Source organism: Eptesicus fuscus, chromosome 7 (assembly GCF_027574615.1).
Source record: "Eptesicus fuscus isolate TK198812 chromosome 7, DD_ASM_mEF_20220401, whole genome shotgun sequence".
Lineage (NCBI taxonomy): Eukaryota > Metazoa > Chordata > Mammalia > Chiroptera > Vespertilionidae > Eptesicus > Eptesicus fuscus.
In genome coordinates, this window is record NC_072479.1 from 104,620,267 (window position 1) to 104,686,651 (window position 66,385).

At 54.4% G+C, this 66,385-nt stretch overlaps 1 protein-coding gene across 2 annotated transcripts; it reads right to left on the minus strand.

Annotated features, from left to right (window-relative positions):
* Positions 1–14,875: 14,875 nt before the first annotated feature.
* On the minus strand, positions 14,876–60,043 carry ARFGAP3 (ADP ribosylation factor GTPase activating protein 3). Of its 2 annotated transcripts, XM_008155389.3 has the most exons (16): positions 59,898–60,043; positions 54,418–54,536; positions 49,714–49,786; positions 47,351–47,482; positions 46,308–46,391; positions 43,322–43,406; positions 39,710–39,769; positions 38,325–38,371; positions 37,676–37,815; positions 33,836–33,964; positions 33,275–33,397; positions 27,616–27,747; positions 21,959–22,082; positions 20,668–20,758; positions 17,650–17,771; positions 14,876–15,901 (listed from the first exon to the last, which is right to left on the minus strand). In XM_008155389.3, the coding sequence occupies exons 1-16, from the start codon at positions 59,964–59,966 to the stop codon at positions 15,884–15,886; spliced, it is 1,548 nt and encodes a 515-aa protein (XP_008153611.2). In that variant the 5' UTR covers positions 59,967–60,043; the 3' UTR covers positions 14,876–15,883. The 2 variants fall into 2 exon arrangements, with proteins under 2 accessions (XP_008153611.2, XP_054575577.1); XM_054719602.1 differs by lacking the exon at positions 33,836–33,964.
* Positions 60,044–66,385: the final 6,342 nt, after the last annotated feature.

A 66,385-nucleotide genomic window follows, 5' to 3' on the forward strand; every position in this document is an offset into this window, starting at 1 on the left:
GGGCGGCCATTACTCCTGGCTCTCACCACTGGGCACGGGGCGGCCATTACTCCTGGCTCTCACCACTGGGCACCGGGGCGGCCATTACTCCTGGCTCTGAGCCACTGGGCACCGGGCGGCCATTACTCCTGGCTCTCACCACTGGGCACGGGGGCGGCCATTACTCCTGGCTCTCACCACTGGGCACCGGGCGGCCATTACTCCTGGCTCTCACCACTGGGCACGGGGCGGCCATTACTCCTGGCTCTGAGCCACTGGGCACCGGGCGGCCATTACTCCTGGCTCTGAGCCACTGGGCACCGGGCGGCCATTACTCCTGGCTCTGAGCCACTGGGCACGGGGCGGCCATTACTCCTGGCTCTCACCACTGGGCACGGGGCGGCCATTACTCCTGGCTCTCACCACTGGGCACCGGGCGGCCATTACTCCTGGCTCTCACCACTGGGCACCGGGCGGCCATTACTCCTGGCTCTGAGCCACTGGGCACCCGGGGCGGCCATTACTCCTGGCTCTCACCACTGGGCACCCGGGGCGGCCATTACTCCTGGCTCTCAGCCACTGGGCACGGGGCGGCCATTACTCCTGGCTCTCACCACTGGGCACCGGGGCGGCCATTACTCCTGGCTCTGAGCCACTGGGCACGGGGCGGCCATTACTCCTGGCTCTCACCACTGGGCACGGGGCGGCCATTACTCCTGGCTCTGAGCCACTGGGCTCGGGGCGGCCATTACTCCTGGCTCTCACCACTGGGCACCGGGCGGCCATTACTCCTGGCTCTCACCACTGGGCACCGGGCGGCCATTACTCCTGGCTCTGAGCCACTGGGCACCGGGCGGCCATTACTCCTGGCTCTGAGCCACTGGGCAAGGGGGCGGCCATTACTCCTGGCTCTGAGCCACTGGGCACCGGGGCGGCCATTACTCCTGGCTCTGAGCCACTGGGCAAGGGGGCGGCCATTACTCCTGGCTCTGAGCCACTGGGCACGGGGCGGCCATTACTCCTGGCTCTGAGCCACTGGGCACGGGGGCGGCCATTACTCCTGGCTCTGAGCCACTGGGCACGGGGCGGCCATTACTCCTGGCTCTCACCACTGGGCACGGGGCGGCCATTACTCCTGGCTCTCACCACTGGGCACGGGGCGGCCATTACTCCTGGCTCTGAGCCACTGGGCACCGGGGCGGCCATTACTCCTGGCTCTCACCACTGGGCACGGGGCGGCCATTACTCCTGGCTCTGAGCCACTGGGCACGGGGCGGCCATTACTCCTGGCTCTCACCACTGGGCACGGGGGCGGCTCAGCGCCAAGGCCTCTGGGCACCACGCAGATGGGCCTCCAGGAGGCGAAACCAGGAGCACGCACGGCGGGAGCCGGCGGCGGGGCGCTTTGCCCTCCTCAGTCACGGCCTCCCCGGGGCGGGATGGCCTGTCCACGCTGTGCAGGAGGCGGCCAGCCTCTCACAGGAGGACATCCCCCGCCTCCTCCCTCCGCGTGGGTCCGCCTCCCTGCCTCCCTCCTCCGGGCGGCTCTGGCCTGGTGTTGGAAGTACAACCGAGGACAGAACTGCCTGCAAATCCACTTAAAATGTTCTGCAGAAAGGAGGGCAAAGGTCACGCTGCCTAGGCTGCCGTCAGCGCTTGGGAACCGAGGACTTCCAACTGTCCCTGAACAACCACTGCCCGTGGGAGCGGGTGAGAGAGGCCCCGAGCGGCCGCTGTCCCTGGGTTTGCGGGGGGGGGGGGGGGGGAGAGGAGGGAGGGCGGGGCCAGAAATGCCAGGTCCCTCAGACCCCTGGGCCAGAGGGGGAAGGGGCTGGGAGCTGCCACCCCCCACCCCCCGGTCCTCCCTGCCTGGGCTCAGCATCACTCCGGGACCGACAGGCCACTCGGAGCCTCGGTTTCCTCATCTGCAAATGAGGGAGAATGCTCACACTTCCCTCCCCGGCGCCGGGTGGAGGGCTGGTTACCTGGGGGCCTGCGCAGGGAGGACACCAGGGGGCGGACAGGGTGACCCCAGCAGCCACGAGGGCCTGTGGGTCTGCAGCCCGTGGCCTCCCCCTCTCCCCCACAGGACACCTGGCCGGCGGCCGCCCATGCATCTGGACGAACCGCATTACCCGGCATCTGGCTCAGCTCCGCGGCCGAACGGATGGGGCCGCAGATTAAGGACCAATTATTTCCCGGTGACCCGGGGCGGGCTTTCCTGGCCGGACACGCGGGCGTTCTCTAAGTGAGAGGAAGCAAAGAGGCCCTCCTGCCGACTGCAAAGGCCCCGGCTCTGGGTGAGTCCCAGGACGCACCCCCAGGCCCCGAGGTGCCTCCTGCAGGAGCTTCGGGAATGTCTGTCTCCACCATCTGCCTGAGACCTGCCCTCCTGGGCTCTGAGCTCCCGCCTCCAGCTGGGCCGGCAGGGCCGCTCCTGGGGTCACCAGCCCCTGTCTGGGCGCAGAGTGCTCTGAAAGCCGTAGAGTCACCCCCAAAGCACAGGCTCCTCAGCGTCATCACCACTCACTCACCACAGCCTGGGAGCCGGGAGGCTGAACTGCAGTCCCAGCCCCGGTCCCGAGCCTCAGTCCCCTCCCCTGCAGGAGGGGGGCGGCATGCAGCAGGCAGGGCGGGCCCAGGGGAGAAGGGGGGGCTCCGGGGAGCAGTTGCCGGCCTGCTTGTGACCCCACCCCCCCCCCCCCCACCCCTCCCCCTCCGCCCGTCCTTCAGTTTTCAGTAACCCTTTAAGAAGCACACGGCTGTTGAAATGGAGGGGAAGGTAAGAGCTCACCATAGCGACAATAGCACGTCTGTAATAACGTGGGGTCAACGGGTCGCCTGCAGGACATGTTTCCACGCCATCCCCCTCCCCCCCAACACACACACACACAGCACTCAATTCCCAGGGGGCCGAGGAGCGAACCCCCAGCTCCTGGAGGGAACGAGGAGTCACGCAAAGAGGCTGCAAACACCACTCAGCAGAGGAGACGGCGCTTCAGCTCCGTTAAAACGGGAACGCACTGAGGCGCCCACGGACGCGGAGGCCGCTGTGTGTCTGTGCCCAACGTGTGTGTCCGAGTACAGAGAACGCCTCCGCTCGCTACGACGAGGAGAAGGGAAAAGTGGACCCAGGAGCCCGGCCGGCGGCTCCGTGGTTGAGTGTCGACCTATGAACCAGGAGGTCACCTTCCGATTCCCGGTCAGGGCACAGGCCCGGGTGGGGGGCTCCATCCCCAGAGTGGGGCCTGCAGGAGGCGGCCGATCCATGATTCTCTCTCGTCATTGATGTTTCTGTCTCTCCCTCTCCCTTCCTCTCTGAAATCAATAAAAACATATTTAAAAAAAGGGAAGTGGACAAATGACTTCACAAAACAGGGTCTGGAAATGGCCAACAAACAATTGCGCACAAGCATGTGTCATCGAGAACACGGGAACTAGAAACACAATGCCATCTCAGCCCTGTTTACCCCCTTCCCCCCGGCCCCCCCCGGCCCCCACCCCCCGGGCAGGGTTCGAGGGAAGACGGCCGCCAAGAGCTCAGGTGAAGGTGTGTGGGGTTGGAACACCTGCTGGGGTGTGAGTGGCTACAGCCTCTTTGGAGAACCTTCTGGCAATTATCTACCAACAACATACTCCGACCCAGCAATGTCTATACAACAGAAAGCGCACAGATGCTCCCCAAAACCTTGGACCTGAAGGTTCGCAGCAGCTTCATGTGTGATGGCCCCAGGCCAGAAACAACCGGAAGGCTCTCAACAGGAGAATGAGACATACAGGGCGTGTTCACACAGTGGGACTGCAGTCGCCATTGAGAATAAGCAGACCACACTCACACACGGCCCCGCGGCCGAAGCTCGCCGACGGCGTAGTGAGCGAGAAAAGCCAGACCCACGTCCCCAGGCAGGCGATGCCGGTGGGGTTTGGTATTTTGTGGTTACGGAATGTCTTAATTCAAAACTTTAGGAAGTAACAGTCGTCCCTGAGCAAGCTGACCTGGGGGCAGTTTTTCCTGGACGCACCTCAGCCCGGTCTCAGCACGCACGTCCAGCCGGAAGGCCTCCCCGCGCCTCATTTCTGCTCAAGTGGAAAACCCTGTGGGCTGCGGGCGCGGCCGGGAGGCGGTGCTGATGCCCTGGGCCGGCTCAGAGCCGGGGATCAGCCTAACACCACCCACGTGTTTGGCAGAAGCGATTAACGTCAGGGATCCGGGGCCTTTTGTGGAGGAGATGATCCTGGGAGCCGTGGGCGGGCCGGGTCCTGCCGACGGAAGGCCTTAGAGCCAGACAGAGGTTTGTGGGGGAAGAAGAAATTCCGCCGCGGACTGGACGGCGGGGGCGGCCTGCCCACGCGTGTCCTGCTCCCCCTTCCTGGCGGCTCCCGGCACAGTCCCCACCCGAGTCCCGCAGGGCCCTCTGGGTGCTCAGGTCACATCTGGGCTCAGAACCGGGGACGTCTCCCCAGAAGACTCTATCGATGCCGCCTCACCCTCCCCACCTGGGACTGGGTGTCTGCGCCTCTCCGATAGCGTGTGGCTGCGGAGAGCGGTTCTCCAAGTTCGGCCTCGGCCTTTAGGCACAGCTGACAATGCATCATTGGTTAATCCTGGGCCTGCAAACAGAGAGGAGAGGTGGCACTCATGATGCAGAGCTGGGCACTGGGGTGCTGCCTGGGGTCCCCGCTTTGGCCGTGGGACTGTGAGCGTCACTTGCCTGTGGCCTTAGCTTCCTTACCTGGAAATCCAGATAATGTGCCTCCCGCAGACACCACGGCACGGATGAAATGTATGGAAGTAAGAGGTGCTTAGATAGCGCCCAGCACGTGGGAAAGAAGGCTTTGCTAAAAGCTAAAGTTATTGTTTAATATATTTATTTTTATTATTATTTTTAAAATATATTTTATTGATATTTTTTTTACAGAGAGGAAGGGAGAGGGAAAGAGAGTTAGAAACATCGATCACCTGCTTCCTGCACACCTCCTACCTGGGGATGTGCCTGCAACCAAGGTACATGCCCTTGACCGGAATCGAACCTGGGACCCTTCAGTCTTCAGGCCGATGCTCTATCCACTGAGCCAAACCGGTTTCGGCTTAATATATTTATTTTTTTAAATATATTTTTTAATTGATTTCAGAGAGGAAGAAAGAGGGAGAGAGAGATAGAAACAACAACGATGAGAGAGAATCACTGATCAGCTGCCTCCTGAACGCCCCCTATTGGGGATCAAGCCCACAACCTGGGCATGTGCCCTGACCGGGAACCGAACCATAACCTCCTGGTTCACAGGCTGATGCTCAACCACTGAGCCACACCGGCCGGGCTATAATCACATTTTGAGGTCCTGGGGTCAGGACTTCAACTTATGAATTTGGGGGGACACGGTTTCCCGCTTTCTCAGCAGCGGGTGGCCTGGTTTCGCTCCGCTTGCTGAAGTGTCTCCGCGGTTTGAACATCTTCTCTGTCTTTAGTGTCACAGTGAGTCCCTTTTGTGCTGGAAACAACCCTACGGGTTTACCTGGGGAAGCCGCGGTGCCGCCTTTGCCCACGAGCTCCGGCCACTCGCGACCCTGCACGCCCTGGCAAAGCGGCCCAGCGGCTGCCCGGGCCCAGTGCACCGCCGTCGACCCTCGGCCTCAGCCTTCTGAGTGGCTCCTCCTTTTCCAGCTGCTTCTCAGAAGCAGTGCGCCCGCGGATGTGGACGGGCGTGCGTTGGCTTGAGAGAGAGGAAGGAGAGGTGGAGGGAGGAGGAGAGAGAGAGAGAAACATCGATGTGAGAGGGAAGCACCAATGGGCTGCCTCCTGACGGCACCCCGGCTGGGGAGTGAACCACAGCCTGGGTGTGTGCCCTGGCCGGGCGGGAATCGAACCCACGAGCTTCCGATGCACGGAGGACGCTCCAACCAACGGAGCCACAGCCGCCAGGCTCCCTGCGCGTGGACTCGCGTGCCTCCCGCGCCCTCACCTCCTGCCTGGGCGAGGCTGGGCCACGCATCCGGGCGCCCTGTCTGGGGGGATAATGCAACCCCACAGTAACAAAGAAAACGCAAATTCAACACCGGGGACACCACAGGCAAATGGCAGGGAAATACACAGCCCAGGGCAGCCCGCGCGGACAGGGAGGAACAGGGAGGACGGAAGGGCGTGGGGAGCGACGCCCTCGCGGTCCCAGCTGCGTGAACAGTGTTTGGACGGCGCGGACCCGGCGCCCCTGCTTCCAGCCTCCCCCGTCTTCCCGGTCGCCACCCTCGGAGCCATCTCCGCCACGGTCGCCCGCGAGACCAGCCAACGGCGTTTTCTGAGCTTAACTCCTTACTGCTGAGCAGCCAGGAGCCCCCGCGGAGTGGAGGCTCCGCACCGGCCTCTCCCTGGGCTCCTGTTTCCGCCCACGACTCGCTCTGGAGGGCGTGGGCCCTTCCCGGCCAGTCGCCCAGGAGAAGCAGCAGGTGCTCAGGCAACTTCCCACCTCCCTCTGGAGGGCACCTGCCCTGGCCCCTCCCCTTTCCCAGGAACACCCCACCCAACCGTGTGGTTCCCACAGGAGCACCTGACTCTACCCTCAGGCTGCCCATGATTGGTCAGGGCTGACTGAGCAAAGCCAATCAGAGCCCTTTTCTGGGAGTTTATTCGAGGGGAGCCAGTCGGCTCCTGTAGAGGGAGCCGCTGTGGGTAGTCCTGCTCCTGCCTGGGGATCTAGTGAGAGAGTGAAGCCGTGGCTGAGACCCAGGGAGGACGCTGCTGTCCCCAGAGATCCGAGCACCCCCCCCCCAACTCCACTGCCCACCCCTTCCATGGCGTCTCTCACTCACCCCCTGGAGGCCACCTCCACATTGGTCACACTCTTCCTCCCCCCATAAAACAAAACGGAAGCTTTGGTGAGTAACGGAGGTTTACAGGAGACTCAAGAGGTGAGACGTCACCCAGCACTTTGCCCATTTCCTCCTTCTCTCCCTAGCACCCCTCCGACACCCTCCCCCCCCCAGGCCCCTGTCCAAGTCTCTCCTCCGCCCCCCCACCCCCCCCCCCACCTCCAGGGTCTCCTCCTTCTCTCTGTGTCCATGTGCAGCAACGGCTGAGGCAAAACCCACAGGGACTGGGGTGGGCGCCTCTGTTGACCTGACCCCTGACCCCTGACCCCGGAGAAACTTGGGAGGCTCCCCCGCAGAGGCTGTGCAGGGTTCCCGAGGCCATCAGCACCCCCTCTGGCTGTGGCCCAGCCTCCCCGCTCCTCCCCCACCCCCCATCGCTAGGGTGATGCTTTCTGCTGGCCCGGCTGGTCGGAAGGGGACCTCACGGGCCAGGGCGTTGGTCTCTGTCAGGGTCCAGTGCGGTTGGGTCAGTCCGGCTCGAGCCTTTGACCCCACGTCCCGGTGGCTCAGGCCCGCCCTGGCTCCTGGGAGGCGAGACGAGAGGGCGCGGGCGCCCAGACGGTGCCAGCCCTGCCCAGGAATGGGACCCGCCTGCCTCCTCCCGCCCCGGAGCCTTCTTGCCCTGACTTTGCCTTCCGCCTGCTGTGCCCAGGCCTGCCCCGCGGAAGGGACGCAGGCGTGGTCTCTGAGCCGTCTGGTGGGTGGGGACCGCCTCCAGGCCTGAGCCCCCTGCCCCAGGGCCACCCAGGGGCCACTCGATTGTAACCAGCATCTGGCTTTGTCCTCGGGCAGCGGCAGCTGCCTCTCGCGTCCTTTCCTGGTTGAGCCTCACGGACCAGAGAGGCGAGAGGGTGGGTGGCCTCCGGCCTCCATCAAGTCCTCACGTTCCGAAGCTTCCCTCTAAGTGCCGCCCGCACCTCCTGCCAGGCCCGGCCCACCGACCCGCTCCCCAGGCACGCCGTGGGCTCCCCGCCGTGGGCTCGCCGCCGTGGGCTCCCGCTGACGTTCCTCTGGTCTGGAGAGACCCGTGAGCCAGAGCAACTCTCTCCCCGCACTGGCGAGTCCCTTTCGAAGGCGTTGGGCCCCAGGACCTGCGGCTGAGTCCCCGTGGACCCCAGCCTTCCTGGGGTCTGTCTCCAGTGCACCCCGCGCCCTGTCCTGCGAAGACATCTCGGCAGCTCAGTTCTAACCGTGACTGGGGGACCTCTGCCTCTGCGCCCCGCCTCAGGCCACCGGAGGTCCCGAGGCTCTCGCCTGGACGGTCACCACGGGGCGGGCCCGGGGCACCGGCCGGGCACCTGCTGCCGGCCTCTCGGCTGGAGGTCAGACACGGTAGTGCTCTGCCTTACACGCAGCCCAGGACCTGACCGGAAAGCTGCTGCTGCTTTATTTTTCTTAGAAATATCCTTGTTACTTTTCTTTACTTTTTAAAAATGGATTTTAATTGATTTCAGACAGGAAAGGAGAGGGAGAGAGAGACAGAAACATCAATGATGAGAGAGAATCACTGACCAGCTGCCTCCTGCACGCCCCACACTGGGGATGGAGCCCACAACCTGGGCATGTGCCCTGACCGGGAATCGAACCGTGGCCTCTTGGTTCATAGATCGAAGCTCAGCCACGGAGCCACACAAGGGGAAAGATTCTTGAACTCCTTTGACCAAGTGACCACAGCACGGAGCCAGGGGGACACTCTTGCGAAGCCAGGAGGCCCGAACCTAGGACAGGCCCTCAGCCAATGGGAGGCCACAGGGCCACAGGCGTTTGCAAATTTGAGGTTCTAAGGCATTCCCACCCCTCTGACCCCGCCCTCCCACCTCACCCCCTGGGTGTGGGCACAGGCATTTTGGAATTTCAGCTAAAGGTTTGGGGGAGAGGAATACATTTATGTGGTCTACACTGGCCACTGAGTCCCCCCAAGCACAGCTACCCAGATAGTATGCTACGGCGATACAGGGGGTCCCCAGGCCAGGCCAGAGGGAATGTGGGTAAAAGGGGAGAAATGTACAGTTTCAGCAATGTGCGATGTACAGTGTTGGACAAAGGTTGAAATGGAAACGAGCTGGTGGAACATCCTTCATCCAAACAGAGACAGGCCAAAGTGCATGCAGGGAATTCGGTTCTTACGAATGCCTGGTCAAAAGAGCTGTAAAAGAAATTCCAATTAAGATGCTGGAGGAAAGGCAGAGTTTATATTCTTTAAATGAAAAATACAATATTACAGAGTTGTCATTTTACAAAGAGGCAACCAGAGGCACATGAGGAACAGGGACGAAGGACAAAGGTGTTATCGGCCTTGGGCCCGCTAATGCAAGCAGGCAGGTGCGTTTTTGGATCTGATGCTTGTGCTGTTTATTGGATTTTCAAGTTTTGCGATTCGTTGTGACTTCTTTACTCTTAATATTCACTTTCACACCTAATTTCATATTCACAGTCTTGAGGGTTGTTGTTTTTTTCTCCTGGAGAGGCATCCAAACAGCCTGCTTACTGCCCAGCTGCCCCCTCCTGCGGGGCACTGCCCGCCCGGGGTAGTTCCTGCCAGGGGTCTTAATCCAGCACCTAGAAGGGTTCAGGAATCTGGAGAAGGCGCTGTGTGTAAATTAATCAAGAGTCCAGAGACGAAACATAATTTTGGAAGGCATTTTGGGGGCCAGAGAAGACTTAGCTAAAGGAACCAGTTCTGCTGACTCTCTGGATCCCTTGCTTTTTATTAACACAAATTGTCCTGAGGCCAGTGGTCGGCAAACTCATTAGTCAACAGAGCCAAATATCAACAGCACAACGATTGAAATTTCTGTTGAGAGCCAAATTTTTTAAACTTAAACTTCTTCTAACGCCACTTCTTCAAAATAGACTCGCCCAGGCCGTGGTATTTTGTGGAAGAGCCACACTCAAGGGGCCAAAGAGTCGCATGTGGCTCGTGAGCCGCAGTTTGCCGACCACGGTCCTAAGGCAAGGTAGATATACACATCCAAGGCCAGGGTTTAGTATACAGAATCCGTTGTCAAATTGGGGGAAACTGCCTACGGCTGTTCAGGTGTTTGGCCAGCAGGAGGCAATAACATGTAGATTGAAATGCCCTCAGCTGTCTGGCAGCAAGCAATCATTTATGCATCCTTTGCAGGTTTGGGGAAAGGCCCTCAGCCATTTCCAACAGGCAATAACATATATGATTCAGCCCTTGCTGAGTCCCCAAGTTCCATCAACCTTTCGATGAAACTCTTGCATTTATGACATGCTGGAATTAGCTCCCGGCAAGTTCCCACTGTTCCCTGGGGCTGAGGGTGTGGGGACCCTCCGGGGTCACCTGCATCTCCCTCTCCTTGGCAGTCACAGGAGGGTTTGCTGGGGGCTCAGTGCCAAGGGGCTCGACTGAACCCCAGGCAGGTGGGTGCTGCCCAGGGAGGAGCCCTGCTGAGCCGCACGCAGGAGGCGGGGAGAGTCACTGCTGGTCCCTCTGAGGCTCTCTAATGGCCCGGCCGTGAGCATCTTCCCGTGCCTCGGTTTCCCCATTTGTAAAGGCAGCTGATAAGGTGCGGACCACACAGAGCGGTTGTGAGGATGAAATGAACCAACAATGGCCCGTGCCCTGCAAATCCGGTGAAAGCTTGATACATAAATGTGGACATGTGTTCGCCACTCTCACACACTGCTCTCCGAAGGGATCAACCCGGGACTTTTCGTGGGAAGGTGGGGGGAGGATCACATCACCCTCCCCTGCAGCAACTCCCATCAGCACCCTCGTTAGCCATCTGTCCCTCCGCAAGTCTCCCTGCCCACACTGATCTCCCTCCGCATCCCCCTGTGGCGAGCCGGCACGGCCACGGCACCCTCAGCCCCACGTCGGGCGCCGTACGTGCCGCGCCAGCTCAGCCTGGTTCGGTGACCCTGAGGGGGCGGTGACGGATGGAGAAAAGACGGACGAGAAGGAAGCTGGGGCTGGGTGGGACGCTGCTCCCGGATGGAGAGACAGTGCCAGCGCCACGGACTACAAGCCGGGTCTTTATTTTACAGCCGATGCCACGAGGCAAAGGAAGGGCGTGGTCAAGATGTTCACACCATTCTCGTGGGTTTCCATCCCACTCAACTACACGCACCTGAACTCGATCAGCCCACAGCACTCAGGCACGGGGGCCACGGGTTCGGACCACAGGTTCAAGCTGACAACTCCAGCTGTTGGCTATCACTGTGCCGGGAGGCTCTGCCCTCCAGGCTGGGACTTGCACGTGGCCATGAGGACTGTGCCCTCTCATCAGTCCGAGGCTTGAACCTGTCCAAGTTGCTCTCTGCACCCCCCTCCCCCCAGGCCTCCTCATGCAGCGCCGTCCCCCCTCCTCCCCCGCGCGGCAGGCGGCTCTATTACTCACCACTCTGGTTTCCTGGCTCGAGCCCCTCTGACGGTCACTTATGGGATGATGCCCGGTTTCTCTTCCGCGTTTCCTGCCCGCAGCCCCACAGTCTGACGCAGCCGGTTTCTCCAGAAAAGGTCTTACCAGGGACAGCCAGGAGACCTGGGTTCAAGTCTTGACCCTGGACAAGCCCTTGCTTTTCTGGACTTCAGTTTTAGTTTGTGAAACAAGGTGGAGCGGGTCCTCAGGTCCCTCCCGGGCCGACAGGGGGGAGGGTGAGCCTGGACAAGGTGGGAGCCCTGCTGCCTCCTCTCAGGTTTGGCTGCATCAAACCCCGCGTCCATCATCCAGGTCTGAGAGTGCAGACTGCGGAGAGTGCTCTGGGCCTTGGCCCGGACACAGGGGCCGCAGCTCAGGGGGTGGGGGAGGTGGCCCTGTGCCAGGCTGGTTCGGGAGGTCTGGGCAGGGCAGGGGCCACCCCCGAGGTGATTGTGAACAAGCCCTTCAATACCTCGGTATCTCTGTCTCTGAACCTGTTCCCTCATCGCCCCACCTCGCCTAAGGCCGTACACCTACTGTGTGCTGGGGCCCCGCCAGGTGAGCTCAGCCGTTTCCTGTGGTTCCTCCACCCCCACCCCCACCCCCCGCCTCGAGGTGGTGGTACTGCTCTTCTCTCCACAGGAAGGGGTGAGCGGCGAGGGTGTCTGCACCCCTCATGCCTGCTCACCCCCAGAACCGGCTCCTAATCCTCCCTCTGAGGGCTCCTGACTGGCAGAGCTGTCGCTGGGGGACGGCAGGGAAGAGAATGAAGCTGACTGCCGGGCTGGCGAGGGGCAGGGGTGGGGGAGGCCCCGGGGTCTGGGGGCCTCGCTGAGCGCTCAGGCTCTGGAGCAGGAAGGAGCGGTGGGGTCTCGGCTGGGAGGAAGGAGCAGTGTGCTGTCACAGGGCCGCTCGGGGCAGCTGGGGCCGGGCTGGAGGAGGGAGACCTGGGCCCAGGTCAGGTGATGGGGGCTGGGGATACTCAGGCAGTGAAGGCCACAGACCCACAGGCTGTTCGCATGGACGGGAACGGGGCGGGGAGGGGGGGGGGCAGCAACTGGGCTGAGCAGCTGGGCAGGGGGTGGGTGGTGGTGGGGTGCTCCAGGAGTAAGTGGGGGCTCCGGGGCCCCATTGATCCCCATAGTGAGGCCCAGTGCCCGGCAGTGAGGACCTAAACTCAGGCGGAGCCCTGGGTGCTGAGCTCCCATGCCCACGGTGTGTGGTGGAGACCAGGCGCAGCCGCCAGATGACAGAAGGGCAGTGGGTGGAGAGGAAGTGGCTCAGGGCGCAGGGTCATGTCTGGTGCAGGCGGCGCTGCAGGGACTGAGTCAGGGGAGGCCGTCCTGAGGGGGGGACCCTCCGCACTGGGGGCTACTCACCTGGGGCTGGACAGGGTCCCCACCGCCCACTGCCTTAGGGGGTGCGCCCAGGCCCCAGAGAGGACCAGCACAGACGGAGGTGGGGGAGGGAGACCCGGCCACGGAAGCTTGTTTGCAAGTCCAGCCTGTGTGGCCGAGACCCCCAGTGTCCGCTCCCCACTACCCCTGCCCGTCCACCATCCGTCCGTCCGTGCCAGGTCCCGCTGCCCTTCCTGCCCGCGGCCCTGGCTTTAGGTGAGACAGATGGCCTGGGCGAGGCACCGAGGAGAACCACAGAGGAAAGGGGACAGGGGAGGGGAGGGGAGGGGAGGGGAGGGAGGGGAGGGGCACACAGCCTCACAACCGCCCAGACTCAGCACAAGCAGCTGTCTGGGCCCTGTGACCGCAGAGACCGAGCAGAGGTCAGGGGTCAGGGCTGGGAGGGTCAGCGCTGGGTCCTCAGAGCCCGACTCTGGGAGGTCACAGTCACCCCGACTCCCAGTGGCAGGCTTCCCTGATGCCAGGGTGCAAGTCCTGCTCCCCGCCACCGCCCGCCATGCATCCTGGGAGATGGGTGCAAGTCCACCCACCTTAGCAGCCTCTCTGGGGTGGCCATGGGCTCCCCGTGGGCAGGAGGGGCTGTGAACGAATGACATGAGTGGCGATGGACTGCCCGGGCGGTGCCGGACTGTGGGAGCCACGCCCAACGCCAGGTGTCCCGGCAGTGCAGGTGCTGGGGGGCTCGTGGGAGGCCTTCGGGTCCGGGAGGAGCGGGGCTGGCTCTGTCTCTGTCCCCCCCGTCCCCAGGCCCCCGGCGCTCCTCCCTGTCTCTGGACGCCCTGGTCTCTGCTGTCCGGTGAAACCTCGTCTCCGAAGCAGCTCCGACACCTGTTCGGACCTGCTCACCCACTTCCCCAGCAGCCCTGCAAGGCGGAAGGCATTCCGAGCAAATCCTTCCTGGTAAGCGCTGCGGGAACATGCCCTCCCCGCGCCCTCTGCCTCCCCAGTTCCCCAGAAACAACGTGTGGCCCTTGGATTGTCAAATCACCTGTTCCTTACTACAGAAGCTGATTGTCAAATCACCTGTTCCTTACTACAGAAGCTGATTGTCAAATCACCTGTTCCTTACTACAGAAGCTGATTGTCAAATCACCTGTTCCTTACTACAGAAGCTGATTGTCAAATCACCTGTTCCTTACTACAGAAGCACTCACGCACGCTGATTCTCACACACACACTGAGGCCCAAGGATAAAGGGCCAGGAATGCCAAGTCAAGTCACACACACACACACACACACACACACGCACGCACACACACACATGCACACACAGGCACATGCATGGACACGCGCACACACATGCACACACACGCACACTCACAAAGGCACCTGTGCTGGGGGGTATGAGCCCCGCTCCGCTCAGAAACACCTCCTGGCCAGGCCCTAAAGCTCCGCCCTGGGAGGCGGGGGTGGGGCGGCTGCCCATGCCCCCCCCCCCCCGCCCCCCCCCGTGAGGACTCCGGTGATGGGAAGAGCAGGGCACACTCAGAGTGGCCTGAGCAGTCTGACCCGCCGTCCCCCTGAAGAATGGGAAAAGAGCTGTGAGCGGAGGTTTCTGGGCCACGGACCGAGCCAGGCGCCCGCCGGGGCAGGACACCCGTGGGAGGACTCCACGGACACTGCTGGACTGAGCGCCCCTCGATTCCCGCGTGGAGGCCCTCACTCCCACGGGGCTGTTTGGAGACAGGGCCTCCCGATGGCACCTTGACCTTGGACCTTTGGCCTCTGGGACTGGGGGACACTGTGTTCATTCTGCTGTTTAAGCCCCCGCCTGTGGGGTCTGTTATGAGAGCCCCTGGGGCTTGAAAGATGCCACTCTGCTCACCTCACTTTCAGCAAAAACACCCCACCCCTACCTACTGCGCGCGCTCAGTTAATGACAGCGAGACATCAGGCCCCAGACAAACGTCAGAAACAGACCCGGGAGCCTGGCCGCGTGCACACGCCTGGGCCGCAGGTTCAACCCCAGCCCTGGTTGGGGCGTGTGTGGGAGGCAACCAATGGATGTATCTCTCACATCGATGACCCTCCTCCTCCCTCCCTCCCTCCCTCCCTCTCTCTAAAAAAAAAATAAAAAATAGCCTCAGATTAACAAAACAAAACAAAAACCCAAATCCATCAGTAGTTTTATCATCATTCAAATGTACGTCAATGTCAGACCGCGTGAGCCCTCATATATACGATAACTCGTCTCATAAACTTTGGTAAGAAAAAGTCGGCAACGCCCCTGCGGCAACTGTTTATTCAAAGTCTAATCATCGGAGCTTTAAGAAAGATTCACAAAATATTCAGCTGGAACCATATTTCAGGTTCATCGAATTTCAAATACATTTTACTGTTCTGAACAATATGTTCTAATGCTGTCTAAAACACAGCCAAGTTATTTTTCTTCATTTATACACATTCTATAATTTTTAAAAAACAAATATTAAGATAAAAAATATTAACAAAACTACCCAATTACAACTACTATTTTCCCACATACTGAAATGTTTTCCGTGAGTGTATCTTTTTCCCTTATTCATTTTTAATTCTGTACACTCTATCGATTTATAAATGCACTTAGGGAGTTCTCATCTTATATTTCTCATAGATTCAAACAGCCACACCTTGTCAAAAGATCAGTTCCCTCGGCAACGCAGAAACTTAGGTTTGTTAAAAGCACTCACTGAAATTATTTTGGAATTTATAGGTCATAAAAATAAACAATTTACAAGGGGACAGGTGACTTTAAACATTATTTTGAAGTCACCTGACTATGTGCAATATCACGAAGCAATCCGTCAGTGAGACGCCATTTTGGTCTTTGTTTTTATTTTTTGCTCCATTGCTACTGAGATGTCTGTTGTGGATTTCGTTTCTCCAGGCCCAGCTGGCGCCAGCTGATTCTGAGCCCCTAGCCCCCGGGTCGAACACGCTGAGACCCCACTCAAGGCTCTCTGTTCTCAGGGGTGGGAGGGGCCATGTCTCCAGGCCCCCAGCTGTCAGAACTAAAGATTCCAAGGAAATAAAGCGAGGATATGCATGGCCTGGCAAAGAGAGGGCATGTGCAGGAAGTAAGACCAAACAGAAATGACAATAAGGCTTCTACATCAAAGGAAACGAGGAGTCAGCGTGTCTAGGACTGCGGGACAAGGCAGAGAGCCACCTGCACAACGGGCCGCCTGCGCTGCAGTCTGCGGTGCGTCGGTTCCTTAGGGAGGGATTTCTCCAGGAAGCACGTGACATCAGCATTAAGAACCATAGCGATCCTAGAGAGAGAGAGCCCGGATGAGAGTTACAAACACTCGACTCACTTCCTCATTCCTGCCGCCTGGCCTCTGCCTGGGGAGCAGTGTGGAGGGCGGGCAGTGCAGGCCGGGCGAGCCCCCAGAGGCAGGTGTGATGGGGACAGAGGAGCACAGGTGGAGTCTGAACCTGACCCTGGTTCGCTGAGGGGCACACTCCAGCTCTCTGTGCCTCCACTGCTCACCTCCAGGGTGGGCGTGACTAAGGATGGGATGCTCATCTGTCACCAGGACTGTCACCGACGTGGAGGACCAATGGGCTCAGCTCCTCAGGGACATGAGCAGCTCTGCATCCCAACCAGACACTCACTCCCAGCAGGGCCTCAGCAGGGGCCTCCGGAATTCTCCAGGGAGGCCTGCACCCACCTGGGAACCCTGCAGGCACCAGGGCCATGTCTTACATTCATGACAGAATCCCCTGCAATAACCTGACATGAACAGAAGGTTCAGAGATAAGCCTTTCGCCCAATCAGAGGTGGCCTTCGGTTGTTACACAGGGTGGGCAAAAGGAGGTGTACAGGTGTGTGTATGGAAAATAATACAATAATCTACACTAATAAAAGAGAAAGATGCAAATGGACTGTACCTTTGCAACGCCCACCAGCCAATCAGGAGTATGCAAATTAACCCAACAAAGATGGGGGTTAATTTGCATACACAGGCGCCAAGTGGCCAGGGGCGGGGCTGGACACTTGCGTTGTTGCCATAGTGACAATGCAGGAATTCCACGCCACCCCAGCCACCCAGGGACTCTGGGCAGTGTGGGAAGGCGGGGCCGGAGCAGAAAGGCGTTGCCGGCAGCCAGGGAAAGGAAGGCCCATTCTGCATGAATCTTTGTGCATCGGGCTTCTAGTCTATATATATAAAAGCCTAAGCGACCAACTGAACAACTGGTTGACCAGTCGCTACGATGCACACTAACTACCAGGGGGCAGACGCTCAATGCAGGAGCTGCCCCCTGGTGGTCAGTGTGCTCCCAGAGCCAACCTCTCACAGCCCCTCCCCCTGGCCGGCTAACCTCCCACAGTCCCTCCCCCAGCCAGCTGGCCCTTCCCCGCACCGGCCAACCTCCGCTGGCCCTGATCGGCCCAATCGCCAGCCAGGCCAAGGGACCCCACCTGTGCATGAATTCGTGCACTGGGCTCTAGTTAATAAATAATAAGACAAGAATAAACTGTGAGCCTACTCTCCCCACCCTGTATACAAGCTGGCCCACCCTGGCCTTACTGAAGGTTAGAATACTCTCTCAAGAGCCAACCTGAAGAATTGTTATGTAAATGACATGTATTTCCATTGGTTTTGAAGAATTTTTGCTTACATGGAAATGCTCATAACAAAACGTCATCTAAAAACAGGATTACATATACACATGTAATCTTTTTTAATTTGGAAAAGATATGCACAGAACACCTTTTTAAAGATAAAAAGAATGTCATTTTTACTGTCTTCTTAGTATTTCTGTTCCAGTGTAGGAAAGGAGTGGATAAGGACCATGATAATTCCTGTAACAATTCCCCTAGGGTCATAAATCAGAAAATGTAACAAGTAGGAAATGGGGACTTTTGACTTTTATGATGTCCTGGGTTACACTGAGCAAACATCTAGATCAATGACGTAAAACCCAATTCCTAGCGACTGAAGAGTGGTCCCAGGCTCATTTTCACAACCAGAGCCCACCCTCCTCCTCAGACCGTCCTCGCAGCCCCGCTGACCTGGATGGAGGTCATGACTCCGTTAGCGAAGACGGACAGCTTCCCGGCGACGGACCGCACGCCCTCCTTCAGCTGCGCCATGTCGGGGGCCGTGGGCAGCACGCTCGAGAGGTTGTAGTTTCCTGCACACAGAGCAGGCGCGCTGGTCACTCGGCCCCACAGCAGCCGCCCAGTGACGCCCCGATGACCGAGAGATGGCGGGTCCCGCCCTCCTGCTTCCCAGGAGCAGGTGTGGGCAGGGCCAGGGGGCTGCATGGGCCAGGGCTTGGGTCCCAGCACCAGCCCCCCCCCCCACCTGCATCTGTGACCAGCTGCACGACCCCACACAGGAGGAGGTGTGGCCTGGGTCACTGCCAGGCTGCTGTCTCTGCAGAGTCACTCCCCCTCGGGGCCCCTCTTTCCTCCCGGACCCTCCGCCCTTCCTCCGGGTGCCTCTCCCCTGGACCCCGTCCATCCAAAGGGGTGGGCACCTGACGCAGCCGGGCCAGTCGGAGCCGGCCCCGGATTAGGAATGTGAGCGCCAGGAGCCCTTTGCTTGCTCTGGGGCTCCTGGGGGGGCTGGGGCACCCCCTCCCACTCGCAGCTCACGCACGGGCGGGGGAGCCTGCCTGGGAGTGGGCTCACCAGGGAGTGAGCTGGATGGGTGGGTCTGTCCTCACCTGCTCTCAGGTCTGAGCCGGAGCCACACCCACTGCAGGACCCCAGGACGAGGCCGGCCCCCCAGGAGGAAGCAGGCCCCCCAGGAGGAGGCAGGCCCCCAGGACGAGGCCGGCCCTCGCCTCTGCTGAGGCCGTGACAACCGGGCGCGTGGCTAAGGCCTGGCTGCCCCGCAGAAACACCAGCGTGTCCCACCGCACGGTGAGTGCCGGGGCTGCCACACGGCGAGCCCACACGGAGCTGGTGGTGACGTCCCACAACCGCCGCAGGGGCTGGGGGCTCAGGGACTGTGAACCCACACCCCGCGGGTCCCCAGGGCCAAGCCCGCTACCCCTTGGCTCCACACACGACCACCTCCACCGCCTGCCCCTTAAGCGACAGGAGCGAAACCGAAGGGACAGGACTGTCCTTCAGCACAGACAGCGCCGGCCGCCGCAGGGGCGGGTCTTCCCCCTCCGCCTTCGGAGACTTTAAAGCCCTCCAGGCTCTGCCAGTGCCAGTGCCAGTGCCAGGGCCGGGGCAAAGCCAAGGGGTGCGGAGGGGCGCAGAGGGGCGCAGAGGTCAGCCGGGTGACCTAAGGGAAGCACCCCACTTACCACCCCGAGCACTGCTTAGAGGCGAGCACGGCTGAGGAGGGCCCGGGCCGAGCACTGGGGACAGTGACCTCACTGACTACTCCCGGCCCGGTGCCCGGAGGAGCGGACAGTGCCCTCAGTCCCCCCCCCCCCCCCGTGCCCGGAGGAGCTGACAGTGCCCTCAGTCCTCCCCCCGGTGCCCGGAGGAGCTGACAGTATCCTCAGTCCTCCCCCCGGTGCCCGGAGGAGCGGACAGTGCCCTCAGTCCTCCCCCCGGTGCCCGGAGGAGCGGACAGTGCCCTCAGTGCTCCCCCCCCCCCCGTGCCCGGAGGAGCTGACAGTATCCTCAGTCCTCCCCCCGCCGCCCCGTGCCCGGAGGAGCGGACAGTGCCCTCAGTGCTCCCCCCTTACCCCCCCCCACTCCCCCGGTGCCCGGAGGAGCGGACAGTGCCCTCAGTGCTCCCCCCACCGCCCCGTGCCCGGAGGAGCGGACAGTGCCCTCAGTGCTCCCCCCCCCGCCCCGTGCCCGGAGGAGCGGACAGTGCCCTCAGTCCTCCCCCCGGTGCCCGGAGGAGCGGACAGTGCCCTCAGTGCTCTCCCGGCCCTGCTCTAATGCTCGCAGCAGAGAGTTCTGGTCAGCGGGACGCGGGAGGGGTGCCTCCCAGGCCGGCACGCCCTGTGTCGCTCTTCCTCCTTCCAGACGAGGTGACCAGAGCTGGCCCGCCCGGCAGAGGTGAGGAGAGGGGAGCGTGAACCAGGTGGAGGGGCCGGTCCCGATGCCGGAACACCGTGCACAGTCCCAGCTGCCTGCCAGGCGGCGAGAGGCAGACTGGCCTGTGCCCCGGCCTCTGCCCCGGCCTCCCCTTGCTCCCTGAAGCCTCCCGTGAGGATCTGAGCCCGGGGCACTCAGAGCCGCTGGAGCAGTGGCACCCCAGCGGGAGGCTCCCTCCCCCGCCCCGGAGGTTGCTGCTCCGGCTGCAAACCGGGGACAACTGCCTGCAGCCGGTGCCTCGCCGTCTCCCTGCCCTGGCACCGGGCTGTGCCCACGCTGGTGCCCGGGCTCGGGCTGGAGGGGCGGCCCCGTGGGCTCAGCCACACGACGGGCTCCGGGAAAGGACAGTGCAGGCCCCGCTCCCCACTGTCCTCACGGCACCCACAGTGGGCCCGGGCGAGGACACCCACACGAACGGCCTGGGGGTCTCTGGGCGGCCAGCACCCAGTGCCCCTTCCCAGGACTGCGGTCCCGCGGGCCAGAGGCTGGGGCGCAGACAGGCCAACGCCAGTGGCCTCTGCTCTCTGAAGCGGAGCGCCCGGTTTCCCTCCGCACTGGGCGGCCGGCTCGCGGGGCCAGCAAAGGGCTTTAGCAGGAACGACGCCTCAGAAACCCCAGCACCCGGAGCCGTGACTGCCAGCGCGGGGTCTCGGGACGGCCTGCGTGCCAGGGCTCTTCCAGGTGACCCAGCACCGACCGTGGGGGCGGGGAGGGACTGGGGAGCCCTCCAAAGGCCGAGCACCCCTCTGCCAGGGTGGTCACCAAGGGAAGTGGCCTTGACCAGGGGCCAGCAGACCGGGAGTGGAGAGGAGAACAGCGCGTGAGCCGCACTGCCCTGCCCGCACCCACGCGGTCAGGGACCGTCAGCAGCCAGCCCGTCCTGCGGGGGGCCAGGGCAGAGCACAGGTGCTCCCAGCCCGGAGGCACCCACCTCGGCTCACCAGGCACAGCTGCCGGCAGTGCCCCCCGCCCCGAGGGCGCCGCAGACCGCGGAGACCAGCCCGGCTGCCTCACCTGCCGTCTGCTTCCTCTGCTCGTCAAACAGGTCGGCCGAGCTGATGGAGGAGCTTCCCGACAGCCTCTCCAGCCGCGCCCGGGTTTCAAACTGGACAAGACCAGGGAGAGGAACGTTAGGCCCTGAGCACACACGCAGTTTGACAAAAAGAACCCGGATGGGCGGTCACTGACTGTCCCCAGGCTCTCCCCGCAGCGCTGGATGCACTCCCGGGGGCCAGCGGCGATCCCAGCACAGAGCCACAGAGGAGGCCAAGGCCACCCAGGGCGAGGACCCCAGAGGCGAGAGACGGCATCTCTGTTGTGGGAGTGCCCCCCCTCCCCCCTGCTGCCAAGGGCCACGACAGGAAGCTGTCCTCCTGAGCCTGACGCTGTGGACTTCAGAGCAAGGAGGGTTTCAGGGCCGGGAAAGCCGAGTGGCACGCGAAATGCTCTTAAAATGCGGCGAGCATGCTACTGCCACACAATAAAACCGGGACGTTTTAGGAAGAATTCTGACAGTGCGAGGAGCCTGCAATACACCGTCCCGGAGCTGCGTAGGCACACAGGCTTCCGAATTAGAAGGAAGCCGAAACCTCTCCGATTCCATTTGCGTTTTACTGCTTAGCAAGATTCCACTCGGACAAGCGACAGCCTGGAAATAAATACATCTCCCCTCCAAACCCACACCCATACACTTCATTTAACTCTGGTCAGAGATTATTTAGTTACAGATGTATCGAAACTGCCTGAAGTTTAGTCAAAAGAGACTGAGTGGCTCTGGCTGGTTTTCCCAGTGGTTAGCGTGTCAGCCCTCAGGGTTGTGGGTTCAATTCCCGGTCAAGGGCATGTACCTCGGTTGCAGGTTTGATGCCCGGCTCTGGTCAGGGTGCATAGAGGAGGCAAACATCTCTCACATCGAAGTTTCTCTCTCTCTCCCCTTCTCTTTCTCTCCCCACTCCCACTCCTTCCCTCCCTCTCATCTCTAAAAACCAATGGAAACAATAGCCTCAGGCGAGGATTAAAAAAAGATTGAATGGATGGCTATTCAGAACACTGAGAATGGAGTGAGAGAAACGTGAGACACAGTCCTACCTTCCGGTTACCCCCCCACCCCCGCGCCCCCCTCCCGCCAGGGCAGCAAGGTGTGGTGAGGAGTCAGAAACACCTGGACCTGAGTCCTGGCTCCAGCTCCCCGGGGCCAGGGGCCTCTCGCAGCCTGAGCCCATCTCACTCAGCACCCATCACCTGCTCTCCCCACTCCCCCCCCTGCCCATGGGGCCCGCCCGCACAGAGCCCTCCGCGCCCTTACATCAGCGTGGTCTTGTCTTCCGAAGTACATGTCTGAGGAGATGGCTTTGACGTTGCCAAACTTCTTCTGGGCCTCATCTGTGTTCCCAGCTGGCTCACAGTCTGGCTTGCGGCGAGTAGTAGGCCTACAGTTAGAAACGGCCCAGATCGGAGGGACATCAGCAAGACGGCAGAGTCGGAGCTTCCGCCCTCCTGCTCCTCCGGACACGGGTCTCAGGCCCCCTTGGTGGGGTCGAGTCCGGCAGAGGTGCCAGCACAGCCCGGGGCCAGAAATCCAAGACGGGGCGCATTGAAGAAGGTGGGAGGAGCAGTTTCACTTGTCCCACATCATCCCTCTCCCAAGATGGCACAGCTCGGTGCCCGCAACTTCTCCCGTGGGGGAGGTGAGAGGGCAGTGAGTGGTGCCTGGTCTCCGCTGTGTGGGGCACGGCCACGCAGCACCGGGTCCTACAGATCACTGGCAGACTCCACGGGGAGGCCGGCCCACGGCCTGCTGGGCACTTCCTCTGCGGAGCTGCCAACGGCCCCCAGGTGCCGCCCAGTGCTCTGCGCGCTTCACCTCACAACCCTCCCCCCACGGCTCGCACCCTGCACACGCAGGTGGTGGGTGCCAGCCTCTGCAGACAGCCAGTGAGAGGTGCAGAAAGCCACCTGATGCTGTGGGACTGCGAGGAGGCACATGAACCTGAGCATTTCAGGAAAGCAAACCCTAGGGAGGCTCTCAGCCCCGGCCTGGCTTTGTGGGGGCGAGAGATGTACCAGCTTCAGAATCCACCCCGAAAGGGAGTAAGTGTGGAGTGGTGCATCCACACACAGGGTCTGAGAAAGCCTCCGAATGCCCAGCAGGGCCGACTGGTGAAGGTATTTATCACCCAGAGCCAGCCAGTCATTAACTCGGGAGGAGGCGATGCTTCCTCAATGCAAAGTCAGCAACACGAGACTCCAAGGAACACGGAAAGTCACGGAAACGCGACACCACAGTAACTGTCCAGTAGCCAGCCCCAAAGAATCGCCTGACAAAGAATTCAAAATATTGTTTTCAGGAAGCTCGGCAACCTACAAGAATCGACAAGATAGACAACTCAACGAAATCTGGAACATAATACACGAACGAACTGCAAAGTTCAACAGAGACACAGAAATCATAAAACAGAAGCAAACAGAAACTCTAGGGCTGAAGAATCCAATGAAGAAAACAAAAACTGCAACAGAGAGCATCAACATCAGACTTAAGCAGAAGAAAGAATGTGTGAACTGAGAGATCATTCATTTGAAATGATCCTGTCAGAGGAGAAAAAAAGAATGAAAAAGTGAAGAAAGCCTACACGAATTATGGGATGCTCTTAAGAAAATAACACATTCTGGGAGACTGGGAAGAGAGGAAGAGACAGAAGCGTATTTAAAGAAATAATGGCTAAAAACTCCCCCAATGTGGAGAGAGATAGGGACATCCAGGTGATGAAGCTCATAATCCCCAAACAGATCCAACCCAATACAACTGCCAGAAATCAAAGACAAGGAGAATTTTGGAAGCAGCAAGAGCAGAGACACTCGTCACAGACAATGGGGCTCCGGGAAGGCTGTCAGTGGGCTGCTCAGCAGAACCCTGGAGGCCAGGAGACAGTGGGATGATAATTAAGCTGCTAAAAGGCTCTGGCTGGGTAGCTCAGTTAGTTAGAGCGTCATCCTGATATGCCAAGGTTTCAGGTTCAATCCCCAGTCAAGGCACATACAAGAACCAACCAATGAATGCATAAATAAGTGCAATAAATCCATGTTTTTCTCTCTCTAAAATCAATCAATAAGTAATTTTTAAAAAGCAAACAACTGCTGGGGACTCTTTCCCCGTCCCACGTGGGAGTCTGTACTGTTCTTCAATAAATCTCCACCTTGCTATACCACCTTCCATCCGTGGATTCATTCTTCCACGCCGACGGACAAAGAATCCGGGGAACCATCCTGCCCAGGGGAACACCGTGTGTTCCAGTCCAAAAATCCCGTATCAGAATGAAGTATGACATACATTCAGATTATTTGCGCAAAACATAAACATAAAGCTCAAAGCATGTCACAAGTGAGCATGTGAGTAGCCACTAGGCAGCCAGGCAGGTCAACAATCACAAATTGGCAGCAATCCGGAGCATCCTTTGGACCACTGCCTTTTTCCTTCTCACCCTCAGAGATGAACATTTCCATTTCCAGTTTGGGGACATAAAGAACAACACCTGCCCTCGCTGGTGTGGCCCAGTGGACAGAGCATCAGCCTGTGGACCGAAGGATCGTGGTTCAATCCAGGTCAAGGGGAATTACCTTGATTACAGGCTTGGTCCCTGGACCCGGTCAGGGTGCATGCAGGAGGCAACCAATCCATGTTTCTCTTTCTCTCTCCCCCTCCCTTCCACTATCTCTAAAAGATCAATGGAAAAAGTATCCTCAGTGAGGATTAACAAACAAACAAAACAAATAATGCTGTTCTAAACACAGGGTATATACATAATTTTTTGGTTGTGTATATAGATAGGAGTTGAATTGCTGGGTCAGAAAATGGTGCCAGTTTTCCAAACTGGTGTTACCACTGTATTTCCCTATTAAAAGTATGAGAGTTTCTGCTCTTTTATATCTTACTAGAAGCCCGGTGCACGAAATTCATGCACTCGGAGCGGGGTGTGTCCTCAGCCCGGCCTGCACCCTCTCGCAGTCCAGGAGTCCTCAGGGCATGTCCGGACCATCAGTCAGACATCCTTAGCACTGCCGCAGAGGTGGGAGAGGCTCCTCCCACCCCTCTGCTCTTGCCAGCCATAAGTCCGGCTTTTGTGGGAGCGCACTGACCACCAGGGGGCAGCTCCTGCATTGAGTGTCTGTCCCCTGGTGGTCAGTGTGTGTCATAGCAACCGGTCATTCCACCATTTGGTCGATTTGCATATTAGCCTTTTATTATAAAGGACCAGAGGCGCGATACATGAAATTTGTGCAAGGGGCTCGGCCCTCGCAACCATGGTGGCTGCCTTGGCCCTTGCAGCCGCAGCTTGGTCCGGAAGGTCATCTGGAAGGTCGTCCAGATGGTCGTTGTGCTGTTCGGCCCAGTATAATTATCATATTATGCTTTTATTATTATAGACTAGTAGTTGGTGTTGCTAAATGTCTTAATAATTTTGACTATTTTTGATTCATATAATAGTACTTCGTTTTAATTTGCATTCCCATGATTACTAATGAAGATAAGCACGTTTTTATGCAAGTTCATCAATCTATTAAATAAAGAGGAAGTATGTGCTGAAAAACAACAACAACAACAACAAACAAACAACTGCTGAAAGAGACCTGGCCGATGTGGCTCAGTTGGTTGAGCCATCATCCCATGCACCAAAAGGCTGCCCGTTCAACTCTCAGCAGGGCACATGCTCAAGTTCCGGGCTTGATCCCCAGTAGGGGGTGTGCAGGAGGCAGCCGATTTTTGTTTCTCTCTCACATCAATGTTCCTCTCTCTCTAAAAAATCAATTAAAATATTTAAAGAAAAAACAAATAAACTAATAAAAACAGTAAGACACAACTACAGGCTGCCTTCAGTCTTAAGGATACACATAGGCTGAAAGTTAAGAGACCAAAAGCGAGCAGGGACAGCCATATTTCTATTAGGAAAAACAGACGTTAAGCCAAAACTGCAACAAGAGACAAAGGTCACATAATGGTAAAGGAGGTCAGGTCATCAAGAGTAATAACAATCGTAAATACATGTGCACCCAACAGAGCTGACGGGAGAGACAGACAGTGCAGCGACAATAACAGACGTCAATGCCCCACTTTCAGCAACGGACACATCACCCAGACAGAAAACCAATAAGGGAGATTGCACTTGAACTGTATGTTAGGCCAAATGGACCAACAGACATCCTCAGGGATTCCATCAAACAGCCGCAGAGCACGCATTCTGAGTGCACACAGAACATCCTCCAGGATGCGTCATGTTAGGTCACAGAGCGAGTTTAAATCACATGTGAGGTCCTCACAAATTTAAGAAGACTGAAATCATATTAAGTATCTTTTCCAACCACAATGGTTATGCAAGCAGAAATCAACAACAGCAGGAAAACTGGAAAATTCACTAATATGTGGAAACTAACACATTCCGGAACAACCGCAGGGTCAGAGAAGAAATAAAAAATGTCTTGAAACAAATGGAAATGGAGACAAAACATTCCAACACTAAGCAAACGCAGTCTAAGAGGAAAGCTCACAGCCAGCAGGTAGGCACGTGAAAAGGTGGTCAGCGTCACTAATCATCGGGGAAGTGCAAATCAAACCACAGTGAGGTTTCATCATCAAAAAGACAAGAGATGAGCCCTGGCCAGCGTGGCCCAGTAGTTAGAGAACTGGTCTTTCACACTGGAGGGTCAAGGGCTCGATTCCCTGGGTTGCAGGTTCAATCCCAGCTCCATCGGGCTGCATGTGGGAGGCAACCAGTCAATGTGACTCTCTCACATGGATGTTTCTTTCTCCTCCCTCCCTTCCTCCTTCCCTCCCTCCCTCCCTCCCTCCTCTTTTCTTCTACTCCCTTCCACCCTCTCTAAAAATCAATGGAAAAAATACCCTCCAGTGAGGATTAACAAGAAAACAAAAACAAAAAGGAGACCAGAGATAAGAATTGGTGAGGTTGGGGAAAAGGGAACCATTGCGCACTGCTGGTGGGAAGGTAAATTAGTGCAGCTTCCATGGGAAACAGGATGACAGTTCCTCAAACAATAAGAGAAATGTCATATGATCTGGTCCTCTCAGATCTGGTTGGGAAATGAGCAGATGTTGGTCAAAGGTACACATTTTCATTTTCAAGATGAGTAAGTTCTGGGGCCCGAATGTGCACATGGGACTGAGTTAACAACACTGCAGCGTATACTTGACATTTGCTAGAGTAGAGCTTGTGTTCTCAGCACAAAAAAACAAACAAAACCCCAGCAAAATAGGTTCAACTAATCTGAGGTGAGGCAAATGTGTTTCTTATTTATAATGTATACACATGCCATTTTGTTTTTAAAGCCAACAGCAATAATTTTGTAAAAGGATTTCAGGCAACTTTTAAAAAGCCTGAAAATTCTAGTAAAAAAAAATCAGTACACATCCAAACCACACAACACTTGAAGGAATTTTCCATTTAAAACCGGCCTGCCTCCCCCTTCAGTCCCGCAGATCACGCAGTCAACACTGAGCACTCCACCACGCACGCAAGGCGCTGCTCCACGTCACGCGGGACACAGCGTGAGCAGGCTGAGCGCAGCTCCAGTCACAGGACAGCCCTGGACGCCTGCTGTCCAGGTACTGGCAGTGTCACCTGGCACTACCCGCGTTCCCTGGTTTGGACAAGAAACGAAATAGTCCTTCACTCATAATCCCCACGCTGGAGACCGCTCTTCGGCCGCTGCATGGATAACAGGCTCAGCAATGACGAGGAAGGAACCTAACACGAGTGTCTCCAGGCCCTAAGAACACGGAAGTAAACCAGTCTACACAGGCGGTTACCGCACAATCCCGTTCAAACCACGTTCTGGGACAGGTGAGGCCAGAACACCGGATGCCAAGAATATTCTCGAAATAGAACAAAATCGTTTCCCGTCCAGAGACTTTCCTTAGCCTCCGGGTCACAGTCCCCTGTTTAGTCCCCGTACCTGTCTGAATAGCCTGTGGCTTTCAGAACCGTGTCAGTCTCTCTGATGCTCTTCTTTTTCCAATAGAAATCTGAACTGTCATCCCAACTAGGAAAAGAGCTGCTCCGTAACTCCATCGGCTCGTCGAAGTACCTGGTGAGAGAGGAGAACAGTGACGTCGGGGACGGGGGCTGCGCCTCCGGCTCCCTTCGAGTGGCGGGCAGCCGCGTGGCCTGACCCGTGAACAGGAGCAGACACGAGGCGATCATTCCCAAGGACTTTGCTCACCTCGCCCAGCCCCCCTCCCCTGCTGCAAGAGGGACACGCGGTCACCTGTGCCCGCAGCTGACACCAGTGAAGAATAAGCCGTGGTGTTAAGGGCTGAGGGGACGTTTGTCACTGCAGCGTAAGCTAGCCTATCCAGACAGCACATGGCTACAGGTGACATGTTTCACTTCCGTTGGGTCTAGTTCTGCCAAGTGAGGAGTCACAACTGCTGCTGCTGGGCCTGGAGAACGGACGGCGTCCGAGGAGCTCCCGCCGGCAACGCCCGCCTGGCAGCCACAGGACACGGCTGCTCACCAGCCGCCCTCTGGACTCAGATAAAGCGAGGGATCGGACCGCGTGATGCGGGCGCTCCTCCAGCCTGAAGTGGGCGTGCACGGGATCTGGAAGCCTCGCGGAGGAGATGGCCTCCGGGCCCCTTTACACTTTCCTTAGCTGAGCATCACCGAGCAGGGCAGGGCCCAGAGACCACGCGCGACAGTGGCTCAGCTCTCGGTCCTGTGTGGTGAGAGTGACCAGAGCCGCAGGGTTTGCTGGAACAGCACGGAGATGGGGAGGGGAGGCGGGTGCCAGAGCCTTAAGAAAAAGGGACCGTGTTGTCCCAGAGTTCATGACAGCTTCGGACGGAAAGCCCAGCCAGCTGCGCACGCCCCAGAAAGCTGGGGTTCAGCAAGGTCAGGAGAGAGGCGGTCTCCAGCTTAGGGCTCGGGAAAGGAAGGTGATGGGCGAGAATGTGGCTTCCAGGCTTTCGGCAGGGAGTTGGACGGAAGCTCGAGGAAACGAGGTGAGCACTGGCTCCCAGGCCACAGGGAGCCGCTCAGACAGACAGACAGACAGACAGCCGGGCTGTGAGAGGGCCTGCAATCAGAGATGAATAGAAAACAAACAGGCAGGGACCCCAGTGAGCCAGGACTTGGGCGGGGGGAGAGCTAAGAACAAATATACTCTTTTTCCTAACAAACCATAAAAGAGGCGAGGGATAAACCTGCTGTTTGAGCAGAGGGGAGAGTTTATGTGGGCCACAGGGAGAAAGCAGGACTTCAGATGTGGGTCAGCCTCCTCCTCGAGGGGGTCATTAAGAGCAGACGGCGTCCCGCTTGCCTCTCTCGGGCAGGGAACGCGCAACGTTCGAAGCGCTCGGGCTCCCGGGAAGCTGACCAGCCCTCGCTGTGCTGTCAGTGGGAGCCCCGAAGCCCCGAGCACCCGTCCCCACGCAGAGAAGAGACCAGACGACCGAGTGACCCGACGTCACATCAGAGCAGAAGGTCTGGAAGACGCGGCTGCCTGCCGGCGGGAGAGTCCTGTGTCCGAGGCCCTTGTCTGTAAGGCCCCGGGCAAGAACTGGCCCGTTCCATGAGGAATGTCAAGCCACGTGAGCTGAGGTGAGGACTCAGGGCGAGCAGACCGTCAGTGCCCGCCCGCCGGGTTGGCTGATGGCAGCTCGGAAACCCAGGGAGATGTAAGTCTGAATGGACTGACGAGGGGGTGCTGCATGGCCCCCGGAGGGTGCTGGGTGGCCGGGGCACTGGACAGGGGTGGCTGGAATTTCCAGGCTCTTCCCAACTCTGAGGTTGTGAACGTAGATTTTGCAGATTTGATATCGCTGTAAGGAAATACTCATTTACATAAACCGAAGTGCTGCACCATAGGGGCATCAGGTTTTAAGAAAACGACTGAATTACTCAAAAACAGGAGAGAAAAGCCACTCCGCTGGGATCCCACTGATTAGCAAGAGCTGCTAGCAGCGTTCCGTGGGCGGGCGGGGCCCTCTTCCTCCACACCCCAACCCCCGGCTCTCGGAGCTCCCACAATGCACTCACTGCGGACAGACAGACCTCGGGCCGGGCCCCCAGCTGCCCGCTGCAAGGATGGGCGACAGGACTGTGAATGGCCATTCCTCAGAAACACGACCACCTCCAGATCTCACCTCCACATCGTTAGTGACCTTCTACTGTTTTGATTTCTAGATCCTAGTGTTCAATGCTTTTTACTTTTTTTTTTTTTTAATATTTTATTGATTTTTTTACAGAGTGGAAGGGAGAGGGATAGAGAGCTAGAAACATCGAAGAGAGAGAAACATCGATCAGCTGCCTCCTGCACTGGAGATGTGCCCGAAACCAAGGTACATGCTCTTGACCGGAATCGAACCTGGGACCCTTCAGTCCACAGGCCGATGCTCTATCCACTGAGCCAAACCAGTTAGGGCTGCTTTTTACTTTTAAAAAAAAAAGTATTTTTATTGGTTTCAGAGAGGAAGAGTGAGGGAGAGACAGAAACATCCATGATGAGAGAGAATCATTGATCAGCTGCCTCTTGCACGCCCCCCCCCTGGGGATCGAGCCCACAATCTGGGCATGTGCCCTGACTGGGACTTGAACTGTGACCTTCTAGTTCATAGGTCGACGCTCAACCACTGAGTCACGCCAGCAGGGCTCAATGCTTTTTACTTTAATTTTGCCCTCCCACTCGGTCCTTCTCAAGCCTGGAAACCTCCCTTAGCCCTCGCTGCGGGCACCCGAGCATCATATGTGGGTTCCGGCTGCAGACACTGTGCCCCCCTGCAGGCCACGCTGACAGTACAAGGCTGAGCAAACTGTTCTCGTCTCCTCCCTTTGTGCTCGATATATAATTACATTGTCCACGTCCTGGAAATAATGGGACTCAATAAAAACAAAGAGACGGCTGACCTTATTTTAACAGAAACAGCACTCTTCCATAATTCATAATTCAAGTTCTAACGGGCTAATGAGTAATTTGGAAGCAATGAGAGCTCTGCATGGAGCTAATCTGCTGGCTTTCCGAGAGCCCCGGGCCGGACCTCAGCTGCCCAGGACAGCCAGCCCGTCCCACCCACAGGGGTGACGACGAGGGCTGGAGGAGGCGGCAGCTCCTGCCCATGCACACGCACCCAGGTCTGCCTGGCAGGAACCCAGCAAGTGTGGTCCCTATAAAAACACCATCTGCTCCCAGGTTTCAAACCAGAAATAACTGTGTCCTAGCAACGAGGGCTGCAGGGCTGGCGCTCCGGCCGAGCCGCGGGCTCCTAGGGCCCCGCCCTTTCCCACGCAGCAGTGCCCACGGAACCGAACCGGGGTCCCGCTTCCTGCGCTCTCCTCTGTAGGCGCGGCGAGCGAGCAGGGAAGTCAGCCGAAGGTGTGGGGGCCCGAGGCACGTGCAGAGCCGCGTTCCCAGGTCCGCGGAGCCGCCCGCCCGCCCCCATTAACACCCGCTGACGTGACCTGACTGCACGCGGCTTCCAGAGCAGGTTAAACGTCTCCCTTACCTTGTAGGAAAGGACTTACATTCTCTTAAGAGGCGTGACTGGGGTGTTACCTCTAAGTAAGACGAGCCCTGGTGTGATAGCCAGGTCACTCACACAGCCAAACAGGAAGCTGCCGGGTGGCTGAGGTTCTGACTGGGGACACCACTGAGCTAGGCATGTCTGTCTGTCTTTCTTTTTTTAAAAAAAATATATTTTATTGATTTTTTTACAGAGAGGAAGAGAGAGGGATAGAGAGTTAGAAACATCGATCAGCTGCCTCTTGCACACCCCCCACTGGGGATGTGCCCGCAACCAAGGTACATGCCCTTGACCGGAATCGAACCTGGGACCCTCGAGTCCGCAGGCCGACGCTCTATCCACTGAGCCAAACCGGTTTCGGCTGTCTGTCTGTCTTCCTTTCTTTTTTTTTTTTTGGTAAAATATCTGGACTTGAAAGAATTTGAAGCGATGGACAGTACTCTCTAGGAGCTTGGACAGGAGCAGAATGAAACAGAACAAGAGCTACATATGTGAAAACGCTCCAAGCCTGCATGACTGCTCCCCAACTCCACTGCCCGCCCCCCCGAGATGGCAGTGGCAGGAAACCCCCCTCCCTGTGAGCACCACCGCTAACGACAGGCCCACATTCGATTTCCCCAAACTGCCCACTGGAAGGTGGCCCTCAGTGAGGTCTATGTAAGTGTCTAACAACAGTAGTCAAACATTTAGACTGAGTCACATGCTTCTTGAATTGAATTTCTATGCAGTAACAGCAGGTAAGATAACACTAGTAACAGACAAGCACCGTTCCAAACGCTCTGTTGGTATGAATGCACTTGACCCTCACACTGCCTGTGAGGCAGATACGGCCAGCATCCGAACTTACAGAGGAAGTGCAGCACAGAGAGGCTAAGGAACTGGGCCAAGGTCACACTGTACTAAGTGGCAGAGTCAGGATTCAAATCCAGGCCGCCTGGTTCCTGGGCCTACACTCTCACCCCCTCGCTGCTCAGCTGGTGCCCCCTCCAGTAACATCCCAAGTTTACGGGGGCCTTTTCAGCAGGACTGTGCCTGTGCTGGCCAGGTTGTTGAAGGAACCTCACAAGTGAGATGATTCAAGTTCACACCTGTTCCCCCATCCCGTCCCGCCCCCTGCCCCTGCCCCTGCCCCTGCCCCTGCCCCTGCAGGCCACTGGAACCTAAACCAGGGCCCTCTCCAGGGTCAGCATCACACCAGTTAGGCAACTCGTCTGATCAGATGGTAGCGCTCGGGGCAGGGAGCGCTTTACCCTGGGAGCCTTCAGCGTGCAGCAGTAATTTATTAATAAACACGCACACAGAGAATTTGTTTATGCCCTGTACACTGGAGACCCCTGAGCTGGTATTCTGAAACAAGAGGCTCAGCTGGGAAACGTTCCAGCTCTGGGAATAAGACTATAACTTAATATGCTCCTTCAGGAGTTTGCACATTTCTCCACTTTCCAATTTTCCTTCCTTATTATCAAACATTTTTTAAAAAATACATATTTTTACTGATTTCAGAGAAGAGGGGAGAGGGAGAGGGAGAGATAGAAACATCAACGATGAGAGATAATCATTGATTGGCTGCCTCCTTCACGACCCACACTGGGGAGCGAGCCCACAACCCGGGCATGTGCCCTGACCAGGAATCAAACCGTGACCTCCCGGTTCATAGGTCCACACTGAGCCACACGGGCTGGGCCAGACATCTTACTATCAGCAAACACTGCCTTCTTACAAATGTTTCCCCAGCGTTTTTCAAAGGACCCCTTGACTCCAGCCAAAGCGTTTAAAAACAGAGAAGTAGCCCAGCCGGGTGTGGCTCAGTGATTGAGCGTCAACCCAGGAACCAGGAGGTCACCGGTTCGATTCCCGGTCAAGGCACATGCCTGGGTTGTGAGCTAGATCCCTAGTAGGGGCCATGCAGAAGGCAGCCGATCAATGATTCTCTCATCATTGATGTCTCTATCTCTCTCCCTCTCCCTTCCTCTCTGAAGTCGATAAAAATATATTAAAAGCAAAACAAAACCAAAAGCAGGGAAGTAAACGAGTAAGTTCATACTAATCACTGCCTTTCCAAACAACACTGTAAGGGTGATTTCTAACAACTACCTGGAGCCGGAAGTAAAATAGGAGTCATCGCTGTCATCGCTGTACTTTTTCCTCGGTTTTGCTGTGGCTGGTGTTTCCTGTTCAATGGTCTGCATATCTGAGGTTGCTGAATGTGAAATGCCACTTGAGAAAACAGAGAATAAAATGGAAAAAAAGACACTAGTTAGTTCATAAAGACACCATATTCACCAACGAATGTTTTCATCTATCCTCTCCACAAAAATACGTTGATTGGTGGGGTTAAAAACATGAACAATAAAAATGGTTTTGTTGGTATTAGCATTGAAAACTACTGGACCTTAGTGAGGACTGGAACCGGTTACACAAATACAGTCACATGCACCGGGCTCTGCCTGGGCCATCCACTGAGGGACAAGTCAGACTATTTCCCATTTTCTAAGAATCAGGTTTGGGAGTTTTCATGCTATCATCACACGAGCACACAGCACACAATCAGAGAGGAAGGGAGGTGGGAAGATGCTGCTGGCGTTGAAGGGAACAGGAGACCCTTCAGGATGACAACTGGCTGGAATTCTGCCCCGAGAAAGCGGGCTCACTTACCTCCTGCAGTTTCCGAGCCCCATGCCGAGCCGCTCCGACTCCACCTTCGTCTTCCCGCTCACGGTCAGCTTTTCGTCTTTCTTCATCTGAATCTCAAGATCCTTATAGGCCAATCGTAAGGACGAGACGCTGCCAAAAACCAAGTGTTCCTTAACTCGGTGTTAATTCTGTGTTCAGATCAAATACTGAGCAAAATTAAACATGCCCCTTACACTTCTACCTTCGTGCTTCTCCCCATGATGAACAATTCTGAAGGCGAGCTGGCATGTTTTAAAGCAGATGCTCAAGAAAATGGAAATGAGTTTGTAGCCACTTTTTGGTTGCTGCTGCACCCACATTACTGTCCTGGTTTACATGACCTATTACCATATAATAATAACTTACATTACCTATTATGCATAACAACGTACACCAAAGTTATTTCCATATAGAATAGTAAAAAGCAGAATTTCTTACTTGGACTGATATTATACTTCCTTATTACACATCAAAAGTAAGAGGTTAATCTCATTGGTTTCCTTTGGTTTAAAATAAATATATATATAATTTGACTTTACAAATAGATAAATTAAGGAAAAGATGCTTCGATTTACAAAAACGTTCCCTGTTCTCTTTACGTAGTCAGGCTTCTGAAAGCATTTCAAACGGAACGGTCCCTCCTCTGCCACACACTTCCCTGCATTACCGTCAGTCAGAACCCGAGCATCTCCTTTCCAAACGCCTGGAACGAATAAGGCACCCAAAGGGGCAAAAACACAGACACAGAGCACTGCCCTTACTCTGATTGCTAAAGACGCTATAAATACCTACCTTTCCATAAAGAAAACTGTGCCCATATTAGCAGTAACCAGAGTCTGCACGTCAGGAAGAGAGCAACACACTCAGGGCCCGGAAACGCGGTCTGCCTGCCACATCGGGGCTCTGCACGCTCAGCCGCTGACAAAGCGGAAAGCTGTCACCGATCGCTCCCCGGCGAGCGCCGCACACACTCCGCACCGTGCACGTGCGTTCCTGTGCGGGCAGAGCTTCTCGCTAAGAGCTTCTCGCTAAGGAAACGTAATCCCGCTCTTACTGGTTCCTTCCCTAATGAGTCGAGCAGGGCTTCTCTGTTTGGTGTGGAGCTGGCAGACTGCGCTCTTGACTAGTTATTGGTCCTGCAGCACAGGCTGTGGCCATACACCCGTTGGGTTACTCAGAAAAGCATCCTCTTTCAAGCGTATTTGGAAGGAAACATGGATCTGTTTGAAATCATGCATGGACGTAACTGGCACAGATGCTGCTGGAGAAGGTGAACGGATGGGGATGCAGGTCGAGTTCTCCTCTGAGGACCCGCCGCGGCGGCTGTCACCGCGGACAGCGTGCACCCGCACCCGGGCTCACTGTGCCCTGCCTGCCCCCCGAGCTCTAACGGAACTGAGTCAGACTCGCGCTGCTCAGAACGGCTGGCGCCCTTCCCAGTGCCAGCTCCAGGGAGGGCCTGCAAGACACTCAGGTGGGGGGGGGGGCGGGGGGCACTCTGCCGCTCTCCCTCTTCCTCTGACTGCGCACAGGCTCCTCAGGGTGGCCGAGAGGCGGCCACGGGCGAGGGCGAGGCTGCGGCATGGACAGTTCAGTTTCAGTCTGGGGTACAGGAAACAGCACTGCTCCTGGCAGCTCACTGAACTGACCTTTATTTACCTGAATCAAGTGAATAACTTCACTAATTGCAGAATAGCAGCCGCATGTCTTAGGGATAACACAGCGGGCACAGGCCTGGACTGAACCCGAGCAGCGATGGGCGGAGGCGGACAGTGAGCCAGGCACGGCGGAGCGGCTGTTCTGAACAGGCCAAGGAAGCTGTCAAAACGATGGGCTCCCAAATCAAATTCATCAACACCCACACCCGCACCTTCGCTTTCACAGTCTATGACCCAGTCCTGCTGAAAGACACAGCAGAGGCTGGTGCCGCTCCCGTAAGACCCCCAGGCGCCAGCCCCTGGCCTGCGGGAAGGAGCGTGCCCCCTACCCCGGTCTGCGCCCTCCTGGGCACGGGCTGGCCCACGCTCTGGGAGCGCCCCCTGGAGCCCTGGACAGAGCCCACTCCCAACACCAAGAGAAGCCCCTTCCAGGGTCTGAAACCAGCGTATTCAGAGAGATTACAGTGAAGCGGAGCAACTACAATTCCACATGCACCTTTTCAAACCACACTTACCAGAAATGCAGCTCAGCGCTGCCCCCTACGTTCTATGAGTTAAATGACAATTTCACGTTTTCTGGGTTCCCCGTACAAGTTCCAGTTGCGGACGGTTCGTATGAACAGTAAGAAATCAGAACGACTGAGCATTTACTACGTCCCAGGCACGGTTTAATGTACTTTAATGAGCAGTAACTAAGTTGATGCTCAAAATAACCTCAAAAAATAATTATTATTGTCTTCATCATGCAGTCTGTAATCCCTCAAGCTAAGCCTGGTAAAATACATGTGAAAATAACGGAGAACAGGACTAAGCTGCCTTTCCTTCTGGGCCGCAGCCCCCTCGTGACCTGTCAGTCACCACGTCACTCCCCGACGCCCGTGTTTCTCTTCTGTTTTCAACACAAAGGAAACAGCCCTCAGTGTTACTTCACACCGGTCTCCTGACCGGCCTCCTGGTTTCCAGTTTCCTCCCCCTGCTGCCCAATGTGCGCATCACTGCCAAACCCACGGCCCAAAATGCCACTGCAGCCTGGCCCTCCTCAGACAACACTAATCTACCGCCGACTCCACCGAGCTCCAGCCCTCCCGTCCAGCCATCCCCACCGCACACGCATCTCAATTCCCTCTTCATTCCCGCAGACTCTTTTCTGTCCCTCTCATCTGTGCCGGGTGTGACTCACACCGATCCGGCTCAGGACCTCTGGAGACCACATACCACAGCCTCCCGTCATATATTCAGAAGTCAGCCACCACGTTCAATGGAGCTTCACAGGATAGATCCTTTCTCATTGTGGCGCTGTAATTCACACACCGTAACATGCACCCCTGAAAGCACCTAACCCACAGGGGTGCCACCACCATTACCTAATCCCAGAACATTTCATCACTGGCAAAGCCAACCCCACACCCAGGAGCAACCAGCCCCGCCCCTCCCCGGCCCCAACCTGCAAGCACGGTCCGCTTGCCCTCGCTCCGCGTTCGCCTGTTCTGGACATTTCCATCAATGGGGTCACACCGGCGGGGTCTTTGCGACCGGCTTCTCAGCACCAACTTCTCAAGGTTCCCCATGCTGTGGTAGCTGAGTCAGTACCTCACTCCTTTCTGGGGCTGAATAATATTCTCGTGTATGACCCACCATGTCCATCCATCCTGCAGCTGATGGACATCAGGGCCGTTCCTCCTGCTGGCCATCGGGATGAACGCTGCCACGAACCCTCACTACACGTTTGTGTGTGGGCCTATTTTTTAACGCCTCGTAGGAGTGGACCTGCTGGTCACACGGTAACTTCAGGTTTAACTTGTTACATGGCCACCAGCCATGCGTAAGGGACCTCCTTTCTCTCCATTCTCGCCGCTGTCTTCCCGATGCCGCCTCCTGGTGCGGGAGGGGGCCTCCCGTGCATTTCCCTCGTGACTGATGGTGCTGAGCATCTTCCCTGGGTGACCCTGCCCGGCACGGTCTCCCCCTTCCTGCCCTCACTTCCCCGGACGCGCCGTGCTCTCCCGCGCCCCGGCCTTCCTCCCCCCGGCCACACTTCGCTGCCGCCCTCGCTTTCATGAAGCTCAGCTGTGCATCACGCTCCTCACACCGTGAAAAGCGCACCCGGGCGCTAACGAGGAGCTCCACTCACTGAGACCCATCGCTGCCGCCGACTTAAACTCACATCGAGTCTTCCTTCGGCGCCGTCCTGGCCAGGTCCTCCTGCTCCTTCATCTTATCTACAGCTTGGGCCTGTTTCTCCATCTCATCGAAGCACGTACTCGTCAGTTTCTGGGCTCCCAGACTTCCTTTCTTGGCCCCAAGCTAGAAGACACACAAGATTACACGCTACCAACCTGCTGACAAGTTTTGTGCCAACAGCTAGCACTTGCGGGAGGCACTGCGACAGCCTGGACACCTGTTCTCCTCCTTGGACCTCACAACTCCAGGAAGTGGGCACTCACCCCCCCCCCCCCCGCTCCCCCGTTTACAGAGGAGGAGCTGAAGCTCATCTGACAGGAGCAGGATCGCAGCCAGTTAGTGCGGTACCTGCAAGCTCAGCAGGTGACACCCCCCAGGCCCACGAAATGCTGCAAAATCAACCAGGACACACACTCAGGGAGACACTCAGAAGAAACGTTCAACACCCATTCCAGAAAACCTTCACTCGGCACAAGTCACCTCACTGAGCAAAACATGGGGTTTTTACCCAGGCCGTACCTGTTATACATAAAATGGCTCAAAGTAAACAAAAACGCAGTGGCAGGTGGCTTTCTCGAGGGCAGAGGCTATTTCAGAACTGAACTACCAGATATCTCACACGTCATACTCACGCCTCGTTTAGCTTGACTTGGTTTCTTTTTTATGAGAGAGGAAACCTCTGTCAAAAAATACAAAGTAGAAAGTCAGACCAACAGAAACACACACTTTTTCTATTTTAATTGTGTTCTTTAAAAAAACTCTACGGTATTGTATATTATTATTTAGGAGACGATAACATTTCCCACATTAGTTTGTCATCCAGAAGACAAGTACAGGGTGGGGCAAAGGTTTACAGTTGTTGGTAAAGAAAATATAATAATTAATGACTAATACTTAATAATTCGCGTACTCACAACTGCAAACCTACTTTTGCCCGCCTGTTATGAGTGCATCGAAGTGGAGGCCTCAGTGTTTCCACGTGGGCACCACACCGAAGGGAAAGAAGAGCTGGCCGCCCGCACTTTCTCGGGAGCACAGAACACACTCTCCCATTCACTCTTCTCTTCAGAAACTTTCCAAGTTCGTTTACAACATGAAGCTAGCCAGCACCGCGTACACAGCTCAAGCAGGCCGGCTATGCCTTCCCCTCCACTTACATACAGAGCTCAGCGTATTACTCAATAAGAAGGGCAAAGCTCCCTGTTATTTTAGCAGCAGCACTTTCTAAATGCACAAAAACATATAATCCTTGCTTAGAAGAGTTTCTAAGAACTGTCTTTTGGGAAAACCTTAATCATGGGCCATATGTTCTGTTTTAGAACCATGTGCCAGAGACCCAGTAAGGATACAACTTTAATTTTTCCTTACAAAGTGAGAACCTGCTTTAACGGGAAGAGGCAGCAGAAAACCACAAGCAACCGCAGATTAAAACGTTCAGCCTCATGAGAGAAGCGCATCATCCCCTGCAAGTGGAAAGGAGATCCGCACACTCTCTTCCCACCACTGCTTTTAGGTGTGTGCTCCCAACCTCCTTCAAGCCTATTGATACACGAAGACAAGATCTGGAACGTTTCTAGAAGTTTGGTTACTTTTCACTAAAGCAGTTGCTTTCCAATTAGTGCAGTGTGATATGCACCAACTCAGATTCTACCTGCCTGATAATGAACAAGTCAAGGTTAAGTTCACCTACTGGAAACTCAGAAAGAGGAGAAGATGCTGAGAGCCCCTGAGTGAAAGGAGTGGTGCGGCCGCTCTGACCTCTGCTGATGCCGGAACATCAACCAGCCCAGCACACCCGCCAGTCAAGAGCCCCACCGGCCACCTAGGCCAGGCCCCAGCTGCGGCTGCGGGTCAGCCTGGAGCCGCTAACAGAGCAGCACGATGGCTTAATAAAATCTTATAAAGAAACTATGGATTAATAGTCCTGGTGCCACAGGCTCTATACCTTCCAGGCGGAAGGCAAAGACAGGAGTCATTTCTTTCTTAATGAATCTCTTTCTCTAAATCAGAACATTACCGAGAGCTGCCTTGGTTGGTACGTTAAGACCTTCCACACTTGGTCCTTGCTCCGGTCCACCTGCAAGTTAAAAATATTGATATTAAATCAGAAAATATACTCACCAAACTTGCTTTTGAATATGTAATATATTTAACTTGCTGAGTACTACATATCTTACTCAATTTTGTCAATGATCCGCTTTCTTTTTAGCTCCATATTCCATTATAAGAATTTTTACTAAGCCCTGGCTGGTGTTGCTCAGTGGTTGGAGCCTACGAACCAAAGGGTCTCGGGTTTGATTCCCGGACCAGGGCACGTCCCTCAGTTATGGGTTTGCTCCCCACCCCGAGTCAGGGCGAGTGCGGGAGGCAGCCAGTTGATGTGTCTCTCTCACATCAGTGTTTCTCTCTCTCTTCCTTCTTTCCCCCCTTCTACTGTCTCTGAAAAGCATTGCAAAAATTATCCCCAGGTGAGAATTAAAAAAGAAAAAATAATTTTGATTTAAAAAGTGCATTAAAATAAAAGTGTGTTTTCTGTCAAGTTGCTTTATAGAATTGTCGGGAGCGACCTCAGTTGACAAAGTCCTGAGAGGGCAGGTTTCACAAAGTGGCCTGCCTGTTCCCAAGGTTAGTCATGCATCCTGCCCCCCTTAGGCTTAGAGACCCCTAAGCACAATAGTTTAGTAATCACACATTCTGCCCCCTAGAGCTTAGTTAACCTTTAAGCACAGTTAATGTATAAGTGTAATTATCCTTCAGCAAGAAGCATGGCTAGATTATCTGATGGAAAGGAACTTAGGTGGCGTCAGAGGTGTGTGTATAGGTATAGCCGTTGGGATCTTAGCCAAGATAAGGAGCTTTGTGTAAAGGTCAGTGGGAAACCTGGAACAAAGGGGTATAATTATGCTTACCACATTATAGGAATGATGTATTGTATGGAACGTGACTGACCCTGTATAAAAGTGGAGAAAAATAAACTCGGGACAGTAAGCGGGAAGTGCTGCTGTCCTGATCCCATCCTGTTTTCTGTCTGTTTTTCCTCAGCCTCACCCCCCTTGCAGGTCCTGTTCGACTGATGCCGGCAGGCTCCGGCATAGATAAGATGGTAGTGGTCTCCCTAATTAATGTCATTCAGAATTCTACCTTATGAGCTGGTGTTTTAAACTGTTCAAGATACCTAGTACATATGTTAATATTTTGAAATTCTAACACCAATCATATCAATGATAGAAATCTAAATTTTCAGTTGCCAAGAAATCTGCCATTTTCTAAATGACCTAAAAAATGATCCTGGTTAGGAACTCTTATTAAGCCTTTATTTAAAAACTTGTTGTTATTTTAATTTTATTACTTTAAAAACAAGTAAACAAAATGTAGTATATCCACACAATGGAATGTTATTTGGCCATAAAAAATGAAATATTGGCACATAGAAATACTACAACATGGATGCTCCTTTAAAATATTGTGCTAAGCACAAGAATTCAGTCACAAAAGACAACATATTATCTGAGTCTACTTCTATGAAATGCCCAGAACAGACAAATCCTTAGAGACAGAAAGCAGACTGGTGGTTGCCAGGGGCTGAGGGAGGTAGCAGAGAAGGGGGAGGGGCTATCAAGGGGTACGGGTTTCTTCTGGAGGTGATGGAAATGTTCTGGAATGAGTGGTGATGGTGGCACAACCTTGTGAATATACTAAACACCACTGAATTGCATACTTCAAAGGCTGAGTTTTATGGTATGTGAATGATACGTCAATAAAGTTGTTATTTAAAAAGTGGCAGGCCCAACAGAGGAAACGCACCGTTTTATTTTTATAAATACTTAACAGGTAAACTCTAGTTAAGGCCTTTAAATAGGCAAAGCAGGATGAGTAAGAACAATGCTGTTTTGTAGAAAAAGAGCTGACGGCCGGAACTGCTCTGGGCGGTGGAGAGCAGCAGGGGGTAAGAACGCAGCAGCCGCAGCAGCCGAGTCCTCCATACTGTTCTGGTTGTGAAAACTCTTTTGTTCTCTCCTCTTTATTGTGCAGCCCTTAACTTACTCCAGACCGCCCCGGGCCACCGGCAGACAAAGCAATTCCGGGTTAGGCCTCGAGACAGCAAGTCTCCCTCACTACCAGCTGCTTAAGAAAATTCTGGACGGAGAAGAGGCAGGAGTGCTGCTGCAGATGCAAAAGGAGGGGGAATTCTAAACAAGAAAACCTTTACGGAGAAGCTCTTCGGCGAACAATGTAGAAACATATTTACAAGGATAAAGTCTTGTGCGTTTAGTTACCTTAGTTTTCAGTTAGTGAAAGGAACTGAGACACAGGACTCGAGAGGCTATGGGGTCTCCCTGCAGGTACCCTTCCATCTCAAAGGCCTTTGTGCTGATAGGTTGTAAGGGTAGCGATGCTCACACGACCATCTGAATTTCAGAAGGTACAAACCCCACCTTTTCTCTGTGTCAGTCAGACGAGTGTCGGAATTAGTTCTTCTCTCTTATGGACAATGACAAACCAGCCACTGGCTCAGGTAGATTTCTTTTTTTTTTAGATTTCTTCTCTTCAAAAAGAATTTCTCCCTGGAGGAGCTCACAGCCAGTGGGAGGAACACACAACGGACATGGAAGCTACGGGACACGTTAGTTCCCAGAGCTGAGGCGTGCTGTGCATGAGGAGGACAGTATACGCAGCCGTGGCTGTGGCTGGAGTTTTTTTTTTTGGGGGGGGTGCTTCTCTGAGGAGAGGACTTGGAGCTGAGGCTCCAATAAGGAGGTGGCCGCGTGATGACCAGGGTCAGAGTCCCAAACAGAACGCAGACACAGGAAAGGCGCGCAGGCCAGCGCGACTGCAGCGCAGTGGAAGGTGTTTAGAAACCCAAAAGCTAAATGCCACTCACAAATAATCACAGGTTGCAAATCATACGAAACCAGTCCTGTCAGAGTTCTTTGCATATTAAGGAACCAAGCTTCCGGGCTATATACGAATTGCAAATTTTTATCATGTCTTTGAAGCACTTCTTCAGACCCCAGTGTTACCTCTCCAGTGGTCAGACCCACTAATCTCTTCCTTTCACGAGGCCTGGATGTGCCCAGAGGGCTTCCCGCTCCAGGGTGGCAGGAAAGCCTCACCCCCGTTTCTCTAGCGCCCTCACATTTTCATTTTTTAAATATACTTTTTTACTGATTTCAGAGAGGAAGGGAGAGGGAGAGAGGTAAAATCATCAGTGATGACAGAGAAGCATTGATCAGCTGTCTCCTGCACACCCCACACTGGGGATCGAGCCCGCAACCCAGGCACGTGCCCTGACTGGAAATCGAACCATGACCTCCTGGCTCATAGGTCGACACTCAACCACTGAGCCATGCCGGCCGGGTCTCATATTTTCATTTTTATTTTTAAATCTTTGGTCCATTTGAATTTAGATTGGTATAAAGAGTAAAGAAGGAACTCTGCTTTATTATTTTTTTCCAAAATGTTAGACATTTGTCCCACATTGATGTTTCTCTCTCTCTCTTCCTCTCTCTGAAATAAAAAAAAATCATATTTTTAAAAAAGAATCAGCCAATGAATACATAAATAAGTGGAACAACAGATGAATGTTTTTCTCTCTCTAGAAATCAATAAGTAAAATTTTAAAAACAACCTTCATTATTTGCTGGGGGGACTTCCACGCTCCGGGGTGTTAAAGACGGTTCTGGGTGTGCGGAGGCCCATCCTGGGCCACTCACCTGAAGCAAAGCGAGAAAAGTCATAAAAAACAAACCAAAGCAGGGGAAAACCGAGTCATCGAAATAGTCACCTCTTCGTACCTGGATTAGTGGGAAGGAAGGGTAATATTTAAACATGTATAATATTAAGTCTCTGTTTCAATGCTCAAATTCCGTATTTTTCCTTTTAAAAAATATTTTTATTGATTTCAGAGAGGAGGGCAGAGGGAGAGAAAGAGAGAGAAACATCAATGATGAGAGAGAATCATTGATTGGCTGCCTCCTGCACGCCCCCTACTGGGGAATGAGCCCCTGAGCATGTGCCCTGACTGGGAAATGCTCAACCACTGAGCAACACCAGCCGGGCTTTCCGCCTTTTTAAAAATAAAATCTAAACTATGCAATAGCCCTGACCGGTTTGGCTCAGAGGATAGAGCGTCGGCCTGTGGACTGAAGGGTCCCAGGTTCGATTCCGGTCAAGGGCATGTACCTTGGTTGTGGGAACATACCCAGTAGGGAGTGTGCAGGAGGCAGCTGATGGATGTTTCTCTCTCATTGATGTTTCTAACTCTCTATTCCTCTCCCTTCCTCTCTGTAAAAAATCAATAAAATATATTAAAAAAAATAAACTATGCAATAATTTCAGGTTTACAGAGAAGGTACTAAGACAGTAGAGCTTTTTACTTTTCACCCAGCTTCCTTTAATGTTAAAATACCCATGGTGCATCTGTCAAAACTCAGAGTTACATGGCCCATTCCTAAACTCCAGACTTGACTTGGAGTTCACGTTTTTCCTCCAGGGCTTCTTTTCTGTCCCAGGACCAGTCCAGGACCCCACTCTGCATGCCTTTCTTCTCCTTCGTCTCCCTGCTCTGTCAGAGCTTCTCAGTCTGTCCTGTTGTCATGACCTTGAACCTTTGAGGGTACTGACCAGGTATTGTGTAGAATGTGTCTCATTTGGGTCTATCTGATGTTTTCTCATGATTAATTAGAGCTGGGGGAGAAAGCCATGGAGGCGCGGTGCCTTCTCACCTCCTCATGTCAACATGACTGAACTGGTGATGCCAACCCTGGGCACTCGGTCAGGCGGTGCCTGCCAGTCTTTTCTCGGTAAACTTCTGTTTCCCTTTCCATCGTCTGGTCTTGGGAAGCTGGTCACTGAGTCTGGCCCACATTCAAGGGGAGGAGGATAAAGCTCTACCTCCTGGGGGGGAGTATCTATTATACATGATTTGGAAATTTTCTATAAGGAAGAGTGTCCCTTGTCCCCATTTATTCAATCATCCATTTATATCAGTATAATTATCAAAAAAGAGGAGAACAGGACATGGCTATTGATTTTATTCTTTGGATTATAATTCAATACGTTCATTGTTTATTTTGTTCAAATTGTCCCAGCTGTGCCCACTGGGAGCTCTTTCAGGTGGTTCCCGAGTCCTGCAGACCCTGCCCCTCCAGGTCCCGCGCCGGCCCGGCACCTCCTTCTTTCTCTCTACAGCGCTCCAGGCTCCCTGCCCAGCAGCCCAGTCCTCCAACCTGCCACTTCTCCAAAGGCAGCCCTGGCTCCTCTCAGCGGAGAATGGTATTTAGCAACCAGGACCTGGCTGCTGGGTGCTTGCCGTACCGAAGAGCCACTTCCTCAGGCCCTCTCCGTGGACAGAGCCAGGCAATACTAACCCACCAGTGCACACATCTAGAATTAGTTCTCCATCGTGTATGTGCGTGTGTGAATGTAGAGACAGTAAAATAAACATGAATTCATACTAACGTCTCCAACGCTAACCCACACCAAACTAGTCATTTCTCTCCTTTTTAGCCCATCATTTCCATTCCAAACATTTCTCAGCTACTAATTATGGATATTCTGTATCTAGTTCTAAATTAAATAATAGCAAAGCTCATAACTGAACACATCCTTTTTTTAATTGTTTTCCGTTCTTTTGTTTGACAGTTATTTCTGGTAACTATTGATTGCATCAATGATAACATGTATATGCAAATTATAATAGCAAAAAATCAAGGTTTGGTAATTTATAAAACTCTGCACATTTTTTATTTGAAAATTAAATAAAGAATGTATTGAGCCCTGGCTGGTTTGGCTCAGTGGATATAGTGTCTGCCTGTGGACTGAAAGGTCCCAGGTTCGATTCTGGTCAAGGGCACATGCCCAGGTTTCGGGCTCTATCCCCAGTAGGGGGCATGCGGGAGGCAGCCAATCAGTGATTCTCGTTATTGATGTTTCTCTCTCTCTCTCTCTCTCTCTCTCTCTCCTCTCTCTCTGAAATCAATAAAAATATATATTTAAAAAAAACAACTGTCTTCATTCTTTGTCAGTCCTGGAGCTCTGAACTGAACTGTGGCAGACGACTGGTCATCGCACTCAGCTTCACTGGCAGCTGGTAAAAGACATGCGGCTACCCGGTAGGGGGTGTGCAGGAGGCAGCTGGTCGATGTTTCTCTCTCATCGATGTTTCTAGCTCTCTATCCCTCTCCCTTCCTCTCTGCTAAAAATCAATAAAAATATATTTGAAAAAAAAAAAAAAAAGACATGCGGCTAAACCAGCCAACAGGATCTGGGCAGAGTGACTGGCACCACCTCCGGGTTGTGCCTGTAAGAGGGCGGGCACTTGTTTCCTGGGGTCTGTCCTCTTCCCATTGCTGGGAAAGGCCACGACCTGGAGCAGCCATGTGGACCCTGCGGTGAGAGCCACACAGGAGAAAAACCAAGTAAATCCCTGTCACCCTGGACAGCTCCTCGGAACTGCTGATGAGAAACTAATTTCTCTCTTGGTTAAGCGACTGTATTTCAGGGTTGTTTGTCACAGCAGCCTGGCCTGTACCCTACCTGGAACATTCTAAATGCACACCCTTTCTCAATGTCAGAGTAAGCACACGGCACAATCACGTCAGCACAATCCTTACCTCAGGAAAAGCATGAGAGGCAAAGAAGTCGTCCTCCTTCGGGGCGGGGGACAAAGGCGGCGTCACACAGCCATCAAGCCACAGCTGGAACAACATGAGGTGCCTTTAGCATTCCCTGGCTTTGAGGGCCCTACCGAATACTCTCACTCCCTTTCTAGAGACCTGTCTGCCCGAGACTGGCATTTCCATTATTATACCATCAGCAGCAGGCCTACATTTCGGTCAGGTGTCAGGCCAGTGACATGTTTCCAGACCCTGAGGCTGCCACACCACGTCTGGAAAGGAGATCGGGACCTCAGCCCTCAGAGGAGCCCCCAAGGACAGTCAGCCTCCTTGGGCTCCTTGGCAAACCCACACACTCCCGCCATCCGCTGGTCAGCCCCACACCAGCTCTCGCTCCAGGGCCCCCAGTCGCCCCGGCGTTGGTTCCCAGCTGCGGGGAGCGGCCACACGCTGCCCGTTCCCAGCTCCCGCTGTAAACAAGGGTCCTTTCGCGGTTTACTTGGTGCCACGTGTCCGCATTCTGTGCTTTTTGCTGGTGACTTAGGTTTCAGATGGCCCTGCGCAGGGGGAAGTGCTGTGACGGCCGCTGGGGAAACAGTTCCACCCGGGCACGGGCTCCAGTGCCGGGGCCCGGATCAATGTTCGCCCACAGCACGAAGTAGAGAAGGCGCCTCCAAACACACACACGTAATAAGGTTCCTATTGGCCCGGATGAAGACGTGGAGGAGGCTGGCCGTGGACTTGCCTGGGCGGCACCCGCAGCGCTAACGCGGGGTACGCAGAACAGAGAAGCCATGGGCGGGCTTCACCTTTTGGGGTAAAAGCCCCCTTTCCTTCTGAAACAGCTTGTTGCGCTTACGTCATGCCGCGCTTACGTCATGCTGTGCTTACGTCATGCCGCGCCTACGTCATGCCGCGCTTACGGCAGCACCATGCTTGCATCAATGCTACGCTTACGTCAGTGCCGTGCTTACGTCATGCCGCACCTACGTCAGTGCCACACTTACGTCATGCCGCACCTACGTCAGTGCCACACTTACGTCAGTGCCGTGCTTCCGCGCAGCCTGGGACGCCAGCGCCTTGATCTTGTCCCTGTAGAGCTGGGCCGCGCGGCTGTTGTACTTGGCCTTGGTGTCGCCGGTGGCGCACCCGTGCTGGTCGAAGAAGGACGACTGCGGAGGAAAAGCGGGTTACTAGCGATCCTGCCGAAACGGCACTTCACGTTAGGAAGGATTTTTGAAAATACAGTGAAAACCGGAACTGTGTAAACCACGAAGAACTGTTAATAAATAATCTTATCTTATAAAAAGGGAATACCTCCACAGATGTGACATGACTATTTTGGTGAAACTGGACATGAGATGAATTACAAAATGAAGTAACTGGCCCTTCGTTTCTTCATTAAACACCTCCGTCACTCTGAAGCTTATTGGGGGGACGCTTTCCACTCAGGACTACTTTTAATTCATGAGAAACCATTTCAATTCGGATCCCACTAAATCGGACGTTTTACAAAATTGGTTAGGAGCACCGCTAACCTTCACCTATTTACTCATTAACAAAAGAGCACAAGCAAGGTGATAAAATTAAACAGAGGAAACTTTCCAACCACCTTATAAGGGTCCGTGTGTAGACATGAAGTACAGAATTCATATCTAATTAAAGCAGGTATTCCAAAAACCTGTACGAGCAATGCTTTTATTAACCCAATTTGACTAATAATGGTATTAGGCACCCACATGTACCGGGTCCCGTTCTGGGTTATTGGGCCCATCCCATTAAATCCTCGTAGCAACACCGGGAGGCCACTGTTACTAGCCACACTTTGCAGGTGGGGAAACTGAAGCCCAATGTCACACAGGTAAGTGAGAGGCAGAGCTGGTTCAACCTTGAGCAGGACGGTTCCAACTCCATCAAGTGGAATGGCCTGACCTTCCCCCTCCCTCCCCCCACCTTGGCCGACTCTGGCTGGAGATGAGAAAGCTGCTCTCGGGAGGTGGGCGGGGGACTCTGCCACCTTGGGAGGGCTTAGAAATAAGGACAGATAAAATCAAACTCTCAGTATTAAGTTTTGGAACAAGCGTGTGAACATCATGATAATGGGCATGAGTTTCTTCAAATATAAGGCATGCATTCTTAATAGGGCAAAACTATTTCTTGGAAAGTGAAAAAAATCAGTTATTGCAATGGTTTGTGGCCCTCCAATGCTCACCCCTTATATTCCTTAGTATTTAATTTCTCTCACCAGGGAAATATTAAATCCAATTTAAAGTTAAGATAATCTAATTTAAATTTAATTATTCTACTTAAGGAACAATAATGAAAAAAGGTTGAGAAACACTAATCCAGGGAATCTGGTATTTTAAAAACTACTATTTTAGATTTATAATTTTAATTTTAAATATCAAGTTGATACCAGATACAACTTTTATTTGAAATGTATACAAATTTGACTTTTTATACTTTGAATGTGTAATGGCATGTCTATGGGAATTCTACTTACTAAACCTATACCATTTGGCATAATAAGGTACCAGTGCTTTGGGTGATTTTGCTGGCTAGACTTATAAGGCTGCCAGTTTATTTTATTTATTTATTTTAATATATTTTTACTGATTTCAGAAAGGAAAGGGAGAGAGAGACAGAAACATCAATGATGAAAGAGAATCACTAATTGGCTGCCTCCTGCACGCCCCCCACTGGGGATCAAGCCCGCAACCCTTGACTGGAATCGAATCTGGGACCCTTCAGTCCCCAGGCCAGCGCTCTATCCACTGAACAAAACCAGCGAGAGCAGGCTGCCAATTTAGAGTTTGAGAAGTCAGATATATTCAATTTGTAAATGAAATTTATAATGTTTGAGGATCCTTAGTTAGGTTTGAAAGTAGGGTTTAAAAAATCTGCTGGTTTAAATTAAGTGACCACTTAATTGGTTATTATTTTTGCATAGAAATTACTAAGTTTATAAATGAATATATGATCTTTATATACTATATTTGAAAATTTGGAGAATAGGTTTTATTAAAACTTTGTAGATTTCATAAATAAAATAAAATTCAGATGTAAGCAGCTGTAATCATTCATTCTATTCTAAGCACAAAAGTCACCGCACATACTAAAAAACTGTATTGTCAGAAAGAAGCCTCCCTATCCCTCTCTACCACCTCTTCCTGTTTTAATTTTCTTCTTTATTGACTCTGTGCCTCTAAGAGGGGCTCTCATGTGTCTGGTTCACTATCCCAGCACCGAGCCCAAAGCTTCGCGTGTATTAGGTGCTTCTGGATAAACAAGTCAGCCGGGTCGTCCAACTCCAAAGCCCCTCCTGACTTTCTGTTACCCAGAGGGCCCCCCGACAGCAGAGCACACGTTTACACAGAAGGAAAACAATCCGAGATGAACTTACTGCGTTAGCGTTTCCTCCAACTTGCATGCAGCGCAACTGAAACCAAGACCAGTTAGAATCCAGCTCTGTAGATCTAAATGGAAAGAACACTCTTAAATGTTAATACTTTTCTTCCCCAAAATCAAGCCACTAAACTTTTGAGAACAAGATTTCCTTGCTGTCAGGACCCTGAAGAATTCTGAGTGTGTGTTAACAGTGACCTTCCAGGAGGCTGGGACTCCCAAGTGCAGGGCCATTGGTACAGCAGCTCCTGGCCCCTCTCATCCTTCCTGGAAGCCAAGGCGCTGATGGCCCCAACCACCTGCTCCCCTCCACCCCGACCACAGACAGGCCACGCACGCCAGGCCAGGCCAGGCCAGGCCAGCAGCACTTGCGCTGCCCGAGCTTCAGCCAGCCATGCCCTCTAGGGAACAGAGCATGACAGCCTGTGGGCTGCTGGAACACTCAGCCTTTGCCTCACATCCGTGGTGGGTCCTGATCTAAAAGGTGGTGATGTGTCTACTCAGCACAGGTGTCCTGTTTGGATTTTTTCAGGGGTCCAGTTTGACACCCAGTAGGACCCCTGGAGGATGCTCATCATTTCACCATCAGATGGAAAGGACCACCCGCCATCACCACCCAGAGGCAGGAAGAACACTCAGGACGGATGCTCTTGCAGTGAAAGCTGCAAGTGCCTCCTCCCCGCCACCCTGTGCCCTGTTTACCTGAACCCTGAGATCACCTCGGAGCGAGGCAAAGGCAATGAGTATTTCCCATCAATAACATTCCACCAAGTGGTCAGCGGAAAGCAAGATAGGACAGCACAACAATGCCGGAAGTCTTATACGGAATCAACAGACAGAGCAAAAGCAAGGCTCTCCCATACCCCACAGCAGCGCATCCGGCACCAACTGGAAAGGACTGTGGACGGGCGAGAACAGGTGCAGGTGGACTATCCTTCACAAAAGGGCACTTAACCTTTGTGAATGTTAGGATATTATTTTGCAGCCAATAGCTACCTTAAGGTGAATAATGATGCTAATACATGTCATTATTACATCTGCATATATCTACTTCACGATGATATAAAAAGTAAATACTAAACCATACTTCATAGGAAACGTATTTCCCAAAGACAAAAGTAAATCTCCTTTTGAATTTAATTACCAAGTAAGGTGATGAAACGACACATGTTGTTCTGAAATGCTTTTTCTGAGAGATCTTGCTTAGTCACCACACCGTGATGACCTGCCCAGACTGCGTGAGGTGCCATCCCCTCCCCACCTGTCATTGGGTGCTGTTAACAGCAGTCTCTGGAGACAGGCTGAGAGGGGGCGAACCTCAGCTCTGCCATGACTAGCTGCATGACCTTGGAGAAGTTGCTTAACCTCTGCGCCTCACTTTCCTCGTTTGTAACAACCATAGGTTATCTATGTCACTCCTGCAGAAAGTAAGGAAGCCAATATATGAAAAGTTCTGGGCTCATGGTAAACACCATATGGCTAAAGTTCTCACCATCACTACCACCATCGTCATGGTGACCCTGTGGTATAAACACAAGCTCCAGAGGGCAGGCATAAAACAGGTACCTGACTTAAGCTATGTCCTAAAACTGAGGCTACAAGTCCTCAGACTTACTAACCTACCTAAAACTTTTAGTCCTAAAGTGTCTTTTAAAAAACAAAGCCAAACATTGTTTATATATTTCTTAGAAATGAAGATAAAAAACTAATTGTTCTTTAACCAAGCTGACAGAGACTCTCTCTCACACTGGAATTTGAAACAAAAGGTGGTGATGACAATGAGTAAGTCAGCCGTAAGAAGAAACTTGATCTGCTCAGCGGTGCCTGTCCCAAGAGAAGGTGACTCACTACAGGTTCCTTCCTGTCTTTAATTTAGATGAAGACGTGCTGAAAGGTAAGAGAACCTGAGTGAGGAGAAAAAAGTGAGCCGCGCCAGGAAGAGGAGTTGAAGAACGAGTGTCACTTGAACCAAACAGCTCCTGCTGACCACCCACCGTACAGGAGAAAGCAGGTGTCCCTCAACCTCCACAAGCCTGATGAGTTACGATACAACATCTCCCCAGTACGCTAGGGTCTGTAATTTTTAATCAGCATACAAATGTTCAAAGAACAGCCTTCCACCTCTTTAAAAACAAAAAGCCACTGAGTATCCTTGTCATCCTTGACTTTGCCCAAATCCTAGACTCTGCCCTCTGCACAGGAGTTTTAGCAGTTGTTTTGAATCATTTATGAGCACTGTGATTCATCAGTTATATTTATCTGTAAATAGTTATATTTATCCGACTGCTAGAAGGCTAGTGATTCAGCCCGCAGGAGCCCAAAGAGACGCTCAGTCCAGCATGCCGGGCTCCAGTCGGTCCTCCCTCAACCGAGGGCGCCGGAACACCACCGCGTTTCCGGGAATGGTTTAAACGCCGGGCGCTTCATGGGGAGGAAAAGGGAGGCCCGAGGAGAGGGCAGGGCGTGGCAGCGAAGAAGAGGAAAAGAACACAGCAGAGAAAGAAGACAGACAAGCAGCTGCGTACGCCACGAGTCCAGCCTTGCCGGGCTCTGGGCGGAGCAGGTCCCAGGTTAACGGGTAACAACTGATCGGGGGTGTGAGGGAAGCACGTTAAAGATGAAATAGTGGGGGTGGGGGGGGGGGGGAGAGAGGACTCAGGGAATTTACATGCACATATGCTGAGCCCATGGACACAGACAACAGTGTGGTGAAGGCCTGAGAGGGGCGGGTGCTGGGTGGAGGGGGTCAATGGGACAAAAGGGGAATATCTGTAATACTTTCAACAATAAAGACAAATTTAAAAAAAGACATGAACAACAAATCCATTATAAAAACAAACAAACTTGTCCTCGCAACTAAATCCCTCAATATTTAAAGAGACAAGGACAGGATGTGAATTCAAAATATTCTGACAGCAGCTAAGAAGAAAGAAGACAAGAAACTGATAGATACTCCAAAACCAATAAGAACACACAAAAGGACTCCCTTTTCGAGATAATCACCGATGGCGTTATATGGCTATACATATTTAGCACATCGCTTTCTGAAAAGAGAACTCGGGAAAGTGCGTCAGGAAAGTTTTTAAAAAGAAAATTATGTTGCTATTATTACTATTTTTGTGCTATCATACAAAAATCTCATTCCGAATTATAAGGCTTTATCCTTTAGGAACGAATGCTCTTTACAGTAATTGCGTTGTATCAATAGTCCTTAAGTCAACGTGAGATAAAATCGCTGTCACAGTTACAAATGGCCTGCCTGCCTCGCTGGTTGCTTCCCTGGGAAAAGACGTGGCAGGAAGCAGGTGACGTGGTGGGAGGTGGCAGTAACCACAGAGATGCCCATGGCTGCAGAGGGGGCCTGGCCAAGGCCCAGGGCTGCTGAAGAACAGGCCTCCTCGACTTCCAAGCCCTGAGCCCCACTGGAATCTTGTTATTTCTTTTTAAAAAATATATATGTTTATTGGTTTCAGAGAGGAAGGGGGAGAGAGGAGAGAGAGACAGAAACATCAATGATGAGAGAGATCATTGATCGGCTGCCTCCTGCACATCCCTACTGGGGATCAAGCCCGCAACCCGGGCATGTGCCCTTGACCGGGATCGAACCTGGGACCCTTCAGTCTGCAGGCCGACGCTCTATCCACTGAGCCAAACCAGCTAGGGCTATTTTTATTATTTCTTATATTCTGTTTCTTCTACCTCACACCAGGGCTTTGCCACCTCCCACTGGACTGTGGGGCTGTGTGTCCAGAGGGGGCGCCGTTCTCTCTTGCACACAAAGGCCCCACCCGGCTCCCTCCGTGCCCTGTGAGTGGCAGACAGGAACTTGTCAGAGGAGCCCATGCAGCCCACCACTTCAGACGAAAGGAGGAGAAAGGTGTCCGTAGTCTAAGCTTTTGAAACTGCCACGAAGACTCAGACACAATCACTCAGGCTTGCGGTGCTAGTGCCGGGGGAGCCGGGGCTGTACGACTGCTGGAACCCTGACATTAGCTCTCCACCTGACGAAAGGGGGAGGGTGTAGGGTGGACCCACAGCACCCGAACCCCCTTCTACAGGGAGTGCTTCAGCGGGCCCCTCTACGAGAGGCCATTTGTACCCCTCACTTACTAGCTGTGCATGTGCCTGGCGCACACAAAGTGGGCGCGTCCGGAGCCCACAGACCAGCAGTCTAGGGGGCAAGCCAGTTAGTGGCCAGGTTGAGGCTCAGCAAGCAAGGACAGGATGCAAAGTCTCCTGGACGGGGACCAAGAGGCACTGAGATCTCAAGAAGAGTCTAGAAGGGCAGTCAGTGGCCAAAGCCTGTGCAGGAAATGGCCGTGGACGGAGGTGACGGCAGAGGTGAGGTGTGCACAGCCCAGCGCAGGCAAGTCTGAGCGCCATCCCGAGGCGGTGGAAAGCCGGGCTCCGGGGAGAACGGGTTTCTAACTGCTGTTATCAGAAGATCACAAGGGAAAGGAAACACTGTCTCAAGCCCCCCATCCCGACGGTCCACGCCACGGCCCTGTCTCCGACACAGGGCTCTATGTAACAAACTAAACAGAAACTAGCTCACTGGCCCAGCTCACTTAAACATCACTTAAACCTCCATAGCTCATAACCAACCTCCCATTTCACTGGATTTCAAAGGAACAAAAGGGAAAAGGAAAGAGCTCCATGTGACACCGAACCCGCCCACCCCAGCGGGGACAGACCCACTCACCGAATAAAACTCAGGTGAACTCCCAGGGACCGGTGCGACCCCGAGCAGTCGATGCACAGAAACACCCCGTAGGTGATGCTCGCCCAGCTGGGGTTCTTGGCACCACAATCAAAACACACCTGAAAGGAAAGGTGAAAAGTCGGCTTTAATTCCTTTATATTGGCCAAGCGAGCCCTCCCGCAATGTATGATTTAGCTTGAAAGCTGCTTAACTTTTACAGTTTAAACTGGGAAATAGAAACTACCTCACCTAGATTTTTAAAACCTGAAATCTCACCCTGGCCAGGTGGCTAAGGTGGTTAGAACCCAATATGCCAAGGTCGCGGGGTCAACCGCCAGTGGGCACATACAAGAATCAGCCAATGAACGCACAGCCACGCGGAACAAGTCCATCTCTCGCTCTCTCACTCCCCAAAGTTAATAAATAAATAAAAACCTCAAATTTCAATTTCTTTCATTATTATATTATTTTAACTATATGTTAATAGCATTATGTGATTACAACACGTGAATTACATAGGAGAGTATATATTATCCTGAATCTATTACAATGCTCTGCAGTCCTGGTAGTGAAGAGAACTCGGGTGTGTTTGTCATCTCAAACATCACTTGTCCTGGAGGCAGGGACAGGTCCTACCAAGCAGGTCAAGGAGCACCGGCAGGGAGGCCCCTGCTGAGGACGCTCAGGCCTGACTGCCCGGGGACAGTGGCCTCCACCAGGTGGCAGGTGTTGTGCACACTTCTCAGCCGGAGGAGGAGGAGAGCGTGGGGGCCAGACTCCAAGGCGCCCCAAAGAGCCGCCCCTGCCGGCATTCACCCCCTGCGGGAGCCCACCCTCACGGTCCCAGGGTGGTCTGTGCGAGCAGGTTATAAGACGCCAGGACTTCCCTTCTCTCTCTTGGATCACTGGCTCTGGGGGAAGCCAGCTGCTGCGTCTTAGGGCCCCTCGGGCAGCCCAGCGGCGAGGCTCAAGTGGGGAGGAGCTGAGGCCCTGAGCCCAACAGCCTGCACTTGGGGGTGGAACCCCTGCTGCGGATGACTGCGGCCGCAGGAGACCCAGCCTTCCTTCCTCAGCACTGACTAACGCCACACATTCATCTGAAAACAGAAGGTAAAAGTGCGTTAGCACGGTAAGCGCCCAGCCTGTGTTGTCTTCCGGACGGAAAGTATGGTGTCAGTCACCGGTGATTGACATGGTGCTTAACGTGTTAAAATACGCAGTGTTTGTCATGGAGATTAACACCAAGTCAGATCAACAGGATAGTAACATTCCACAAAGAGAATTGTTTTAAATTTTCCCCCAGAAAAAAGCACCCACACTTCAGATACACTTTATAGGCAGAGCCACCTATGTAAAGATTGCCCCAACTGTCCTATCCTATATAATAAAAGCCTAATAGGCAAATCAAACAGCGGAACGACCGGTCGCTATGACGCGCACTGACCACCAGGAGGCAGACACTCAGTGCAGGAGCTGCCCCCTGGTGGTCAGTGCACTCCCACAGGGGGAGCGCCGCTCAGCCAGAAGCTGGGCTCACAGCTGGCGAGAGCAGCGGAGGTGGCGGGAGCCTCTCCCACCTCCGCTGCAGGCGGGTGGTAAGGAGCGAGGGGTCCCGGACTGCGAGAGCCCTGGACTGCGAGAGGGATGTCTGACTGCTGGTTTAGGCCCGATCCCCTCAGCAGGCGGACATCCCCTGAGGGGTCCCGGACTGCGAGAGGGCGCAGGCCGGGCTGAGGGACCCCCACCCTCCAGTGCACAAATCTCTTGCACTGGGCCTCTAATAATCATAAAAAGACCTGGCTTCTGGCCTTTTGACGGCAATACAAGAACAAAAACCTGAGTGGGTTTTCCAAAGCCCCTCCGGGCAGACTCACATTCAGCATGCATGGACGGTGGGGAGGGGGGCGGGAGGGGTGCAACTGGCATGAAAGGTGCCAGGCACTCACTCCAATGGTGCTGGTACCGACACGGGGCAGGCTGGGGTATTAAGAAGTAGATGGCATCACTGACTCCACAAACACTTGCTGAGCTCCTCTTCACTGCCAGGCACATGCCGGCCTTTGGGAGAGAAGGGCATGGAAATTGGGACACCCCGAGGTACAAGCATTAGAGTAAGGCCTCCCCTTCCGTGGGACTAGTCGTGCCAATGGTGCTGTCCCTCTACGAGAGGCCATTTGTACCCCTCACCTACTCACCGGACAGCTGTGCATGTGCCTGGCGCCCGCAAAGTGGGCGCGTCCGGAGCCCACAGACCAGCAGTCTAGGGGGCAAGCCAGTTAGTGGCCAGGTTGAGGCTCAGCAAGCAAGGACAGGATGCAAAAAGTCTCCTGGACAGGGACCAAGAGGCATTGAGATCTCAAGAAGAGTCTAGAAGGGCAGTCAGTGGCCAAAGCCTGTGCAGGAAATGGCCCTGTAGACGGAGGTGACGGCAGAGGTGAGGTGTGCACAGCCCAGCGCAGGCAAGTCTGAGGTGGAAAGCCGGGCTCCGGGGGAGAACGGGTTTCTAACTCGGTGACTTCAGCGTCCTCCTGCCCCCCCCCCCCCCCCTCCCCCCCGCCCCACACACACACCTGAGAGGAGGAATTGCTAGAATGCAGCTCCACGAGGGGGCGCCCAGTCTGTCTTGGTCAGCTGAGCTGAGCACCCGGCCTGGCACAAAGTGGCATTAAACGCAAATACAGGGAGTGGGCAGTTTGGAGGTGGAAGGCAAGGAGCTGGGGCTGGGACCTGAGGGCCTGGCAGTCGGGAGGAAGTTGGAAATACAAGTCTGGTTCTCACGAAGCCGCCTGACTCCCCGGCTGGAGCCGAGCCTGTGCTGTGAGCACAGGGGTTGTGCGGGGTTTTGATATGCAGTCCCCAAGCAGAGCTGAGACTTGCTTATCTAAGCAGAAGATTAGACAGGCTTATCCAAACAGCTATTGTGGTGAGGACGCAGAGGCAGTTTTGACTGGACATTTGTCCTGCCCACTGATGAGAACAGTTGCTACAGAAATAATAACTAATATCGAGTGTTTACTCCGGCCAGGCACTGCCGATGGCCAACTGAACTTCCCAACAACGCCGCGGGAGGGCGCAGCTCTGACCCCTCGGCCCTTCCAGGCGGTGCCATCGGTGCCGTCCCACAGGCCCCGCACGCAGCGACTGTGGGTGGTTAATGCTCTGCCATCTCAACTCAAAATTCTTAATACTTTCAAACGAGGGCCCCCATTCTCATTCTGCATTCCCCAAAATTATGTAGCCCGGTTTTGATCCCCATTTTAGGGAAAACGAAGGAATTATGAAGTATCACAGCTAAGCAATGGCACCTCGGGGGCTGGGCCCGGCGGTCTGCACGGACTACCCACCGCCTGGAGGCCGGGGCCGCTCTGTGAGGGTCCACCAGGGCACCCTCCATGCTCGGCACGGCCCAGCACACGCAGTGCTCAATGGCTATTTGTGGAATGAGTCACTCAAGCACTCAATGCACAGCCCAGGAACAGTGCAGCTTCAGGGAAGTTCACAGACCAGCAGACTGGCCCTGGAGCTAAAACCTTGTGTCCACACACGAGAGGAAGAAACGGGACACCGCATTCCGAAGGTAAAGCGAGTTGTTTTTCGGTCTCGTGTGTCTCAGAGCTGCTTTTTAGAACCCGTGTTGAAAATGCTTATTGTCACCCAACTCAGCCACAGCATTAAAACTGGTTTTCATCTTTGTTTAGGTCCCTGTTTCTCACTGACGATCAGAGAAGAAGTCTTAATCTAGAAAAGCAGCACCGGGCTGGGAGCATTAGCAGAGGTAGTTTTGCTCGGCGCTTTGTCAGCCCGTTACAGAGCGGAAAGGGCCCCACAGGTGCTGTTCCGAATAAGAAACAATGAAAACAGCTGGCACGGGGTGAAGACCAGTACGTGCAGGTACCGCTCCCTCCGCCTTTCTGGGATGTTCTCACTGAATCCTCACAACAACCCGAGTTCGGTCACGTCCCGTTTCCAGATGAGGGACATAAAGCACAAGTAAGCGTTCAAGTGGCCTGCCCGGGGCGACAGCTAGAAAGCAGCAGGTCTGCCCCACAACGCCCAGCAGTGCCAGCTGTGTCCCTCCGAGTGTGTCTTGGCAGGAAGTGTTATTTTAAAAGGCGCCTTCCCTCTGACAGTCCACCGAGGAGAACACGTGTGACGTTTCTGAGGCACAGCAGACCAAACACAGCTTCCACCACGCTGACTGCAGACCCGAAGGCTGTCTAGATCTGCAGGAGCCACTCTATTCACAGGTGACTCCAAACCGGAAAAGCAAGGAAAACAGCCAGGACACTGGCACGGGCGGGTTCCGGAGGCTTCCTCCTCCTGACCGCCCTTCGCCAGACATCGCTCCCAATACACTGTGTCCTTTCTCGCTCCTGGAAAGGCGGTGAAATTATGGGCTCCCCTCCCCCATCGCGACGTAAAACAAAGACATCCAAATTGTGTGAAACCCGGGAAGTTCCTAGGCCATCGTGTCCTGGCTCCTGCCCATGCTCCTGACAGCTGTTCACGTTGGAGGGAGCACGGGGCCAGGCAGACGGTCACAGGAGGAGAGGAGAGAGTCCGCGCTGACGGGACAGCCCTTTGCACTCCCCAGGTCCCACTCCGACCTGTGACCCGGACCTGGATCCTCAGAAGAGGGATCACCTTAGCCCAATGCGTCATCACACCGCCAGCCAGTTTCCAAAGTTGTAAAGGGCGTGGGGGCCGGGAGGGGGCAGCCTCCGGAGGTGGGAGAAAGGGAAACCCCAGCTCCAGAGAGACGCGAAGGGAAGGAAGGGAAGAAGGAAGGGAAAGCGTCTGAGCTGGGCTTTCTTAGAAAGAGGAAAGCGCTGGAAGCCGCGCACTGACCCCTGGGCCGCTCCATCGGACAGGAGCGCGGCAGCTGCCGTCAGGGGGCCAGGGGAGCAGGGAGGCTCCCACAGGCGCCCCCAAGGAACTTTAAGGGTCCGTTCGAGGGTGGGGAGGGGGCGAGCCGAGCTTCCCTAAACGCCCAGGGCTACCAGCTGGAGTTCTGACCCAGGGCACGCTTCCCAGCTGGGTCACAGGTGGCCTGCGGTGCCCGCCCCACTCCCAGGAACCCGGGGGACCCTCCCAGCCCTCTCCCGGGACCCCCAAGCTCGTCCCAGCTCTCGGGAACTCGCAGTGTCCACTCGGCAGCCCCCGGCCCCGTGTAGGCTCCTCCGCCCGGTGTCAGGAACCCATGTGTCTGCCCCCGGCCCCTAGGACCCCCCCGCCGCCGGGACCCCGCTGCCCGCCCCGCCCGCGGCCTCGGTGCCCCTCCCCGCCCCTCCCTTGCCGAGGCTGCGGGGCGGCGCGCGGTTCGGGGACCCAGCAGAGGCCCAGCTGCCACGGCCGCAAGTGCGACGTGTCACAGGCCGGGCCGGCTCCTCCTCCCGCGGCCGCGGACACTGGCGTCGCAGGGCCGCCCGCGGGGTCGGGCAGGGATGCCAAGCAAGCCGAACGCGCCTGGCGGCCGTTACCTTGTTGGTGGGCACCGAGCGGAGGCGCTTGAGGACGGTCAGGATGTCCTGCTTGCTGGGGTCCCCCATAGTCACCAGGAAACCGAGGCGCAGCTGCCCCAGCCGAGCGGGAAGGGCTGATCTGGAGCGGTTGCCGCCTCCCGGAGCCTGACTACGGCCCAGGGGGCGGGGCTGCGCGTGACGGCCCAGGCCCCGCCCCAGACCCCGCCCCCAAGCGGAGCGCACGCGCCGATGTCCTCTAGGCAGGGCCCCGCTTAGCTGTACCGCTGGCCCCGCCCACCCAGGCCCCGCCCCCTGACGCTGCGCGCGCATGCGCAGGAGGCTCGCGCGCCTTTTCCAGACCTTCGTTCGTCATCGGTGCAGGGCAGTGCGGGGGGGGCGGGGGTGAACCTGGGCCTGGGTGTGGGTGGGGTTCGCTCCCAGGCGCACGGCCTGCGGAACCACCACCATTCCGGCGGGTGGACTGCCGCTTTCTGGGCCAAGGTCTTCTCACCTCGCCCCGTGAGTGCGGCAGAGCCAGTCACTCCCAGTGGCAAAGGGCCCACCCGCCGATGCCGACGCCCGGTTTTTGTTAGCTCCCTCACTTTGGATGCCCTGATGGGGCGCTTTCTACACGAACATGGACTTTCTTAGGGTATCAGTTTAGGACCGAGGTCAGGGAGAGAGAACCGTTCTCCGGAGGCAGAATGTGCTCCGCCGGACGGACGGACGGATGAATGGATGAGACAGGCAAGACGCGTGCCGTCCCGGCCCTCTCCCGGGCTGCAGCCTACCCTTCGGCCGACATCACCAGCGAGAAAGGCTGAACGTGGACGGAGTCGCCTCTTTTACACCCGGAAATGTCGCCGGCGGTGGGCTGGCGCAGGGAAAGAACAGGTTTGGGAGTCGAATGCAGTCCCTCGGCGCCAAGGGCGATGCAGCCGCCCGCCTCCTGGCCCTGTGGCCCGGGCTTCCGCTGCTCCGGAGCGGGGCTCGCTCCAGCAGGGGAGCGGCGTCCGGGGAAAGCCTGGGCCGTGGGCTTCTCTTAGGCTAGGATTGCGCCCTCCCCTCCTGGTTAGACACCCTCGGGGGACGCTGGGGACTGGCCGGGAACAGGGTGGAGCCTTCCCCACGAAGGGGGCCTTATTACCTCTGGAACAGGGTCGCTCTGTATTTTTGCAGGCAGCTGTGACCGTTTGAAAGTTCTTCTTTAGATTGAGTCAAAATAGATACCCCTGTATTTTGTGTCTGTCGATACTAGTTTGGCTTTAAACAGAGCACCTGGCATATTCATCAGACACAGTCATGTCCTTTCTGTTGGGCACGATGGTCCCCTTTACTGTTTGGAGCTGAAATCTTACCAAGTCATGTATCAGATGAGGGCGCGGTATGTTTACTCAGCTCTCCAACACAGGGATCCCTGAGAAGGAAGACAGTACAAGGAAGGGTAGACAGTGTAGGCAGGCATAAGCAGAGGGGCAAGTGCCATTATTGTCTTTTAGCTCATCTGCTTAAGTGTTCCTCCCGGCTGATGTAACGGACTGCTATAATATGTAAATATATCTGCCTCCCTTCCACTGAATATAGATTTCATGAGCTCAGATCTGTTTGGTCCACACCCCTATCCCCAGCATCTAGATTACAATGCCAGGCATGTAGTATGCATTCAGTGAAGATTTTTGGTGTGGCCTTAGAAGGTATAAATACAAAGGTCGTCAATCATGCCAACATCATAAGGAGAAAAGGCTGGATAACCTACAAAATCACACCTTCTCTTGAGCCCCTCAGAGAGCTGAGGTTGCAAAGCAACCAAGCAAACAATTCCCAGAGAGACAAGACTCTCCAAAAGGATGGAACATAAGAATCCCCTTACCTTCGGCAGAGTACGGAGAAAAAATGTGGCTGCCATTCAGGTGGGCTCAAGGAAATCACCTAAAATGTTAATGAATTCCCAAAGGCCAAATGTGAGCTAGCGAGTCAGTTTGGAGTAGTCGGGGGCCTCAGATACAAAGGGATTTGCATTCACTCACAAGCTCTTTTCCATAAACCTCCACCAGAATTCTTTCTTCACAAGACAGATGGAGACAGAAAGTGGAGAAAAGCCCCTTGTGGGGCAGGCATGCAACTGTTGGGGGACAGGCAAAACCCCCACCCACTGGCATGCTCTCCTGGAAAGCAAACTCTCCCTCCCTTAGGGTACCGGCAAAGATCCATTTCTGCCAGGAAAGGAAGAGAAACAAACTCCAGTAATACCCAATCCACAAGAGGACAGGAAATCCTCTAACTTTAAAAGGGCAAACAAAATGTCAGGGCTGCAGAGGGGAGGACAGAAGCGAAATCCCTCTATTGCTGGGGGGAGTGTTGAGGGGGGGGGGAAGGTCAGGAAACACCTTGGGCTCAGAATTCTAATCCATACCCAACAGGTTTGCTGCCACTGGAAGAGAGCAAAGTCCCCATCAGGATAATGGCAGACACACGCCGCGGTGTGCTGTCACCAGGAGGAGGGCAGCAGACACACGCCGAGGTGTGCTGTCACCAGGAGGAGGGCAGCAGACACACGCCGAGGTGTGCTGTCACCAGGAGGAGGGCAGCAGACACACACCGAGGTGTGCTGTCACCAGGAGGAGGGCAGCAGACACACGCCGCGGGGTGCTGTCACCAGGAGGAGGGCAGCAGACACACGCCGCGGTGTGCTGTCACCAGGAGGAGGGCAGCAGACACACGCCGAGGTGTGCTGTCACCAGGAGGAGGGCAGCAGACACACGCCGCGGTGTGCTGTCACCAGGAGGAGGGCAGGAATGATGAGAAAGCCCCAGGCCCACGAGGCCTTAGACTGAGGCTGAACCAGGTCAGCAGAGAACCCCCACCTACACGTCCACGAGCCTGGCACCGAGTAAGCAGCAGCCGTCTACCACAGCAGGAGGGACAGGCACGGCGGTAGACCACTCTGGTACCCCAGCCCTCACGCTGAGCACAGGGTTACCCCAGCCCACCGCTAAAGGAGCTGTAACCCTAAGGTGCCCTGGAGATAAAGAGCGGTGACAAAACCAGACTTGACTGCTACCTAGGTTGACTCAATCCCTACACCAATGAGCTGACAGAAGCGTGCCCATGTTCAAGGGTGACTGCTGTTAGCTTCAGGCTCTGTTCCTCTGTGTTAGGGGGATGATGGGGCAGTTGTGTGTCTTGACTGTGGTAGTGGTCACACAACTGTCTGCATTAAAACTTGTAGAACTGCACATGCCATGGAGTGCCCTTTGCTGTGTGTAAATTATACCTTCAAAGATGAGAAAAGAAGTGGGAAGGAAGCAAATGCTCAGCGTCTTCAGGGTCAGGAGAAAATGCTCGTGATGAAATGTTAAGAGGAGAAGCAGGATACCGAACTGCAGCTACAACATGACCCCAATTTTGTAAAACACATACACATGGATGACAACGGCAACAAAACGCGTGCCCATGGTATGAATAGAAAAAAAGACAAGAAAAACTACAGTCCCCCAGAATGTCAGCAGCGTTACCCCTGGAAGGCAGCATCGTGGGTGACTTTAAAGTTTTTCTGAGTACTCTTGCTTAGTTTCTAAATATTCATCTGAATTTTTGTTCCTTTTACAATCGAGGGGCCTGGCTATCTTGCCTCTGAAGTGGCCAATGAGCCGCACAGTTTGCTTGCAGTCCTTGTTGCTTTGGTGACCGAATGCCAATGGGCTTGGGGCTTTTTGCCTTCATGTCTCTTGGCTGGGCACTCAGGTTTCTGGGACTGTGGTCACGGCATCGGATGCCAAACTGTATCCTTCGCCCATCGGAGTTTAGCCCCTTGGCAGCTGGTGTTAGTTAGTCTTTGCTCAAAAAGAGGGATGCTCTCTCTGTAGTTCCTGTGCTCATCTGCTCCTTCCGCTCTCCCTTCATTTCCCAGCCCTTTCCACAAAGGATTTGAAGAAGCTTAAACCAATATACCATCAATATATGATGGTTTGACTTAAAATTTTTCAACTTTCTGACTTCAAGATGGTGTGAAAGTGATAGGTACTCAGTAGAAACCGGCTGGGCTAAGCTGTAATGTTCAGTAGATTAGGTGTATGAAATGCATTTTCTTTTTTTAACTTCTATGTAACATTTTTCTTTTGTATTCCTTATTTTATATAAGTTTCAGGTGTACAGCATAATGGTTAGACAACCATATAATCTCTCTATATAAAAGCCTAAGCAACTGTCCGACCATTCGACTGTCCCACTGGTAGCTATGATGCGCAATGACCACCAGGGGGCAGACGCTCAATGCAGGAGCTGCTGAGCTGCAGTGACTTGGCAGCTGTGGTTCTTGGGTGACGCACCCAGAACCAGAGAGGACGGAGCCCGATTCCTGGGTGCATCACCCAAGAACTGCCCTCTCGCAATCTGAGACCCCTCAGGGGATGTCGGAGAGCTGGTTTCGGCCTGATCCCTGCAGGCCAGGCCGAGGGACCCCACTGGTGCACGCCTCTAGTTTACAATAAATGCATTTTTGACTTAGGATATTTTCAACTTGCGATGAGTTTATCAGGACGTAACCCCATCATAAGTCAAGGAGCATATGTAATCTGAGTTTCAATGATTGGTCCGAAATTGATTTCATTTTTTCTTTTTAGTTTGGGCTGGAGAGACAAGGTTGCTAGTCAGTGGGGAAAACAGACATACCAGCAGCTGCGAGGGGGCAGGGAGAGTGCTGTGATGAGGTGCCCAGAGCACAGAGGAGGGCTCAGGTCAGGCAGCTCCAGTCCTGGTAGGCATCACTTAAAGAGCACCACTGGGGGCAGGCACCTCCTTGTCCTCTGCGGCCTGTGCCCTCGTCGTCCAACAGCACAGCTTAGTGGGCAGGCCCTGCACTGCACTGCCCGCCTCTGCATCTAGACCAGCTGTGTGGTAGCTGTCACACCTACACCTTCAGCAAGTTACCTAACTTCTCTATAGCTCAGCTTCCTTGTCTGAAAAATAGGAATAATAGCCCTGACCTGCATGTTCAGTGGTTAGAGCATCAACCCAAGCACAGAAGGGTCAAGGGTTTGATTCCTGGTCAAGGGAACGTACCTGGGTTGCAGGTTCCATCCTCAGCCCCAATCAGAGTGCCTGTGGGAGGCAACCAATTGATGTGTCTCTCACAATGATGTTTCTCTCTCCCCATCCCCCCCTTCTCCCTACCTCCCACTTTCTCCAAAAATTAAATAAATGGGGAAAGTATCCTTGGATGGGGATTAACAACAACAAAAATAGGAATAATAATATTTACCTAGTTCATGGGACTGCTGTGAGGATTGAACAAGTTAGAGTTTAGAACAGGGCCTGCCACCAAGTGAAATACAAATGCTTACTACTATTATTCCCATTTTATAGATGAGCAAACCAAGGCCTAGAGAAATTAAGTATGCTCAAGGTCACACAGCTACTTAAGGTCACACAGTTGGAGCCAAGTTTAAGTGAAGGAAATATGACCTTACAGTCCATGCTCTTAATTATTGACTTCATTTTTATGCCTTTGTAAGACAGTCATTAAGTTTCAGTGAAGAAACAAAATGTTTTCAGATTTTGGTGTGGAAAATCCAGCCTTCTTACATACGGTTTCACACATGGCTGCGTCTATGGCTTGGAAGCACTCATGCCCAGGTGCTGGTTGGGGAAGTTGTGGCGTCTCCACCTGGGGTCTGCACACTTTGGTTATCATCAGCTTAGTTGGGGTTGAGGCGACCTTCATAACAAGCACTTTTGTACCCTTGACCTCAGGTGGTCATGAACAAGGGAAGACAGGAGTCATTTTCCAGATGAGGAAACAAGGTCAGGGAGACGAAGGGACTTGCCTGAGTACAGGCGTCTCATCAGTGACACAAGGTGCCCCCTGATCCTGGGGGGACACCTCTCTGTAGCTGCCACCTAACTCTCCCTGGTTATCTGAACAAATCCAGGAGCACGTCGATTGCTGGCATTTTGGCACCTCTGACTTGCTATTTGGGTCAGTGGTTCTCAAAGTGTGGTCCTGAGTCAACAGCTCCCGGGGACTTGTTAGATTTGCCAACTCTGGGCCCCACTGCAACCTAGTGACTCAGAGACTCTGGGATTCGGCCTGGCAAGCGGGGTTGTACCAGGCCCTCCAGGTGTTTGAGAGCCAGTGGTTTAGACAACGGCACCCGAGGCTCGGATTGGGTACCAGAGTTCAAACCCGCACCCGCCCGGTCTTGTGGCGAGGCCTGATGCAGGCCGCTCAGTCCCTCTGGTTCGTTTCCTGGTAATGCCGGGAGGGCAAGCAAGGTGGTGTAGACACAGCCATGATCCAGTGGGGAGAGGGGCAGCTCGGCCCAGGCTGTGGCTGTAGGGAGGGTGGCCCAGGGTGCCAGAGTCCTGGCGGGGAAGGGGAGAGTGGGGTGTCACTCACTCACAACCACACTAAGTTACCACCTCCCAAGTTCCTGTGGCCTTTCCCTCCTTACTCTAACCCTCCCACTGGGAAGGCAGGCCCCACTCTTTCCTGGGGAAACTGAGGC

What these genes read in the sequence shown, in the direction of transcription:
- ARFGAP3 (XM_008155389.3), bottom strand. Translation starts at nt 59,966, where the DNA reads ATGGGGGACCCCAGCAAGCAGGACATCCTGACCGTCCTCAAGCGCCTC. An exon ending in TATTTTACTTCCGGCTCCAG is followed by an intron (nt 27,748 to 33,274) that starts GTAGTTGTTAGA and finishes CTCTCTCACCAG; the next exon opens with GTACTTCGACGAGCCGATGG. An exon ending in GCCACAGGCTATTCAGACAG is followed by an intron (nt 22,083 to 27,615) that starts GTACGGGGACTA and finishes TTCTAACTGTAG; the next exon opens with GCCTACTACTCGCCGCAAGC.